Source organism: Homarus americanus, unplaced genomic scaffold (assembly GCF_018991925.1).
Source record: "Homarus americanus isolate GMGI-L3 unplaced genomic scaffold, GMGI_Hamer_2.0 scaffold51859, whole genome shotgun sequence".
NCBI classification, from domain to species: domain Eukaryota; kingdom Metazoa; phylum Arthropoda; class Malacostraca; order Decapoda; family Nephropidae; genus Homarus; species Homarus americanus.
In genome coordinates, this window is record NW_024711292.1 from 9505744 (window position 1) to 9574714 (window position 68971).

At 43.8% G+C, this 68971-nt stretch overlaps 1 protein-coding gene across 2 annotated transcripts; it reads right to left on the bottom strand.

Annotated features, from left to right (window-relative positions):
- Window positions 1-1703: 1703 nt before the first annotated feature.
- Window positions 1704-60375, bottom strand: LOC121877973. 2 transcript variants are annotated; one of them, XR_006091094.1, is made up of 2 exons: window positions 24530-25056; window positions 1704-1744 (listed from the first exon to the last, which is right to left on the bottom strand). XR_006091094.1 is itself a non-coding variant. In XM_042383964.1 (2 exons), exons 1-2 carry the CDS (start codon window positions 60343-60345, stop codon window positions 1719-1721), a joined length of 444 nt encoding a protein of 147 aa, XP_042239898.1. In that variant the 5' UTR covers window positions 60346-60375; the 3' UTR covers window positions 1704-1718. The 2 variants fall into 2 exon arrangements, 1 of the variants encoding a protein (XP_042239898.1); XM_042383964.1 differs by lacking the exon at window positions 24530-25056 and adding an exon at window positions 59928-60375.
- Window positions 60376-68971: the final 8596 nt, after the last annotated feature.

A 68971-nucleotide genomic window follows, 5' to 3' on the forward strand; every position in this document is an offset into this window, starting at 1 on the left:
GTCACACCCTACACAACTATCACACCTGCCCCCTTATGTCACACCCCACACCCACCACACCCCCCTTATGTCTGACACACCCTACACACCCACCACAATTGCCCCCTTGTGTCTGCCACACCCTACACACCCGCCCCCCTTATGTCTGCCACACCTCATACCCCCTCACGCTAAGCCCTAAGCCAGCACACCCTAACACCTTTCAGCACAGCTCCTTCCTTCACCCACCATCCTGTCTCCCCGCCACCCACCTGTAGGAGGGAGATAGTTCCTGGATAAACAGCAAACAAGTGCGCTGGAGAGGGGGAGGGTCTCATACGACTAGGCAAATACCGCTGACCACCACCACCAGTACCTCACTACTTTCATAACAAGTTTGGTCGCGTCCTCTCAACACGGAAAACGATTTAACGTTTTTCGTCCGTTTACACGAAATACGATAAATTCCCGAGGCTACAGCGTGTACTAGTTAAAGCGAGGGTTAATGCCTGCCTAATACCACCCGAATTACCAATTAAAAAATAACAAGTACGTGTGTGTGTGTGGGGGGGGGGGGTTAGGGGTTCGTTGTGGACGTGTAAATCCAAAACATAAATACGGAGGTGTCGATTGTGTAAACCTGAAATACGTAGGTGTCGATTGTGTAAACCTGAAATACGGAGGTGTCGATTGTGTAAACCTGAAATACGGGGGTGTCGATTGTATAAACCTTAAACGAAACCGGGCATCTCGACCTCAGACTCGTGGCCAAGTATTCCACTGCATACTGTAGACACCGAACTGTATCCCCAGCCATTTTGTTCTCTAAGTGATCATTCATCTATGAACCTGTGTACGTACGTCAATATAATAATAATAATAATAATAATAATAATAATAATAATAATAATAATAATAATAATAATAATAATAATAATAAATTTATATCTACTCCAATAAAAAAAAATCTGCTCATGAATAAAACTGAAATCTAATTAAGATCGCCACTGAAGACAGTACTATATAAATGTCTCGTGAGAAGACCTACAGGAACTTATTTCCACCGACAATTCTACGGTCATAACTGTCCACCTTTAGACATTAATACAGTATGATCCAACACCTACAAAAATAAAAACGTGGCGTAAACCCACACAAAAAAAGTCTTTAGGTGTGTATGTATATTTTACAACACCTCGGTGCAGTGGTGAGCTGCTCCTTGACGACGCGACGTCCAAGTGAGACTGTTCTCAGCTGGACAAGAGGACAGCCCTTCTACTCAAGATGAAGCAGTGGCTATCACCTGACGGCAGAGTCTCGAGGTGTACAGTGTCGTATCGGTACTATTTTCGCTACCAAGTTTGTACCGCAGCTTAAGTGAGCTCGTGAGATATTTCCTCACACCACCAGTAAAGAAGATCTCAGGTGGGAGCTCTCAGAATGGAGGTAGTGAGTGACCTTTCACCCACGGAGGTGGTATGTTGCGACGGTAGTTACTTAACGACATCTGAGTGAGGGTCACTTCCACTTAAAACTGTTTTACTGTGGGCTCTTGCCCCCTTATTTCAGAACTCGCTTTGTCTACTCTAGAGTGTGCGGACATGTGTGTGTTTCTTTATCTCAAAGACACACACACACACCCACATGGTGTTTGATGGATTGATAAAACCTTAGAAAATATTCACAAATAATGCAGAGAAGAGGGGGATGGTCACTCACCTGGCAGGGCCGACTATCCTTCACTCATTTATCCTGTTGTCGCGCTCTGTAACGAAAAAAAAAACTACATCAGCAAACTCAGTCAAAAACCATAACATCAACCCACAATAAACACAACAATGTCAATAAGTGAGAAATAAATCGCACATGCATCATATTTATAGTCTTAATCAACGCTTGTATTGTATTTCCATACATAAAAATTTTCTTCAAAGAAATTCACTTCGTACACACACACACACACACACACACACACTTCAATGACCTTTTTTTATCTGATGTCTTCTATTTACTCCCCGTCTTTGTTCCACCTTCCAACTTCTTCACATTGGAGCGTGACAACGATTCGCTTTCCGTAACTTAAGTGATTTTGTGTACAAGTAACAACAAATACAGTACATAATAATAATAATAATAATAATAATAATAATAATAATAATAATAATAATAATAATAATAATAATAATAATAATAATAATAATAATAATAATAATAATAATAATAACAATAATAATAAAATAATAGAATGAGTTTTACAATCAACAGTAAGTAAAGTACAGTACATGGTTGGAGAGAGAGTATATTAAACGCGCATACAAACACAGGTAAGAGTTCTACCCACTGCGAACGTTCGTCTGGCATTATTTCTGTACAGTAAGTGTGTCAGTGCAGGTGGTAGTGAGGCCAGCAGAGGTAGAGGTTGGAGGGAAGTATCCGATGGCGGGAGTATGACAGGGGAGGAAACAGTGGAGGGAGGGAGGCTGGCACAGGGGGCATGAGCTATATTTGTGTTGGCACTGGCAGCCACAGTGCCCGAGCCGGCGCGTGCCACCCGGCATACACTGCCAACCACCACCCATTCTCACGTCCTACCATACAATGGCAACCATTATCACAATCAGACATACACTGCCACCCACCGCCCTTCTCACGTCATACCATACACTGCCACCCACCGCCCTTCTCACGTCCTACCATACACTGCCACCCACCGCCCTTCTCACGTCCTACCATACACTGCCACCCACCGCCCTTCTCACCCATACCATACCTGCCACCCACCACCGCCCTTCCTCACGTCCTACCGCCACTGCCACCACGCCTTCTCACGTCCTACCATACACCACCGCCCTTCTCGTCCTTACCATACCTGCCACCCACCGCCCTTCGTCCACCATACACTGCCGCCACCCACTTCCTTCTCGTCCTACCGCCCACTGCTGCCACCGCCCTTCTCACGTCCGCCTCCATACACTGCCACCCACCGCCCTTCTCGTCCACCATACACCCACCCCACCCTTCTCGTCCTACCATACACTGCCACCCACGCCTTCTCAAATCCTACTACATACCTGCCACCCACCACCGCCCTTCTCGTCCTACCATACCTGCCACCACCACCCTTCTCGTCCTACCATACACCACCCACCGCCCTTCTCACGTCCTACCATACCTGCCACCCACCACCGCCCTTCTCGTCCTACCATACACTGCCACCACCCTTTCTTCTCGTCCTACCATACCTGCCCACCCGCCACCGCCCTTCTCCACGTCCTACCCATACACTACCACCCACCACCTTCTCGTCCCTACCATACCCTGCCACCCTACGCCCTTCTCGTCCTACCGCCACACTACTACCCACCGCCCTTCTCGCCCTACCATACACCTGCCACCCACCGCCCTTCTCACGTCCTACCATACACACCCACCGCCTTCTCACGCCCTACCATACCCTGCACCACCCACCGCCCTTCTCCGCCCTACCATACACTACCACCCACCGCCCTTCTCGTCCTCATACCCTGCCACCCACCGCCCTTCTCCGTCCTACCATACACCACCCACCGCCCTTCTCACGCCCTGTATACCCTGCCCACCCACCGCCCTTCTCACGCCCTACCATACACTGCCACCCACCGTCCTTCTCACGCCCTACCATACACCCACCCCACCGCCCTTCTCACGTCCTACCCTAAACTACCGCCTACAGCACTTAATTTCATTGGTCCATCATGATCAATGTCTTCCCTTATGCCTCCTACCCTATCCTTATTTCAACCCATCAATATCGCTACCATTATTATCTCCTCATCCCTAATCCTAAGACCAAAGTATCCTTTATTTAACAGGTGATCCATTGTTGTTAGTACCTTCCCTGAGCCTCATATCTGTACCGCCTGAATGCCCGTTGCATGTGTGTGTGTGTGTGTGTGTGTGTGTGTGTGTATGTGTGTGTGTGTGTGTGTGTGTGTGTGTGTGTGTGTGTGTGTGTGTGTGTGTGTATTTTTTACTATATAGGTCATATGTCACTTATGGCACCAGTCTGATACTCATGCCACCCGTGTGCCACCCGCCCACCTGAATCCCAACAGTGCCACTAATGCTAATCTCACCATCCAGTACCCTCATGCTCACCTGACCCACAGTGCCACTCATGCTCACCTAACCCACCAGTGTCACTCATGCTTCACTGGCCCACCAGTGCCACTCATGGTTACATGTGACCCACCAGTACCACTCATGCTCACCTGACCCACCAGTGCCACTCATGCTCACCTGACCCACCAGTGTCACTCATGCTTACACTGACCCACCAGTGCCACTCATGGTTACCTGACCCCACCAGTGCCACTCATGTTCACCTGACCCCACCAGTGCCACTCATGCTCACACATTTTCAGTGCCTCATGCCCACCTGTGCCACTCTTGCCTGACCCTCCAGGTACTAATGTTCTGACCCACCAGTGCCACTCATGCTCACTGACCCGCCAGTGCCACTCATGCCCACACCCCCACCAGTGCCACTCCATGTTCACCTGACCCACCAGTACCCTCATGTTCACCCTGACACCAGTGCCACTCATACCCACCTGTGCCACTCACCTTGCCTGGGCCTCCAGTGCCACTAATGTTCACCTGACCCACCAGTGCCACTCATGCTTACCTGACACAGTGCCCTCATGTTCATGACCCACCAGTGCCACTCATGTTCACCTGACCCACCAGTACCGCTCATGAACACTGACCCACCAGTGCACTCATGCTCACCTGACCCTGGTGCCCTCTGGCCTCACCTGACCCACCTGCACTTCCGCCACTCACTGGCGCACCAGCGCACTCCTTGCCCGCTTCAGTGCCACTAATGTTCACCAGCCCACCAGTGCCACTCATGCTCACCTGACCCACCAGTGCCACTCATGCTCACCTGACCCCACCAGTGCCACTCTTGCTTACCTGGCCCACCAGTGCCACTCATGCTGCTCACTGACCCACCAGTGCCACTCATGCTCACCTGACCAACCAAAGTGCCACTCTTGCTTACCTGACCCACAGGTGCCTCTTGCCTGGGTCATCTCTGTCCAAGCAGAGACATGTGTGACTCAGTGATGTCTGTGGGTCCGTAACTGCTATATCACTCCCACACGGATATGACACAACTTGCTGCCACTTGCACCAAAACCAACTATCGCAAGTCTTCCCACTACTAATGGCAGATTTCGACAAGACCAGTTGTTTTAATGAGGAACTTTACTGTTTCTGGGGTCAAGACGACTACGTTTCCAAATGGCTAAGAACATTGTTATCACATTACCAAGATGCCCATAAAAATTAATTTAATGACAATTTCCCAACAACTTGCGTGTATCAGTGCAAAATGTTATCATTACACTTAAACACAACCACCGTTACAACAGCTGACACTCATTTACTCCCAAGGCTAAGGATCATTAACATTAGTATAATTTAAATTAACACTTTCTTTAATGTCTATTATTATTATTATTATTATTATTATTATTATTATTATTTATTATTATTATTATTATTATTATTACAGTTGGGCGAGGTACCGGCATGTTGACATCTATTACTATTATCATTCTAATGTAATAATTTTCTTTAATATCTTAGACATGATCCTTACTACTACCGCAAGATGACGTCGACAGAAGGAGCCCCCTACTTTGAACTCAAAATCTGAGACGAGGCCAAGCATCAAGTGAGATGAGGCGTGGAGAGAAATTACGCGTACGGTGAAGTGAGGATGCGTGCGTGATGGTCCACAAAGAATTTAAAGCAAAACCAAAACATTTAAACGAAAATAAAATAATGTATGTTCTTGCATATGATTATAAAATGTTTTTTTATATAACCTACGACTATAATGTCAAAAGTCTGTATGTTAACTTTTCCCGGAATAATAAAAGATAATACAACTACGCCAATTTACGTAAAAATCTCAATGCAGTTACGTAAGTTTGTAATATAAATTGAGCTACTGTAGCCAGGTACAGGTACTCAATGTTCTCACATCCTCATTTACCTACTGTTAGGATATTGCAATTTATTCTTTCAACCACAAAATTCACTAGACAATTCAACACCTTTAAATTTCAACTACACGCACACACACACACACACACACTAATAATAATAATAAAAATAATAATAATAATTATAAATCAGTACAGTAAATGACTTATCAACTAATTTCCCATATACTTAAGAGTTGTTAACAACCATCATATACACTGGTGGATGAGTCGCAACACACTGGAGACATATTGCCTGAGTGACAGTACAAATCATTTTAAAACCAATGTAATTTGTAAATTTGTCAGTTACTAGGGACGTCATACATAGAAAGAACTTGGTCAAAAGGTCAATTCATTGAAAACGTATTTACAAGACTCTTAATACCCCACTTTGACTTTGTGCCGGTGCAGCATAATCATAACATAAGCTCTTTTTCAGGAGGACTTTTACAGTGTTTAAAACTCCACTGCTTTTAGTCCACTGGAAACATAAGTAAGTCCACAGCACGGACACAAACGAGTACACTTTGAACAAACGGTGCGAGTCTCTGCCATCCAGGACACAAATAAACATAAAACTAAGTAGCAAAATAAGATAAAAAGAAGTACAGCAGTAGAGTATGTTGCACTAGATATAACGTTAAGAACAGCAGGTAAAATAGTCGTGTATGAAGAACAGGAAATACTGAAGTGGTGTGTGAGGAAGAGGAAATAGAGTGGTGTGGTGTGGGGAAAGTGGGGCACTGTGTGGAAAAGTGAGAGAGGATCGATGTGATGCATTATTAGTGAGTCGAGTATCCCGTGAGCCCACTTGAGCCAGGCCAGCTGATGTTCCTGGAGAAAAGCACCCACGTAGTTCTCCCTCTCATATAATCAAACGGAAGTGTCTCAAATTTGACACGTTATGTATGATTCATAGTACATTAGTGATTCCATGAACACATAAAATCATAAAAAACTAAACACAGGTAAACATATGATATACATATTTTGAAAACCCTCGACTGGCAATTTCAGCCTTGAACTTTTGACTTAGAACCATCAAATCAATAGCAAGCGATCCTCTTCAATGGTGCATAGAATTCAAGTTGCTGCTTGAAGCCTAAACTGTCCAGCAACATCAAGAATAGCACGGGTGACGACAACACTCCTCAGAGGCGGGTGAGGACATGGGCAACAAATTCATGCAAAGTGATATTATAATATAGACGGATCTTCTTGCTGTCCAGGTGATGCGTTGAGAGATGGTGTTAAGAGTTGGTGAGGTGAGCACCATGGTGAGGTGTGAGGGAGACACTAGGTGAGTGTGAGGTAGATACATGGTGAGGTGAGGGAGACACTGGGTGAGGTGTGACGGAGACACTGGGTGAGGTGTGTTGGAATTTCTTTATAATAAGTTCTATATACAGGAGAGAACACAAACACCAACATATAGTTTTTTGTAAGGTTCCGGTTTACTGGATGAAGTATGTACTACAGAAATACTCCTCAACTAGGCTCCTTGTCATACTAGACGACGTATATTGATACATTAGCAGCTTCCATACGTCGCCAGGCACATTAATTAAGCATGTGGGATATGGTAGTGCATTGCCACACACGCTGCTAGCAAAATGAATAAATATGCATAAAATAGGCACACATAATATACATACATAATATATAATCCAGCATACATAATATACATACAAGGTGTGAGGTAGATACATGGTGAGGTGTGAGGTAGATACATAATTGAGGTGTGGTGGGCCTCGGGTGAAGGTGTGAAACATTAGTGAGGTAGATACATGGTGAGATGAGGTAGACACCGGGTGAGGTGTGTCCATGGTGCGAGGGATATCTATGTGGTAAGGAAGACCTTAAGCTTGATCACTCTACCTTGGTGGTAATATCCCACGCGCCACTGATCGGGCCAAATTAACACTGGTGACTGTGACAAGTTGAGCGAGCGTCTGGTCGCCAGCCAGCACCCAGTCACCCCACTCACCTTCTTTTTTTTTTACACCTGGGAACTACCATAAACCAGCGCCAGCACAAGCAATCAACACCGCCTCCTGTTCCCTTTCAACCTCACGAAAACCATAAAGACGCTACACTTTCATTTGGCTGGCAATAGCACACACCAAACCAAATGTAATCTAACGTAACCTTGCCTAATCTAACCCTAAACTTAATCTAACCGTATCTGGCTAGCCTAATCTAAACCTAACCTATCTAAGCTTAATCTAAATCTCGCCTGATGTCACCCCCAAAACATAATCTCATGAAACCTAATCTTCTTAGCCAGTCTAATCCTTCCACCTAATCCGACCTCATCTATCGTAACCAAACAGGTAATTAGAAAGGATTTGCTTTAAGTGGTGGAATCATGTCCAGTGGGAAATCGTCTCCAGGGATTTTGACCACCAAGAATTTGTCTGGTGGAATTTTGTCCGAATGAATATTGTCTGATATAACTTTGTCCAAAGAAATACTGACAGATGGGATTTGGGATTTTGTGTGTGTCCGAGGTCGCCAGTCAGGTGAATATTAAACACTTCACAACTAGTAAAAGGGCCACACATTCGCCCGGATTTTTTAGTTTGCAGCTGAACGTGAGACGGGAGCGAATCATGTCATTGGCGGTGGTAAAAGGCGCCCAGCTGCTGGGGGCCCCGATCATTCAGTCTTCAAGGTTACCTCCACCCCCCGAAATGCCCAGCTGCGAACCGCCATTTAGCTACAGTACAGACTCGTCTACGTTTAAGCCACTATCCTCGTGTTGTTGGGTGCGAGAGTTAGTTTCGTTCTCACGTCAGTATAAAGATGGAAGAACTTAGCAACCAACTAGACACCGGCACACATCACCCTTCCACACATACGTCTGTTCGAAGTTGCGTGAAATTCCACCGAAAACTACGCAGTGTTAATTTCACAAACTTATTTTCACAAACAGATAACTTTTGATTACAGCCAAGCAATCTTTGATTTCAGACACACAGGTAGACCGAAAACAGCACACAGACACACCAGTTGCTTTAAATCTCCTCAGCAGGAGGATAAAATTCGTGAACCTTTTACAAACAGCTGTTCATGGAGCACTCGTCTCTGCGTTACACCATGTACATTGGCTAAAAAAAAAAAAAAAAAACAATCAAAACTGTAACAGCGACTGAGCCTAATGCCGATGCCTTGAAATCATCGTTAGCATGAGTGGGCAATCAATAACACCTCGCGTTCCACTCCACCTCGAAATGGCACGCTTAAGAAAGCCGACTTCTATCATGCCTGCCAGGAGTACCGCACTTTACAGGTACGAACCTGCTGTACACAACGCTATCAACACAGCCAAAAATTAACGAGTCATGCTCGGCTTTTGCCAAGTAACTGCAGATAATTTGTTTATTTAAGTATGGCAGTAATGCTGCAGCGGGCAATGGTTGCGTGGCGAGGGACCAAGTGTGTGTATGTGTGTGTGTGTGTGTGCGCGCGCGTGTGGAGGGGGGTGGCACGAGCTATGTAGAGTGTGTGTGTGTGTGGGTGTGTGTGTGTGTGTGTGGAGGGGGGTGGCACGAGCTATGTAGAGTGTGTGTGTGTGTGTGTGTAAGTTGACTATGAGGAGTATGGTGATGTAAGTACACTACAAGATATGGGGAATATACAGCGAGTAATGAGGAGAGAGAGGATTGGTAAGTGTAGGGATGGGAGGCTTGGAGCAGTTGTGGATAAGAACCAGAGTAAGGGCGAGACCAGCCCAGCATCTCTCCTTCACTAACTCTCATTCTCTCTCTGTCTCTCTCTCTCTCACTGCCTCGATCAATACAGCCGAGAGAAGTATTCCACCGACCAGCTCTCCGTCAACCGGCCTGCCTGCTTGCCTCAGAGTATGACTACCAAGGTGTTTGTCCACCTGCCTGCTTGCCTCGGTGTATGACTACCAAGGTGTTTGTCCACCTGCCTGCTTGCCGCGGTGTATGACTACCAAGGTGTTTGTCCACCTGCCTGCTTGCCTCGGTGTATGACTACCAAGGTGTTTGTCCACCTGCCTGTTTGCCTCAGAGTATGATTACCAAGGTGCTTACCCTAGAGCAATATTACCTAGGTGTCTTTCTGCATCAGTGTATGGCTACGGAGGTGCTTAGTACCTACTTGCCAATCTGTTTGTTTCATTACAGGACCCATATATTGCACACTACGCTTCTGCGCATGTTTGCCTAAGCTATCTTCCTGCCTGCCAGGGTCAGAATATTACTAGCTCATGGCATAACTGTCTTTATAATGCCATACTGTTTCTGTGCATGACTGCCTCCGTGAAAGACTATCCAAATGCATGATTGTCTAGGTGTCATATCGTATCAGTATAAGATGGCCACAATGACAAACTGTTTTACTGTATGACAGCCTCACTGCCAGACATATTGTAACTCAGGACCCGCCGGTCTGATTTCTTCACACCAATCCTACTTCAAAGTGTCACTGTTTCAGGAGCTCCAAGATTCCTATTATCTCTGTTCCACGGTCTCTTGTGTGGAGGTGCCCCAGTTTCAGCTGCTCTAAGTATCAAAAGCTAACTGGGCTCGGGTCCTTTCATCCCAAGGGCTCCTTATTTCAAGTCTTGTCTGCATCAGGGCCTCTGCTTCAAGAACTCCCAGTATGAGACTTTCCTTGATCTCTTTAGTTTCAGGCGCCCCTTCTTTTAATAGCTCTCAGTTTCATATCCTCCACGCTTCAACAATTCCTAGTTTTAGAATCTCTATGTATCAAGCCCCCCTTACTTTAAGAGCTCCTAGTTTCAGACCCTCTCAATATCAACCCAGCCCCTTCGTTTTCCAAATGTTCCTAGTTTCAAATCCTATCTGTATCAGGCCCGCCGCGTTTCAAGAGCTCCTTGTTTCAGGCTCTTCCTGCTGCTGGAGTTCTCCAACTTCAAAGTCCACATTTCTGAGTGAGCTCTTGCTTCTAATGTCCCCCTCCCTGCCTGCCTTACTAGTTCACAGAGGGGAGGGGGGTGAATGTTGAGGGGTCGGGAGGGTTTGTGGGACGGGGAGATGTGTGTGGACGGGGAGATGTGTGTGGACGGGGAGATGTGTGTGGACGGGGAGATGTGTGTGGACGGGGAGATGTGTGTGGACGGGGAGATGTGTGTGGACGGGGAGATGTGTGTGGACGGGGGAGATGTGTGTGTGTGGGACGGGGAGATGTGTGGACGGGGGAGATGTGTGTGGACAGGGGAGATGTGTGTGGACAGGGGAGATGTGTGTGGGACAGCGGGGTGTGTGGGACAGCAGGGGTGTGTGGGACAGCAGGGGTGTGTGGGACAGGGGGGTGTGTGTGGGACAGCAGGGGGTGTGTGTGGGACAGGAGGGGTGTGTGTGTGGGACAGCGAGGGTGTGTGTGTGTGGGACAGCAGAGGAGTGTGTGTGGGACAGCAGGGGGTGTGTGGGACAGCGAGGGTGTGTGGGACAGCGAGGGTGTGTGGGACAGCGAGGTGTGTGGGACAGCAGGGTGTGTGTGGGACAGCGAGGGTGTGTGGGACAGCAAGGGTGTGTGGGACACAGGGGTGTGTGGGACAGCGAGGGTGTGTGTGGGACAGCGGGTGTGTGGGACAGCAGGGTGTGTGGGACACAGGTGTGTGGGACAGCAGGGGTGTGGGACAGCAGGGTGTGTGGGACAGCAGGTGTGGGACAGCGTGTGTGGGACAGGTGTGTGGACAGAGGGTGTGGGACAGCGAGGTGTGTGACAGCAGGGGTGTGTGGGACAGGTGTGTGGGACATGCAGTGTGTGGGACAGCGAGGGTGTGTGGGACAGCGAGGGTGTGTGGGACAGCGAGGAGTGTGTGTGCGGCAGGAGCCCAACGCCCCCATCCCCACTCTTCACCTACCCAACAAGAGAGAAAGATGAGCTCTCTCTCTCTCTCTCTCTCTCTCTCTACACACACACACCGTACCTCCCCTTTAATAACTGGTCTAATCATTCGTACTCTTGACATTTATTCGTTTCCTCAGCGTAGTCGTATTTACTGTTCTTTGTTCTGTCTCCTGTCCTCTTCCGTTTGTCTCAAAATATTTTCGGTTTTACTTAATTCTGCTCTACTTCTTCATCCACGTCTATCTATCTGTTATTGTATCTTACTGTTTTGATTAGTTTAATGCTCTCTCTCTCTCTCTCTCTCTCTCTCTCTCTCTCTCTCTCTCTATGTCATCAACTAAAGTCAGTGTTTCTAATCGTCACTGTAAACTGTCTGCCTAATGTGTGTATCACTGCAGCTCCCTGTATTCTGGACATACTGTACTAATATATACGGTACTGTAACTTACTCTTCTAAGTTGCACCACCTCACTGCGTTTGTTAATATAAAATCTGCAATTATTAATTAAATCAAGTTTGTAAATAAAGCAATAAAATATCAAGATCTGTAAATAAAATATAAATATTAAAACTATAAAAGATTGTATATAAAATGATGAAGGAGTTGGTACACTCGCTACAGAAAGTATCTGCAAGGTGGGGTCCGATGGATGTCAAAATGAACACTGAGACTCCTGTTGTCTCGGTAGGGATGTCAAATTCTTTCGGCCGTTGTGTCATATTGTCAAGCAAAAAATTTTGCAGATACTTTTTGTAGAGAGCATACTTGACGTTTATAAAACAACCTAACAATTACTCATAAAAATAAATTTGAAAAAAGAAAAAAGAAGCCTAAATAAGACTATAGAGCTTGTAAATTAAATTGATCAGAATGAAAATAAAATTTTTATTCAATAACACTCAGCCTAGTGAACAAAATAATCAACTTTCTTTTACTGTACAGTATTTACACCCCCCCCAAATATATATATATATATATATATATATATATATATATATATATATATATATATATATATATATATATATATATATATATATATATATATATATATATATATATATATGTTTGAAAAAGAAAAAACATTAAATTTAAATAATGCTCGCCTTGGCGTTCCTCTCCACTCCACAGTGACACAAGTCATTCTATTGTCCGCCCGCCCGGGAAGGGTTTATTTTGATCCTGCCTAAATCTTTACGTAGAATATTATTTCTTACAGGTACAGGAGAGCTTGCTGTTTTTAAAGTAGAACCCGTGCTTACAGACATCTTGACAATAAAGACAAGACAGAAGGGTAAACAGACATCCGGACAGTGATAGAAGTAATTTCGTCACATTGTCTAATCGTTTTACGTGTGATTAACCAGCAGTATTGTTGAATCAGTCTAGTAAAAAAAAAATCGCGTCAGTTCTGCCGTTTTGTTTTTATTGATCAGTGAGTATGTGAGTTAATAAGTTAAATGAATCCATCACCTCTATCTAACAGCACAACTTACTGCAGTTCAAAGCGCGTACTGTTATAACGCGCGCGCGCACACACACACATGGCTCCTCATAGTTAGCCATATAAAAAACAAAAATTTTCACTGGTCTCCGCCTCGACCATGAATCTCCTTACATAATAACCAGGACGCGTGTAATGTGAGGTATATTTGCACAACAGTAAATTAATCTCAATATAAACAATCCCATTTTTTGGTCCTGTACCATACCTGCAGCGTACAGTATAGCACTCACACCCAAACTCGCACTTATAATACATTCTCTAGAGACTTCTACATAGCCGACGTTCTATTACGAGAGAACAATCATCTATGAACCATCAATCAAAAATAATAATATTTATTTGTTTAATAATATTCAGATTAAAAAAAATACATGTCATTGGTACAAGTGTAGAATTAGGTATTAAATACAGGCAGAGGGAATGTCCGTGTGAAAGTTACTACGTCAGGGCGACATACCAGGTGGAGGAGGGAGTGGGATGCATGCCAGGAAGCATCGCATAGTGTGTCAATAGTGACACGCCGCGACATACTCTGGTATAATACATACCTATGACAGTGGCTGCACCAATAGTTATGCAGTAATGGGTTTAATGTAATTCTATATAGTATCTAAGTTAAGATGCCACCTTTACAATATTATCCCCGCGTGGACATTACTCTAACAGCCACTATGCGTGCATGTCCAAGTTCAATTGGTTGACTTAGGGAAACATCTATCATACCGTTATCATACTACCATCCTTTATTAATTACTGTATTTGCCCTTTATAACTAAAGCTATAACTTTACTAAAGTTTCTAAATACTGTACACGCCGCACTTTCACAGAACTACAGCACTTGTACTTTACGCAGAAATCTAAATTAGTTCTGATGTCCCTATATAAACTTTCTGAATACGTTGACAAAACAAAAACATGAAAATGTTACAATATTAACTCGTATTATTTATACTTTATGTATAAATATGTGCGCTTGTGTCTGCACTTATGGTAGTTTTAGTGATAAATACATTTTTCGAGTTTAAACTGAAACCTCTCCACTATGGAAAGCTGCGAGACAAATGGAGGGGTAGGGATGTACCAGGAAGGTGATGTGAGGACAGGCGGTGCGGTCTGGCACGCCCCAACACATATGGCACTTGGCACCCATCCTAGAAATAACAAACATGTGACAACCATGTAAACCACTAAATATATATTATATATATATATATATATATATATATATATATATATATATATATATATATATATATATATATATATAATGTGTGTAGATCATTTCAACATATTCACAAATAAAGACACACATACAGTTTTGTACAGTCCTATTGATACTGTACAGTAACTGTATTGAGTGTGGTATAACTCTCACGTTGTACGTTAAGTTGAAGACTGCACTGATTTAGCAAACTGTACAGGCCACCAAACAGCCAATGTTGCTACAACTTGGACGGCAGTCGCATGGGACAAGCAACTGAAAACGATGCATAAAATGCCAGGAAGATTTTTATCACGCAAGACGAAGGCTGATTTGACAGAGTACTTGGCAAAAACAAAAATACTGGTATACAGCAGATGATCCTCCAAGCTGGTCATCACTTCAGCATCTGGTCGAACTAGGAGTAACAAGCAAGTGAGCCACTTTGACGACAACAACCATGAGGATGCTGACACCTTGATAGGTCTTGGAGTACCTACAATAAGGTGAAAGCCACACATGCTTGTCCTGACCATAGCTAACTATGATTTGTTGCCACAACACACCTCCATGGCGTCGGGTATTTTACAGATCCACCTGTTCAGCGATGCTCTTGTTCCATAAAAGGCGATGGTTTTGCCTGCATTTCATGCTTTCTATGGAGGTGACAACAGAGTGGGGTTTGCAAGAGTAGGCAGGGCCAAGTGGTTCAAGATCTTCCTTGGGGCTGAAGATAACACCACCAAGGCTCTGAGGATGCTGTGTGATGCCGCGGAAGAGATACAGACAAGCTTGGTGAGTTATATCTGCTGCCTACTGTCCAAAAGGAGTAAAAAAAAACAAAAAAAGGTGTGTGTGTGTATATATATATATATATATATATATATATATATATATATATATATATATATATATATATATATATATATATATATATATATATATATATATATATATATATCCCAGAGTTGCGATTACACTAGTTTTTTTTAAATAGTCGGGTAGGAGCGAGAAGTTGCCACGAACAGTCGGTGCCCTTAAACAGCACATCCTTAAAGTACATATACAGTACAAGCTCGAGTTTGGGGCCAGGCAAGCACTGCCCAGCAAGTTCCCTGGATTCATTGCAGAATGACTACTACAAGGACGACAATGACCAGCTGGAGCTGACCATCATTGGTTTGGTCCTGGTTCCGACAGCACCCGAGGCCATCATTGAGATGGTGAGATGCCAGTGCAAGGGAGACTGTACCTCAAATATGTTTCTGTAGGAAAATCAAAAAACTTGTCATGTGTCGACCAATGAATGTCTATCACACAGTGTACCGACCTTTGCCTGTGTACCACTGTGTGTCAACCTCTGCCTATGTACCACACAGTGTGCCGACCTCTGCCTAGGTACCACAATGTGCCGACCTCTGCCTGTGTTCCACACAGTGTGCTGACCTTTGACTGTGTACCACACAGTGTGCCGACCTTTGCCTGTGCAGAACAGTGTGAAAATGACGACGACTTACGCTATGAAAACCTTGTTTTGAACGATAAATGATGACTGGGTTCATCAAGAACAGCTAAGTGTGCCCACAGTAAATCATATATGAAATATGTTAACAATTTAAGATACCAATAATAAGCAGAGAGGAAATGTCATCTTTGTATATGACATTGACAATGTTTGATTTGATTTGAAAAAAAATCTAAACTTAAGTTGAATATATTTCTTCCCGTTGTATTTAGCTGAATGCAGTTTGTCTCATTGGTTTCCCTGTCTCTTAAAATGTATTTTTAACCAGCGAAAGGAATCAGTTGCGTGGTTTAAAACGGAGATATTGACAAATTCAGTTTCCAATATAGCAACCGTTGACACCAAAAGAAAAAAAATGCAGAGATTTACTTATTTCCATAAAAGCACAACACAGCAAATCTAAAAAATAAATAAATAAATAAATAATAATTACGAAAATACATAATGAACTGGACTACATTCTTCCACCCAGAACGGGAGGAGTAGAGGGTGCCTGGATGAGGGAACAAAAAGGATAAAAGTAACAATATGGGTATCTTAACACCTACACCTCTCTCTCTCTCTCTCTCTCTCATGTCTGATTGTTTTCCACCTTCTCTCTTAAAAAAATGGACTTTCATTATTTACAAGAAAGGGTTACATTCCACTTGGACGATTCTCAAATATAAATCATTCAAGAATATAAACTAACCTAGACTAGAATTCAGAATAACACCACAAATGAAATTTTCCAATTAACTTGAGAGAGAGAGAGAGAGAGAGAGAGAGAGAGAGAGATCAATACCGTCAAGTACGGGCGGGTGGAGGCCGCTGTTGTCACTCTCACCACCTCCAACCCTCCAACATTATCTCTCACACCAACCTCTTCCTCCAACAAAAACTTTCAACACCTCCACTATCACCTCCCACACTAACCCTCTCTTCCTCCAACAAATACAACCACAGCTCACCTCCAACATCACTTCCCTCCAACAATTACATCCCTTCCTCATCTCCAACATTACCTCCGACACCATCACTTCTTTAACATCCAACAAATACCTTCCTTTCTCACCCCCAACATCTCCTACACCTTGCTTCCATTCAACACCTACAACATTACCCCTAACACCACCATCCCCCCTCTCCAACATTCACTCCAAAACCACCCGCCCCCTCTCCAACATTCCACCCAATATCACTATCCACCCTCTCCACCATTCCCTCCAAACCATCATCTCCTCACCCTTCAACATTCCCCCCGGTATTAACACCCATTCTCTCCAACATTACCTCGAAAATCACCCTCCCCTTCTCCAACATTCTCTCCAACCACCATCCCCAGTGCCCCCAACACCACCTAACGCCCTCCAAACACCTGTCCACAACATCACACGCACCTAATTAACCTTTTGGGTCACCTTCAGCCCCAACACAACTCATTCACTAGGGGGGGGGGGGGCTCTACTGTAAGACCTCAGTAGAATATCATTGTGGCGAATGTTTTTCAGCAATGATATTATGTCCTTCTTCTTCTTCTTAGTAGTAGTAGTAGTAGTAGTAGTAGTAATACCATACATATCCTTTTAATTACCATCTTCAAAATATAATTATACAATATTTTTATTTCAGTATAACAGTACGGTATTATTTTGAACAATTATTATTACTATCATTATTAAACAAGTTTTTATTACTGAATCAGTACTATAATTATTAACATAATTTAAAACGGCATAGAGCTTCAAGTAGTAAAGGAGATGGTCCCTTTAAAACAGAGACCGTGGCCCCTAAACAGCTCCAGGTAACCCCACACACATACGCTTCTATTTAGCCTTGTATTATCTTTTATCATAGAGCTTTAAACTGTTATTAAGCGTTACTAAGCATCGCTAAACAAAGTCCTCACAAAACACAATTCGCAAGATATCCAATAAAGTAACTCTCGCCTGATCGCGAAACCCACACCGTAATTTCGACCTTATTAGTGACAGCCACTTTTGTGCGGTAACTTAATGAGCAAATGAGGCGCCTCCTCACGTCTCCAGCCGGGGTAAAAAGATTAACATGCTAATTTTTTCTCATCAAGACCCAGGGTAACATTGATCTTGTGGTGATTCTGAAGGCAATATTCGAACACTTGTAAATATAGGCATTACGTACAAACATCTCATTAACCACTACACTACATCTTCACTACGGGAATGAGAATAAGATAACGTGTGATACTTTCCTCCCTAAATATTCATGAAAATGCATATATATATCTTGTAATGAGGTTTTTTAATGCGATACACATGGGCACGAGGAACTTACCTATATACAGCACACATTAATATGCCAGCTAACGTTATGGCCAATCAACGCCCAGCCTCGTTAACTTAGTAAGGTGCGCCAGCCCGCCACTACACACTCACTATTCCCCATATGGGCAATACAGTACGTGTAATATTCATTTTCATAAATTCTCTCAGGATAATACATAAAATGCACATGCTGATCAATACATAGAAAATTTATATACGTACTGTACCAGTAAACTGTAGCAAATGGGCTAATGCAAAAATTTTAGTAATATAAAAAAAAATGTGTTATATAGGACATTATTTATCTTACATAATCTAAAACTTACAATATTTTTTTCCATCTCTGTTACGTAACACCAGCATGACACACTTCCACACTGGTGTCCTGCCCCTAAAAGGGACTCGGCATCTCGAAGCTCCACTACAAGAGAAAAAATTGTAATTTATCGCTTGGTCCAGAAGTTTTTTCTTCCCTGACATCTACTGATGTCATGAAGATTAATTCTGACATTCACTCACCAGTGTCAGTGATGCTTCAAGATTCCTACGTTTGTCTTCTCCCTTTAGCCGAGTCTTGAGAAAGTATTATATCAAGCTACAGTAGAGCCATGGTGTAATTTCGACACCAGTCTGGCCGCAGTTTTTGTGTTCTATCTTCACTGAGCCAGTTAAGTACGTTCTCAACCACAAATTAAAAGAGGCATCTAAAATACATGGCTATGAGAATCAGTTTTTGTGTCGCAGCTTAAGTAAGCCACACACAAGCATTCTCACATCATCAGTCTTTTGGGGTAAATTTAACGTACGAACACCTTTAACAATGAAGACGGTGTTGACTTGGGTAAGAGAGACGGAGTCAACACACATCACTGGCTGATGAAGACTTAAAAAATTTTTTTTATGGAGTTGTTGGTTTTAACTGTTTTCCTCCTTTACATAGCACGTCTCTGGTCATCTTCCCCCTCTCAGTTTGCTTCGATGAAGTATGGCAATATTCTGGCCCGAGATTACATTTATAGAAATGAAGTTTCTCACACACACACACAAGCACGTGTTAATAACCAAAAAAAATATATATCTTCACATATCCATTCACATGAATACGTGTCAGTAAACACAAACACACAAAATACACCCGCATAAACTAACGCCCATATCCACAATGCGTTCACATCAACACACATCACCCCCCACACACACACCATTTTCGTCCTCTGTATATTTCCAGCTTTTGACGGCCATATTTAAACCGCTAATTGATATCATCATTACATAGTGATCTCCCACGCTCTCACCTTTTAATTAATCACTGAAGACTGTCACTCCAGGTTCAGTAATCAATCCGGGCGTTGTAAGACTTTACCTGAAGCCGCCAGTGATTGCCACAACTTTTCACACCGGCGCGGCCTTGGGGTTTAATATCACGGTGGCTTCCCTCGACCAACCCATCCTCTCTTTCCAAAGACCGAAACCCCTCCCAGGCTTCCCCTGGAGGCAAAACTCTCTCCCTAAGATTCCCTCAAGGCCAAAATCCCCCTCATCAACTTTTCCCAAGTACCCCATCCCCGGCATACCCAAGCCACCACTGCCCCGAATCTTCCCCCCAAAAGCCGGCGTCCTCAGGTTCTATACACAAACAAAACAAAAACAATATGGCAGGTGTCCCCCTGTGGTGGTTGAAGCATTCTTGTCTTTTTCAACACATCAACAAGTTTTCTCCTGAAGCCGGCACTAAATTTTCTTAAAACTTCCCAACCTTAAGTACACCCAAACTAAGTAAGAAGAATTTTCCAAGATATCCAGCCTCATCTGCGACCTAACACGGCACCGTCAGCAAATAATATGATGTTACTGGAAGAACCCCGCTCCCTTGGGTCTCTAGCTACATAATGTTACTCCATCTGCAACTGCCGTGTAACTGGAAAGGGTTATGAAGTTCCGTATTTACATTTCTCGACTAATATTCCATAATGTGGCAGCCTACTGTGTGCCTCAGGACACAGTGAGGGATGCAGCTTCTATTAGGTTTAGTTATTGTATATTCAACTTGTCTATAGTAGGAGACGCCAGACCCATGGGCCTTACCGCGCCCGCCAAGATTCGTTAAAATGTTTTAAGCTTAAATCATATACCGTTATATAAACATTGAAATCTAAGTGAAAAGACGAACATAAAAGCACTCACCAGAACCAACACAATACACAACAATAATAATTAAGGAATGAATGTGCGACAAAGGTACACCATTAATGCAAGAAAACGGCAACATATTTTAAACGCCAAAATTTTGTCTGGATATTCTTCCCTGCCAAGTGAGAAATGATAAAAGAATAAAAACGACGAACAGGAAATGAAGGGGCGTCAAGGCAAACGCGGTTACCGGAGAAAAAACGCCGACCAACAAATCTTTAAACACATAATTTTAACTTAGCTGTTCTTCTTACCCAAGACAAACAAGCCTAAAGAGAACACTTTTACTAACGTTTTTCTTCCCTCTCTCGTGTGTGTGTGCGTGTGTGTGTCACGGCGCCTGCCTCCTACTCACCCCTGGCCCAGTACTCAGGGCTTTGTTTTAACGAGTTATGGCAATGGCAAGGAGGAAATACAGATAGGTGAGTGAGACAGCAGACTCGGATAGAGTTCTATGTTCCAGACAAAAAACAAAATACTATACAGAGCTTACGTCCGTTATGCCAGTTGATGAAATACGAAAACAACAAAAATATATCGTTTTGTTAAGGTGTTACCAACGTAATGATAAACTATGAGGTAAAATTATTAACATAAACCTATATAATAAAAAAACAATGATACAATGTAGAAGGTTTATCTTTGACGAAACAAACGTAGTCATCACCATCCATGTTTCATTTACTCTTCAAGGTCGTCATCTATTATTACCGACACCTGACCTCTGACCTTTAGTACAGAGGTCATCTAACTATCTCCCGTGCCCAAGATACTAATTCATTGCAAATGTAAATAAACACAATTTACCAATATTCGTTTTAAATTTATTCAATACGATTGTCCAGGTAGTCTTTGAAAAACTGACGCTTAACATAAACCTGACGATCATCCACGTGAACTGTTGGGAATGGACGAATCTAATTTTATGAGTTAAGAATTTAATTTACTTTACATCAAAAAGTGGTGGGACCTGGTAACATCGCGAGGTCCACAAATAGGGTACCACCCAAACGCCAGCAAATCCTTCCTCATCGTGAAGCCAGATCATTATGATCGGGCTTTGGAGGTTTTCGGCGAAAGTGAGGTCAAAATAACTAAGGACGGCCAAAGACATCTAGGTGCAGTAATTGGCACTAGGGACTTCAAGACCCAGTACGTAGCGGGAAAGGTGATTGAGTTGGTGAGCGAAATCCAAGCTCTATCGGAGATTGCTAACACAGAGCCACATGCGGCCTTTGCAGCATTCACCCATGGAGTCAAGCATCGTTGGAACTACCTGATGCGTACCATCCCTGAGATCCGACCCCTCCTCCACCCTTTGGAAGAAGCAATCAGTGTCAAGTTCATTCCCAAACTAGTGAAACACCCTGACTTAACCCTAGCAGAAAGAACACTTCTTGCACTTCCACCAAGACTGGGAGGGATGGGACTAACTAATCCAGAGGAGATTGCTGACTCTGAACATCAAAATTCACTTAAGCTCACGGCAGCCCTCACTGACCACATAATAGCCCAGAATGCAACAGGGGAAGTGGACACCAGCGAAGTTAATAAGATCCGTAGGTCCATTACAACAGATCGGCAGCACTGCCAAAATGACATGTTGCAGCAACTATTGCTGCAGGTTCCAGAAAATTTGACAAAAAAAGTAGCTATAGCGCAGGAGGTGGGCGCCTCGAACTGGTTAACTACGTTACCGATAAGGGCAAATGGTTTCAGCCTTAACAAACAAGAATTTACAGATGCCATTGCTCTAAGGTACGGTTGGCCAGTAGATGGTTTGCCCTCCCAATGCGTGTGTGGCTCTCCCTATGATGGCGATCACGCCATGGTCTGCAAGAAGGGGGGCTTCATATGCATGAGGCATGACGAGGTAAGGGATCTCACAGCAAATATGTTGAAGGAAATCTGCCGGGACGTCATGGTAGAACCGACCCTCCTTCCACTGGATGGCGAGATCTTCCAACACAGGACTTCAAACACATCTAACGAAGCCCGTGTGACGTCAGTGCTCGAGGATTCTGGACGCGGGGACAGCGAGCTTTCTTCGACATCAGGATTTTTGATCCCATGGCCGTTTGTCACCGTAACCTAGCTCTCGATGCTGCACATAGGAGGAACGAGAACGACAAGAGAAGGGCATATGGGGAGAGAATTCAAAATGTTGATCAAGGCAGCTTCACTCCGCTAGTGTTCACAACCTCTGGTGGGATGGGCCCAAGTGCAAGATGTTTCTACGCCAGACTCGCGGAGCTGATCTCCGAACAGAAGCAGCAGCCCAGAAGTTATGTTACAGCCTGGATGAGATGTCGACTGTCCTTCTCTCTCCTTCGGTCGGCTTTGCTCTGCCTCAGGGGAACGAGAGCTTCTGCCCCTACTCCGACAACTGCTGCAGATATTGACTATGAGGCTACAGTCACTGAATGCCGCATAGATCTGCGGCTCAACTAATTTAACACAGATAGGATAGCTTCTTATGTATTAGGATATTTAATATTAAGGTAAATAAATGGCGGCGAAGGTGTGGCTATTGGGGGAGGCTGGAGGCCACGTTGTTAAAAAAAAAAAAAAAAAAAGTAGTAGTAGTAGTATCAAATTATCATGTTTTCTTCTTAAAACAGTAAAGAACGTGAACGGAGGACTAAAGAAGAGGGGCGTATGCCACTTCCCTCATTTAATGAAATGCAAATTTTAATTTGAAATCATTATTTCAGAAATATTACCAATACAGTCGAGGTACACCAGTGGGCCGGAGCGCCCCAATCTTCCCCGGCATTAGTCAACTCACAAAGGTTACTGTAAAAATTCATGTCCGTGTGAAATAAAATCACATGAACACCTTCCGTTTATGAGGAACAACCAAACCAAGTTTCAGGAGAATTCTTCTAATATTACACGAACACTACTACTGCCTCTCACCAAGGGATTGGAACACACACCATCTGTCCCACGAATACGTTTAAAGTGTACCCTGCCACTGCTGCTGACCTAAGAACGTAACCTAAACACTCACAATAACGCCTGTCGAAAAGGTACACACAAAATGGATCAAAATTATCTTGTGACGAACGAAGAGCTAAAACAAAATAAACTAAGTTGCTCCCTCTATAAAATCAGAGGAAGGAACTGCACAATAAACTGTTATATGCAAGAAGTATCACAATAATGTGGCACTATAATTGGGACACAACCAGTAGACGCCTCTCACTGCCCTGAGCTACACTTAAACACCATGATTTTTTTAGTACCAATAACAACACAACATTAGTAACGATTCGTGTTATAAAAAGTAGTGTACACCTCCCCGCACTTCGGCACTTTTATTAATGAAAAACAATACTAATGTGATAATAATTTAACAATAATGACTGCCATTCACACGCGCTAATACCATAACAAAACTCATTTCCTCGCGCTACCCACAATGCGGTATAGCACACACAGTATTGAAGTATTAAGACTGTGATAAACACGGAGATACCACTGACACTTAAGGTCAGGAGTCACGTGGCTGTTGCCTCAAACGGATGCATTACTGCGGCTAAAATTATGTTCTTTCTTATACTAGGAGGTGTGAAGGTGACGAGCTACACCACCAGGAGTGACGGTGACGAGCTACACCACCAGGAGTGACGGTGACGAGCTACACCACCAGGAGTGAAGGTGACGAGCTACACCACCAGGAGTGACGGTGACGAGCTACACCACCAGGAGTGAAGGTGACGAGCTACACCACCAGGAGTGAAGGTGACGAGTTAAACCACCAGGAGTGAAGGTGACGAGCTACACCACCAGGAGTGAAGGTGACGGTAACTGTAGTGCATTGAAAAATAAGGTAAAGGAGAATATTCGAGAAAAACACCTGGAGGAGATAAAGGTAACTCATCAGTGGAGGCCCAGGACCACCACCACCACCTTCTCAACAGATGAGGTCATCGGTGACCCAACAACTTACCTGTTATTGAGATTCCTGCTGACGATCCTGCACAAACTACCTTCTTCGCCAGTCACCACAAACACACACACACACGTTACCTCACGCAAGTCGAAGGTATTCCAGTAACACATAACACCTCTCACTAGTTTACCACTCTTCTGTTACGTTCCATTTATAATAATAATAATAATGATAATAATAGTACTGATGAAGAAAAAAAAATGTTATTTTCCTTTACGTACACACTTAGTTTTATCATCAAGTTCTATGTTTCCTTCTCATCTTCAAAAGCACTTTTGAAGTCACAGCAAGAGGCGCTTCTTCTTCCTTCCCTTCTCTAGACCTTACACACGCCACCCGTGAGACTTGTTCTGACAAATTACAAATCTAGCAGCTATCGGCCAGATCCGACGAGTTAATGGTCAATCCAACATTTAATAGAAAATATGATATAGTGTGTGGGGACGTCAATACGAAATGTGTAGGGAGTATTAGGGCGCGGGCGTGAGAGTGGAGCAAGCGTGGTGGGCGTGGCGACGGCTCAACCAGACTGAGGGATGGGTAGCGTGCCGCGGCCCTCCCCCATCCATACTGCTGCTGCTGCCACCACCAGGGGGCACTTTTACTACTACTACGTTCACCCTTGAGTCGCCTACCCAGCCTTATATACATGTTCACAACATAAATACACTTTAACATACACTTCTGTAAGAGATGATTTAAAGGTTCAGGAGGAGTACATGGAGAGTGTTTTCATTGAATTACGTAACGACACACGAAATATCCTAGTACCTTGTAGGAGTAATCTACAGACGACCCCACACTAATGTAAGGAATTTTCTTGGTCAATTTTCGGAGTTTATCACTATCATAAGTTCAGAGAGGAAAGACTGCTACATTAGAGGAGATTTCAACCTTGATCTATTAAAATCAGAAACCGACACCTCAGTATTAGACCTTCTTGCTACCTGTCATTCTAAACTCTTCTTCAACACTATAACCAAACCCACTGGAGTAACTGCCACCTCTGCCACTGTGATAGATCATATCTGGACTAACAACACTCCTAACAATCTTGCAAGTGGAATTATTTATAACAATATCTCAGATCACTTTCCAGTTTTTGCCATGTATAAAACAGCCACAAGACCTGAAAGGCCTTGTAGTCTCAATGCATACAGAGACTACTGCACCGACAACATGCTCCTTTTTTTTAAAACAACCTAATGAATGCTAACTGGGATCTTGTCTATGCCTCCGACAACCCTAACGTGAACTGCTGCAACTTCTCTTGCATCTTCAATGCTTGCTTTGATAAATGCTTCCCGCTCAAGACTAAGTCAGTGAAAACTGTATCCATTTCCAAACCCTATATCACAGGCAAAATTAAGATAATGATAAAAGAAAACACAAACTCCAAAGGAAATTTGCAAAAAGACCCATAACTTTCGGTGATGCTTACCAAAGTACAGGTATCAGAAATAGAGTAACTCAAGCAGTTAGAAATGCCAGACGTAGCTATCATACAAATAAGCTCCAGTCAGCACCAGGCGACGGTAAGAAAACCTGGAATGTCATAAATTCTATTCAGAATAGGAACACTCAGCCTTCGGCCCCCCACTCCGCTTTTATGATAAATGATTCAGTTGTAACGGAACCCTTCCTCATTGTCAACCACTTCAATGGATATTTTATTAATGTTGGCAAAAATCTTGCAGAGAGCATCCCTGATCACCATGAGGAATTTAGAACCTACCTGTAAAACAGACAGCAAAATGAGCTGTTCTTATCCCCTGTCACTGCAGACGAATTACTGGCCATCATAAAAATGTCCAAAGCAGCAGCAGTTGAAGACAATATATCAATGAGCATCATTAAGAAAGGAGCCCACTTATTACTACCTGTTCTCCTACACATTTGTAACTCCTCCTTCACTAGTGGTGTCTTTCCGGATAAACTGAAAATTGCTAAAGTTCACCCAGCATATAAAAAATCTGGGGACAAAGGTCTCTTCAAGAATTACCGCCCCATATCAGTCCTCCCAGCCTTGAGTAAGATACTGGAGAAGCTAGCATGTAGTAGACTAAATTCCTTCTGCAATGCCAATAACATCTTTACAGACTCACAATTTGGATTTAGACCTAGAAGGTCGACTGAGAGTGCCCTGCTATCCTTTACTAATGACATCTTAAATTCCTTTGATGACAGTCAGTTCACAGTCGGTATATTCTTGGACCTCTCTAAAGCCTTCGATACTGTCAGATTCAGATTTGCCCCCGAGGGGGGCTAGTTTATTGGGCACCCCCTTACATCCTGTGCAAGGTGAAGCGCAGAAGCGTTTACAGCGCCCAACAGGGAAGTATGAAACGTTCATACTTGCCTTTATGACTCGTACATTAAGAGCGTAAAAGCCTGAAGGGTCATAGGTTTTGTCAAGTTACATAAAGTGAGAGAATGATGAGAGTGTGGGGGGAAAATTCCCGGTACATTTTATCTGTTTATGGCAAAGAGTGGCAGGTCCCTAATAATGTCAAATGCCAGGCCTGTGACTAGGAGGAGGGATATCTGGTCTGGGAGGGAAGAGGTGTTGCTAACGGCTGGGGACCTATAGGAGGAGGTCATAGGGCAAGTGAGGATGTAGTGAGAGAGGGTGTGAGAGTCGGGTTGGCCACAAAGTTTACAAACAGTATTCGATACTGTCGACCATACCATCCTCCTTCCAAAGCTTGAGCATTACGGCGGGCCTATCCCACAATCTGTCCAACAGGATGCAGTATGTCTGCTATAATAATCACCAATCTGACTCCTCGCCAATCTTGCATGGCGTCCCCCAAGGTTCCATTCTCGGTCCAGTACTGTTTTTGTTGTACATAAACGACATAGTCCATGCCAGCACACTCATAAAATACAACTTATTTGCAGACGATAGTAATCTCTATGCCAGCAACTCAGACCTCAATTCCTTGATGAGAACTATGAACACTAAATTGACTAAAGTCAGGACCTGGGTAATACGTAATAAACTGACCTTAAACCTTGAGAAAACCCACTACACGATCTTTCACAGAGGGAAAAACTTACCCCCAGACTTGGACCCCCTGTATCTTGGTAATACAGTCCTCAAACACGAACAAAATACTAAACTGATCGGAGTTATTGTTGATGAGAAATTAACTGGAGAAACCACATACAAGCCATTCATAGCAAAGTCAATAAACAGAGCGATATCATGTATCACACTCGACAGTCACTCACTCCCACAGCAATGAAAGAAATCTATCATGATCTTGTTTACCAACACCTGATACACTGTCACACACTATGGGGAGCATCTGGCTCTTCAAAAACACAATCTCTGGTTACTGCACAAAAGAGAGTTGTACGGACAATGGCCTACTTGAAAAAAACAAAAACAGATCACACAAACGAAAAATTTGCTAAATTAAAAATTTTAAAATTCGAAGATATTAACACCTACTGCTGTGCCCTCTTTGTTTACAAATCTATCAATCACTTGCTTGACAATAATTATTTCCAGTTCCGGAATAATCAGAGATACAACTTAAGGCACCCAGAGCTACTAGGACCAACCCCCCATGCGCTCCTCTCAGTCCCAGACCTCCATAAAATATCACTGTGTGAAGGTGTAGAACAACTTTTACCCCCACACATCCGAGCAAACACTATGCTCCCTTCCTTTAAATCATCTCTTAAAAAATATCTATTGTCTAAGTATTAATATTTCTTGTAATACCTACTATATTTACAGTGCCTGCTTTTATTGTACCATCAAAACCGTTTTATCGGAAATTATCATGTAAATAGATAAGAAATTACCATTGCACTAAACATATTTGCCAACTAGACATAATCCTGACAGCTCTGTCCTCTTGTTCAACCTTAATACTGTACAACCCAGGTTGTACTGCTCCCCCATTATACTTATGTTTTTCAATTCCACTGTAATTTATGTACATACTTATAATTAAAAAAATAAAAGTAAACTAAAAAAAAAATAATAAATAAATAAAAATAAATAAATATTGAAGTGATAACCGTTGTAACATTATGAAATGTTCTTATTACCACCACGCTATTGTACTATTCCAGATGTTACTAAATGTTACATAATACTTCCTGAAGATAAATGTATTGTATATATCAGGTGCCTAAAGGAGAGCTCAGGTTCTCAACTGGCTCAGTCATGTTAATATTGTTATTATTATCCACTCTGTATCTGTGTTTTTCTGGCTTAATAAACTGTTTCAATTCAACTAAATTCAACACACATGATTACTACTACTTTGCTGTCACTAGGAATCGAGTATGCCAATCATCCATCAATGTTAAAATGATACGGGACATGCAGGGTTGTCCAAAGATGCTGCGTGTGTGGAGGGCTACATCTAGTGCAGGAGGGGCGGCGGCAAAGTCTTTCCGGCGTTGGTGCTTCTCTGCCTCGGTATGCAATTGGGCGAACTCGAAAGTATTAACGCCTTCTCGTGTGGTGCAACTCCAAACGTTACGGTGTGGAGTGATAGTCTCCCAGGTGAGGGGATCGACTTGGCACTTTTTCAGGATTGTTTTGAGAATATCCTTATACCCTTTCAGTTCCCAGCCAGTCCAACGAAGTTGTTCATAGATAATGGTAGCCTCAATGCTCCTACAGTTGGTGTCAGCGAGAATACTGGCATTTGTTTTCTTGTCTTCCCAGCGAACTCAGAGGATGGAACGTAGACTACGTTGGTGAAAGTTTTTAGTGACTTGAGGTGCCTCCTGTATGTGACCCATGTCTCGCTGCCATATAGAAGAGTGGGGAGGACCACTGCTCGATATACATGCAACTTTGTAGATAATTTCAGCTCCCAACAGCTGAAGACACGTGTACGGAGTCTGCCAAAGGCTTGAGATGCACATCCGATCTGATATTGAATCTCTTCATCGATATCCACAGTGGTGGACAAGTGGGAGCCGAGATACTGAAAGTGGGTAACATTAGAGAGGGTAGTACCATTAAGCTGGATGGATGGTTGAGGTGTGGCTGAACCAGGGGCAGGATGAAAGAGAATCTGAGTCTTACGTACATTCACCTCAAGGCTGAAGGGTGCATACATGCATCTGTGTAGGTGTTCAGGATATCCTGTAGGTCACGTTCAGTGTGAGCGACAAGGGTGAGGTCATCTGCATACTGAAGTTCAACTTTGTTCCTGCCCGGAGTCGTCATATGTTGAAAAGACCCTTCATCCGGTACTGGATGTTCACCCTGCCGGCTAAATTAGCACTGGCACGAGTAAAGAAGGCAGCCAAGAAAATGGAAAAGAGAGTTGGTGCTAGTACACATCCTTGTTTTACCCCCGTTTGAATGGGGAGGAACTCAGATTGGGTGCCATTGTGCAGGGCACTACCGTTCATGCCATCGTGGAGTCGCCTCACAATGACGATGAATTTTGGTGGCCAGCCAAAACAGCTGAGGGTCCACCACAGGGCTTCCCTGTTAACCGAGTCAAAGGCCTTGGTTTGGTCGATGAAGGCCATGTACAGGTCACGACACTGTTCTCTGCACTTTACCTGTATCTGGCGGGCAGACAGGACCATGTCAGTCGTGCCACGTGATGGTCTAAAGCCACATTGAGATTCTGGGAGGAAATTTTCAGCCTCAGGAAGAAATCTGTTTCGGACTCGGGCGATAATCTTGCCAGCTACAGACAGCAGTGAGATCCCACAGTAGTTGCCACGTTTGACCGGTCTCCCTTGTTCTTAAAAATATTGACGATGGAGGTGTCTTTAAGAGCTTGAGGGATTTCCTCCGTTTCCCATATATTCTACAGGAGAGAGTGCAGACAGCTGGTAAGCAGAGGTCCTCCTGCTTTATACACTTTGGCTGGGATTCTATCAGGCCCTGAGATTTTCGTATTCTTCATCTGTTTAATAACAGTAGCTACGTCAACCACAGGGTCAGCTATGGTTGCTGAAGGACCTGCTGGGTTGTCATGACATCCACATCTGTGTTTCGGTTGAGCAACGAATGGTAGTGCTCTTTGCAGCGCTGAAGGATGTTCCTTCTTCGTCTTTAATTATGGAGTTACCATCGGATGAGCAGAGGAGGGCTGTGCCATGAGTGATTGGCCCATAAAATGTTTAGTGGAATGGAAAATTTCGTGCAAATTGTGTTGATCTGCAAGTTTTTGCATTTCACATGCTTTATTTTTAAACCAGTCGTTCTTTAGATTGCGAAGTTTGCGCTGGGCCGCTGCTTTCTTCTTGCGGAAGGTATCAGCTTTGGTCCGAGACTGAGGGGTGCTCTGCCAGTCAGTTAAAGCAGCACGTTTATCATCGACGAGTACATTGATTTCTGGGTCATTTTCATCAAACCAGTCTTGGTGTATTCTTTTGATCTGGCCGAGGGTCTCTCTGCAGGTTTTTGTCATGACAGTGTCGGGAATATCCCATTCGGGACTGGGATTTGGGTTGTTTGTTGTCGGTGTCGGGTTGTTTATCAGCCCATGTTCGAGCTGCTCGTTGAAAGCATGTGCTAGCGCTGGATCCTCCAGATACTTAGTGTTAAAGCCTCTTCTGTAGACTTGTTGCCTTCACCATTTTGGGGGGACATGAAGTGAGATTATGGCTCTGACTAACCGATGATCAGTGTCACAGTGGTCCGAGCCTGGCATGGCTCCGGTGATGAGGACATCTCTCTGATCTCTTTCTCTGACAGTGATGAACTCTTGAACTTGTCGACCTGCCTAAACAAGGTATTGGTGATAGTGAGATTATTTGCAGCACACTTGCTGAGGAGGAGTTGGCCGTTGGGATTACACTTACCTAGTCCATTTCTCCCCATGATTCCCTGCCAAATGTCAGCATCTCTGCCAACTCTGGCATTGAAGTTACCAAGGAGCACAACCTTATCTTCTCTGAGGATAGAAGTTAGCACTCTTTCAAGGTCAGTGTAAAAGGCCCCCTTGATGTCATCTTCTGCATCCAGTGTTGGGGCAGAGGCACTGCTGAGAAAGACATGACGTAAGTGATTCAGTGGGATTCTGAGTGTCATGAGGCGATTGTTGATCCAAACAGGCATTTCAGTTAGCCTATGTAGGATGTAATGGCAGATGGCAAAGCCAACTCCATTAATGTGGTTCCTCTCTGTAGCAGGCTTAGTCTTCCAGAAGAAGGTATAGCCAGACCCCCTTTCTGTGAGTCACCCCTCTTCTGGGTGCCGGGACTCACTAATGGCTGCTATGTCGATGTTATACCGTGCCAGCTCTTTTGCCACGGGGACGGTTCTTCTTTCAAGACGCTCATTTGTGACAGTATCCAGAAGTGTCCTGACATTCCATGCAGCGACCATATATAAAACAGTTAAAAAAATAATTGCAAAGGTTGCTCCTATTAATAAGGAATAAAGGTATAAATAAGTTTTTGTTCTTAGGTACAATTAAGTGGTACCCCCAAAACCAAATATTGCTAAAAACATGAATTTCAGGGACATTTGACTGGATTATATATATTTTTTTCCATTTCAAAGTTTTGTTTCTACAAAAGACAACATAAAATTTTGCTTTAAATATTGAAATTTCCTCTTGAAATAATTTATTTCGTTTTTAATAAGTAGTTATTAGCAAGTTGAGTGGCTTTGTATTCATCGTGACAGCTTTTCCTCTATTAATCTTATTGTTCCTCCTGTTGATCCAGTGTTACCGACCGTACCATCACATCTTATGGCATTAATGTCATCTCTTGTGATTTTTTCTTCAGCTAGATATCCCTGTGCTTCAAAATAACTTAGCAAACCTCTTTTGACTTACTGTTAGGCAGTGTAACATGACTATGTTCCTTGGTGAGACAAATATGTTCTAGCGTAGTGTAGGGATCAAATGTGTACTAACATTGTCTCTCCTGTTCTCTTGTTTGGTTAGATGTTTTCTACCGTCAATGTATATACATTTTTTTTATAGTGCGTAGAAGACTCTGGCCCTGTGAAATTTACATTTATCTACCACCTGTAATTTACTATCACATGTTATGATACCTTGGTCTTCAAGAGTAGCAGATTCAATGGCCGCACCAGCCCCATTAAATAATCCCCATCGATCACTATAAACCCAATAGTTTGTATTTTACAGCATTGTATTTCTTGAACTCCGTAAATTGTTGAATTTCATCGTTGACAGGTGAACTTCGCTTTACAACAGAAGGTAGCGCTGGATTCTTCTCTGCTCCATGGAGTTTCTTCTCTGATCTTTGTTCATGGATGTTTTTGTAATCTTCTTCTCTTTTGTACTTTATTTGTTCACTGACAACCATCTTAGTACTAACTTGCTCATCAACTTTCCCAATATACATATTTCTGGTTGTTCTTTGATATTTAATAAAAGGCTTTTTCAATATTTGGGAGTTTTAACCCCAAGTCACACACACACGTCATCAGCTGCACACTTACAAACACTGGCATCAAACAAAGCTTTCAATTATTTTTATATGCGTCCTGTTCCGCCTTCTTAAATGACTTCACCACATTTCTGTTTTTTCATTCCGGCTTAGAATTAGAGCCTTAAATCGCTGCTTGAAAAGATGTGCTATTGATGATTTGATCCAAAGGATAGTTAGTACGTGTGTCAACTGTACAACGCAGTCTTCACAGAATTTGTGGATTTCTTTGGAAAAAAGAAAGCGTCTTAACACATCACGTTTAGTTGGCAACTGACATCCAAGGAATCATGCCAAGTACTCCAACAACGGGATAAATATATATTGACTGCTGTTTTGATAAGCCATAATTTGCAGCTGCAATCAAATCCAAAAATGCACACTGAGGACCTAGTAAGGGCTTCACCTTTGTATTGAAATAAACACCTGTAAACAACAGGAAGACAAATGTTGAAAAAAAAAGTTCATAGAACGACCAGGTAAAATATGTAAAAATACATTATTACAATATTAAGGATATGTTCCCCTACTCATACATTCCCCTTGAGGTTCAACTTGAACTTCGGAAACAGCATGGCATCCCAGTTGCCCCCACCCTCCATACTCTCCAGATCTGGTCCCCTGTGACTTCTGGCTGTTTCCGAAGTTCAAGTTGAACCTCAAGGGGAAGAAGATCATGGACAGAATGGAGATACATGACACATGGCAGGTGTTCTCCAGCCTCACCAACAAGGACTTCCAGATCTGCTTCCAGAAGTGGGAGGAGAGGATTCAGCACTACATTGAGGCCTCTGAAGAATATTTTAAGGGTTACTAAAGTTTAACTGTAATATCTTGAAAAATAAAGATTTTATGAAGCCAGTCCGGGAACTTTTGGATCACACCTCGTATATCTTGAAAATCAATTGAAAACCGAGGTACATATACCCAAGTGAATGAGCGTAACTTATGTCTTGAGTTACGAGCCTCAAAAGCGTAACCTCATCCTCTCGCGTCCAAGCCAACAAAGGTTCGATACTTTTCGTTTGCATTTACACCATCAACTGACAACTCCAGTGTTGCCACATATGTTTACACCATCAGCCGACAGCTCCAGTGTTGCCACATATGTTTACACCATCAGCCGACAGCTCCAGTGTTGCCACATATGTTTACACCTTCAGCCGACAGCTCCAGTGTTGCCACATATGTTTACACCTTCAGCCGACAGCTCCAGTGTTGCCACATATATTTCATTTGTTTGCCCTTTACCAGACAAGTGTGTATGTGAAATAATAATCCCTGGAAATTAATAATTGACCATTTTATAGTCATTTTAGTGTATAAAATGACTTTGTGTTAGCATTAAATGTAAAAAACAAAAAACATATGCCTTAATTTCTTATTAGAAGTAGCGTCATCTGCACACTCAAAGAGGCTTTACTAATCCTTTATATACACATCCCGAAACACCATCTACAGTATATACACTCGGCTACCCCACCCCGCTACCTCCTACATATGCAGTGATACACAGCACAAGTGGCTACCAATGATTATATATAGTGGCAGGTGAGAGACAGGCTAGTGACCTCCGTTACTCACATACCCCGAGACTGAACAAAATACCAAGTGCGTAGAATATTTAAATAAGGGCGTACTGGCAGAGGGCCACGAGTTAGGAGGTACCGCACCTTACTTGGTCCACGACCACAGATTAATGTGCTACTCGAAGGAAAATGTATTCAGAAGTATCAGTATAATAAAGGTTTGGGCACAAGGCGAAGGTACAGTAATGTGCACCAAGGGAAAATACCACCATAACACCAGTAGAGACAGTACAGCACCACCATAAACATTAACACCAGTAGAGACAGTACAGCACCACCATAAACATTAACACCAGTAGACACAGTACAGCACCACCATAAACATTAACACCAGTAGAGACAGTACAGCACCACCATAAACATTAACACCAGTAGAGACAGTACAGCACCACCATAAACATTAACACCAGTAGAGACAGTACAGCACCACCATAAACATTTCCAAATATTAATTAGAAACATCAGTACGGGTACAAATCGTCTAAAGTACATATCAATAATATTTACTGTACAGTGAATGGTGACTTTGTCGTCAGAAAAATAAGAAAATATGTGGGTTCTGGTATATACTGTAGAATAAATACAACAATATAAATAATCAAAATACCAAGGAGCCCAATTGTTTTGACTTAAAAATTTTCTTTTATACGATACGAAAACTTAACAACCCTGGCAGCTGAAGCACTCATACCAACAAACACCACAACGTTGGCCAAGGTGAGGAATAACAAAAAAAAAAAAACATATCCCGCCGAAAACATCAATACCGCCTCACCTTCCCGTGTCTCACTGTTTGTCAACGACCGGGGAGTTACTACACTACCCTCCCTTTGTGACGGTGCGTATACTCACCCCCCTCCCCCTCCTGTGTCTTCTCCTTTCCCTCCTACAGAAGAGCTTCCGTATTTATATATTGAGGGTGTGTCAATCCTCGTCATCTTCCTCTACTTAACAGTTAAATCAAAGAGTCCTAATCCCCTAACACGCTTTGTTGCTGTTGCTAACCGCGGCCTTCCTGTACAAATATCATTACTTGACTGATGTGGCGGAGCAAACCTTCGAGGCACAGGTCGTCCCACTACCGCACCACAGGTCTAAACGATGGCTGAGGTGAGTACTGGGAACTCTGGAGAGAGAGAGCCCTCATTCAGCGCTCTATATCATCTTCACACGTCACCATCCCCTTACTCACCACCACACGTCACCACCCTTCACCATATCGATCAAAAACATGACTCTTGGGCCGTGTTGAGTTGTGATACTGACACCAACGTTTGTGTGGTATCCAGCTTAATGAACCACAGGCATTGAGAACGTGATAGTTGAGGGTGTGGAGGGTGAGGGTGTGGAGGGTGAGAGGTGTGTGGAGGGTGAGGTGTGGAGGTGAGGGTGTGGAGGGTGAGGGTGTGGAGGTGAGGGTGTGGAGGGTGAAGGTGTGGAGGTGAGTGTGAGGTGGAGTGTGTATGGAGGGTGGGCGTAGGTGAGGTGTGGAGGGTAAGGTGTGGGGGTGGGTGTATAGAGTGAGGGTGTGGAGGTGAGTGTGTGGAGGGTGGGCATTAGAGTGAGGGTGTGGAGGGTGAGAGGTGTATGGAGGTGGGTGTATAGAGTGAGGGTGTGGAGGGTGAGTATAGGGGTGTGGAGGGAGAGTGTATGGAGGGTGGGCGTATAGAGTGAGGTGTGGAAGTAGGGTGTGGAGGGTGAGTGTATAGAGGGTGGGCGTATAGAGTGAGGGTATGGAGGTGAGGGTGTGGAGGGTGGTGTATGGAGGGTGGGCGTATGGGGTGAGGGTGTGGAGGGCAGGTGTGTATGGAGGTGGGCGTGAGGGTATGGGGTGAGTGTATGGAGGTGGGCGTATAGAGTGAGGGTGTGGAGGGTAGTGTATGGAGGGTGGGCGTATAGAGTGAGGGTGTGGAGGGTGAGTGTATGGAGGGTGGGCGTATAGAGTGAGGGTGTGGAGGGTGATCCATCCTTCTTAAGCTGCCATACAAAAATCCTCTTCACTTCTTGACTTCATAATCCTCAACCTGGCTTGGGTAGCTCACCCACTAAATTGTTGTTGCGACAGAACCTAACATAATGACGCAGGTGAGTATAGCGTCGATACTAAACTCAAGACTCACCTAGTTGTGGTCCCTATCCTTAGTTTATAGCAGAGGTGTTGCTGTATCTTGCTACAGCTGAGTTAAGATGAATGGATAAGGCTTGGGGCATTAGTTGCAATATATCATGAGCAACATATTGGCCAGATAGTGTTAAATTAGACAGTTTCACATACAAGCACATACGTAAATAAATAAACTGATGGACAGGGAGACAAATAGACGGACGGAGTGAAATAAACAGACGCACAGTGACGAGCCGTCAACAGACACTACCAACAGTGTTATCTAACACACACTACAGTGTTCACCCAACAACAGTGACGCGTATAGCTATTTAATCATCGAGCGCAGAGTCGCACGAAGTTCTTGACGGTAAAACACAGTTACAATTCCACGACACAAACAAACACACAGAAAATAATTGGGACCAGATAATTCATTGTGGTCTTGGTGAGTTATTTCCTGGGATCACAGTTGGCAAGATACTCTGTGTGTGTGTGTGTGTGTGTGTGTGTGTGTGTGTGTGTGTGTGTGTGTGTGTGTGCACGCTCGCGAAACTCTTAAAATTACATCTTTAATAACGCAGTTTTTTATCCATTGCTGAAAAAGATTTTGACCTGATTCCTATAAAAATACTCTCTCTCTCTCTCTCTCTCTCTCTCTTATCCTACAACACTGTAAAGACGCTACGGATGGTCCATGATCTCCAGATAATTTTAGGAGATAGAGTCAAATTAATATATCAATAGTTAAAGAGAATGACAGGTGCAGGTAAGCGAATGCATGAGGAGTATAGGGGGAATAAATAGTGGGTGTGAGTGTAGGTGGACATGAATGTAGGGACGTGAGAGTTAGTGGATGTAGATGACTATGAGGGTGGGTGGGTGTGGATGGTATAGCTGTTGTTGGTAATGCTGAGTGCCAGTGTACTGGGTGTTGAGGGGAGGGTAAGGTGGGAGTGGTAGTAAGAGGGTGGTGGGTGGGTGTGGGTATAGTTGGGTGTTGTCCAGGCGACTCATGGACACACACACACACACTGCAGCGCCAACACTGCCGGGAACCAAATAGATGGCACCAATGTTCAGGAAAATAGCTATAGAGAAGGCAAAAAAAAAAGGCGCTCTATAAATAATTATGTCAGGATACGCCCAACCCATTCACAGCACCTGTCCAAAACCATGACCTTCACTCCCCACCCCTTACAACACCTCCCCAGCACCCACGACCTCCACCCCCACAGCACCTCCATAAAATCCACGATAAAACAAACCCACACTTGGAAATCGAAGAAAGATTAAAAACACAAAATACCTGCTAGTCCCGTCAACTAAGGGCTTCTTGATAGATCACCCACACATTTTAGTCTACCGAATAAAGATATTTATATAATAAACCAGGTAGAAAGTGGCGCACGCGCAGTAGGGGTCCACGGGCCTTTTGTCTTGTCGTCTCGGTGTTTAGGTTAGATTCTGGTGTTGTATAGCGAGTGAGGTAGAGTGTGGCGGTACAGTGATGGTGTTTATGGTGGTTGCAGTCTGGTCATAATTGTTCTCTTATTTATCATGAGGGACGAAACAATTACATTAATCAGACATTCTACAACTCCCGCAGCGAAAAAACATAATTATAATTTTACAATACTGAAAGGATATTAACAGTCAACATGTTACATTAGAGGCTGATGAGCGTGGTGTGTGAAGGAAGTTAACAAGAGAGATAACAGACACACATGTGTGAGTGATAAGCTCCAAGGAAGAAGATTACAAATGTTCTAACCATAACACATCACCAGTGCGAGCAATTAACAGTATCTACTGGAATTTCCCTCAGCCCTGTAATGGAGAACCTTATGGATGCGACGCAGCACGAACGATTGCCCGACTTATCCCCCCTTGGTAATACAAACATAAGACCCGTACCACAAAAATATCATAGCTAGCACAAACAATCAATAGCGCCTGACGTTTTCCTTTCCTCGCAGTCATAAACTTACGGAAGCTACGCTATAAGAATGTTCGCTAACTGTCCAAGAACACGAGGGGCAGCAGTGCCAACCAGCCACCACCACCAGTTGATCGCCGATGTGGAGGCGGCAGCTCGGGACACGCTGGAGACTCAACCCAAGATTACTATGATAATTAATCAATAGCCGGGATTCACCACCATGCTCATGTCAAGACACTCCTCCCAGAATTCTCCAACACCCACAAGATAAATTTTGGCCCTTTTAGGAAAATAAGAAAATTTAAGCAGCTACGGTACAGTATCTCCATGTAATTTCGACGGTCTTTTGTTGGCCATCGCGGTGCCGCAGCTGCTTAAGCCGAGATGCATTGTTACATCGCCGAATAAGGGAAATTTATTGAGGAAGGAATCATTCAGAATCCGATCTTTGGTGTTAATGGGAAGGTCATTACCATCCGTCACCTCTACTGTGTTATAAACAACCAAAATAATTTATATAGTGGCATTTATGTCTCACTGAAATCATCTCAAAATCACAGTAGAACAGAACTCACCGCAGGAACCCCAACAAACACATTTCATCCACAATAGCAGTGTATAGTAACAAAAGCGTGAGAACAACAAAAGTTCCCTTAATACATGTGTTCCTTCCCTGACTGGCTCAAGGATATACAGCACAACACACACTTCTGCTCATATTGAGGCACAGTACTGTATCAAACAAATATGTCTTACGTGTCCAGCATTTCCATCCTCCACAAGTTTCTGCAGGTAAGGATGCACATTTGTACCTTACACACACACAGGCCAAAAGTCAAAGAACATCGACAATTTTCATAAGCGTCGGAAAAAAAATAAGAAAACTGAAGGTGAGAGGACCATCTCCCCGGTACTAAGTTAGTGGTCTCAGACTTTCCGGCAATATAATAAACGCCAAAACAAATTACTGTACCTACCGTGATACCCTAAGTATTAACTACTGCATATTACCGAGCAGAAAAAAATAATACCAATGAAAACAAGAGTAAACTAGCACCAGTCATCATTGTAATAATAATAACGGTGAAAAAAGTCAAAACAAAAACTTTATAATATTTCTTTAAGAAAATCATACGAACATAAGATTGGAGGAAACTGCAGAAGGCCTATTGGCCCATACTAGGGAGCCCCGTTTACACCCAACCCCTATCGCTCATATATCCGCCCAACCTATATTTGAAGCTACCCAGCGAGTTCGAGTTAATGATGAAGTTCGGGAACTTGTTCCACTCATCCACTACTCTATTTCCAAACCAGTGTTTACCTATCTCGCGCCTAAATCTAAATTTGCCTAATTTAAAACCTTTGTTTAACCCTGACTTCCATTTATACACCTCGATCATATCGCCCCTCACTCTACGTCTCTCGAGGGAGTGCAAATTAAGATGCTTTAACCTGTCTCTGTACTCAAGGTTCCTATTGCCCGGGATTAGTCTTGTCATCCTCTTTGAAAACTTTCTAGGGATTCTATATCCATTCTGTAGTACGGTGACCAGAACTGAACCGCGTAATCCAAGTGAGGTCTCACAAGCGCAAGGTATAGTTTTAGGATAACCTCGCTAGTCTCGTAACTAACACTCATTTGTATGAATCCATACACAAACAAGTTTACATTCTAATTCACAAAGGTTCCTACGTTAAATTTCCCTGGTAACTGGGGGCGCAACAGCACATCAATCTGTTATAACTTATACAACAGCCCAAACATACTACTGTATCCACAATGACACCGCAAGTGCACGAATAATACCGGAAATAGATGTGTTTTATCGTCCCAACAACAACATTGAAATCTGACGTACGGATCTTTGAGAAGTGTCGGGGTGGCGGCGGCATCTATAGTTCATTGAAGGACAATTTACAAAAGAAAAGAAAAAAATAATTGATACAATTCTGGCGGTTAATGGAACTGAGTGCAGAGAGCATTGTGTGTGTGTCCAGGGCAACTGATATTATTTTCTGCTCCACGATTAAGGATAATGGAAGTGTTCCTGTCCGCTAATTCTACCGCTCTTGCCTCCCTAGACCTTTAACAACTGACTACTTTTGTTGTTATGAACGAAAAACAGCTGGACACGGTGAATGAAACACAGTGTGACACGTGGTGCCCGTATCGTGTTGATAATCCTCTTGTTTCACCTTAATACAACCCATGTTGTATTCTTCCCCTCTCTTTTCATATTAATGTATGTCAGCTCCACTGCAAAATATGTATATACTTATATAAACGTAAAAAATAAATAAATAAAATAAATAAACAACGAAGTGATAATCGTGATAACATTCTGATATGTTCTTACTACCACCATGTTACGTGTACTATTCCAGATGATACAAAATGTTACATAATATTTTCCTCGAGATAAAATTAATATACAGTATATATCAGGTGTCACTAAGAGAGCTCAGACTCTCAGCTGACTCGGCTATATTAATATTTTTTATTATTATCGACTCTGTATCTGTATTTTTCTGGTCAAATTGTTTCAATATCAATGTCTGTTTCAATATCAATAAGTGACGTGTGTGTGTGTGTGTGTGTGTGTAATAATAATAATAATAATAATAATAATAATAATAATAATAATAATAATAATAATAATAATAATAATGAAAATAATAATAATAATAATAATAATAATAATAATAATAATATTATTATTATTATTATTATTAAACGATTTATTGAAAAGGTTCAGCAGCCCGAGGGCTGAAAATATACATTAGACAACAATGACTTCTTACATACAACGACATGGGGTGGGTGGGTCGCTTAACAAAAGCTTTCATTACTAAAGGGAGAAGAAACATGAATTGAACATACAAATTATTATAGTTTACAGTGGATGGCCAGGGCTGGTCTCTTGCCCTATTGTGTGAGGTCTCGTAGGCCACGTGACCTCACACGTGTGTGTGTGTGTGTGTGTGTGTTTTACGGGGTATAGCCCACCCGGGCACAGATCATCGACCCACAACGGGGCCTAGGGGGGGCGAAAAAATAAGAGTAAAAGAAATTAAAAATAGAAAAGAAAAAGATTGTATTAATCTACACCACGAAGATGCCGGAAAACCCGTTTGTTAAAGTGAAATAGATTGTAAGAGTATGGAAATGCAGAAGAAGACAGGGCATTCCACAGTTTGGCTGTGTGAGGAAAGAAAGGTGTACTATAACAGGTTATTCTAGTGTGACCGACAAAGCCACAGAGAAACGGTGGGCACCGCAGACAAGACGAGTGTTACGAGCCCACGGCCTTGCCGGTGGTACATGGGATGCTAAATCCACAGAACATTGTCCGTTAAAGTACCTGTAAAAAAAAAAGAGAGAGAGAGAGAGAGAGAGAGAGAGCATTGCGGCGAAGAGAAAGGGAAGAAAGATGATCAACTAAAAGAGGAGAGTCAATAAGACGAAATGCCTTTGACTCCACCCGATTTAACAGTTGAACAGAAGAAGAGCCACCCCAGATATGAGAGCAGTACTCCAAGTTAGGACGAATGAATCCCTTATATACTTGAAGCAGCTGCTCAGGAGTGAAGTAGCTACGGCATCTGTACAACATTCCCAGCTTTCGGGAAGCATGTGTGGCTTCCATGAAATATTACAGGAAATGGTGAGACCTAGCATATGTATTTTAGAACTTGGAAGAATGATTACGTCCTGAAATGTGATTGGTGGGAGATCACCTATTTTGGAAAGTGTAATTGGTAAATACTGAGTTTTATTACTATTGAATTTAACCAAGTTTCTACCTCCCCATTCAGAGATGCTGCACAGATCCGCATTGATAGATGAAATGATATCAGCTCTAGAAACAGATCTAGTTTGAAAGTTAGGGGGAAGGAAAAAATGTGAGGAAGAGTGAAGAATACAATCATCAGCATAAGAACGGATAGAATTAGTCAAAGTGTGAAGTAAATCACTGATAAAAAGAAGGAAGAGAATAGGTGAAAGAAGAAAACTCTGTGGGACACCACTAGTGGTAGAGAAAGAGCGAGAGGTCGATCCCTCGACAACATCTGCCATGGATCGGTTCTCGAGGAAGCTAGAAATTAGAGAACAAAGTGGGGGAGAGAAACCATAAGGGGGAAAGTTTAGAAAGCAAAGACTCGTGCCATACCCTGCCAAATGCTTTGGAAATGTCGAGGGTCACGACGAAAGTTTCCCCATAATCCCTAAGTGAGGATGACCAAAGATGGGCGCAGTAGGAGAGCAGATCACCAGTAAATCTCGCCTGGCGAAAGTCATACTGGTGATCCGACAAAAGCGAAAAGCGTTCAAGGTGACGGAGAAAATAAGTGTTTAAGATAATTTCGAAAACCTTAGAGAGGGATGAAGTTTGGGCATGGGGCGATAGTTAGAGGGATTAGAATGGTCACCCTTCTTCGGGATGGGCTGAACCAAGACATCCTTCCAAGAAGAAGGAAAAGTTGGGGTTTTGAGGCAAAGGCGAAAGAGGCGAGCAAGCACAGGGGCTAGAATTTCAGCACACTCCCTCAGAACACGAGGGGTATTCCGTCCGGTCTATGCGCCTTACTCACGTCCAACCTTGATAACACACCAGCAACCCTACGAGTGGAGTGCATAGGTTCAGTAAGAGGAGCAGGAAGGATAGAGTTGGAATCGTCTAAGGTGGAGTTAGAGGAGAATAAGGTGCCAAAGAGATTGGCATTATCAGGGGGAGAATTGGCTATAGAGTTATCAGATCGGGTGAAAGGAGGAAAAGAGGGAGTGCAGAAGTTATTACAGATGGTTTTGGTTAAGGACCAGAAGGATTTACTAGAAGAAGAGTTAGTCAGGACAGGTCTTTATTTTTATAAAATTCCGCTTGGCCCTAAGAAGAATAGCCTTACAACGATTCCTAGAAGTAATGAAAGAGGAGTGGGTAATAGGAGAAGGATATGTTTCATAACTTGATACGCCCTATCTCTCTCCCTACATGCAATAGAACAATAGCGATCAAACAATGATTGTAAAGTGAAAGTTATGGTAGAAGATGGGATAAATGCACTCATACCACCCTGTATCCCCAGCAATGCTGCCAGCACATACCGAGGCGTCCCGAGTGGAAAAGCAGCATTCATCCCAAAGAAAGTCGGAGAAGAATTCTAGCAAGGATTAACAGTTTGCCCTCAGATAGTGCCATAGTTGGCGTTTAGAGGGCGAAGGGGGTCGTGCCAAGTTTGATTTAATAAAAATAAGATTGTGATCAGAATACCCTAAGTGGGCAGAAACTGATTGTGAATAATGTGAGGGGATAGAGGTAAAACAAAGGTCAAGAATGTTAAGTTGATCATGTCGACCATGAACGCGTGTAGGGTGTTTAATTATTTGTTCCAGATCACTAAGTAAGGAAAAAGAGTGTCTCAGCTCCACCTGGGTCATCCCTTGCAGACCCAGGCCACTCTCTGTGATGTATATTGAAATCCCCTAGGTAGAGGACCTCGGTGTTGGGGTGTGTGGATTGCAACGACTCATGGCAACAAGTGAGATAGTTGGTAGAGTTGGGAGAACAGTATAGGAAACAAAGAAATATAGTCATAATTGGTAGAGATATTTTGGGCCAGATTACATCATAAAAAGAAGATTCAATATCCGTGAGTCGAGCTATAGATGTAATTGTACGTGTGTTGCAGTAGGCGCATACACTTCCCTTAGAACGGAAAGTGGTATTAAGGTTGTAGTTGGAGACTTGAAAAGGTTTGGGTGAAGCTGCATTGGTCAGCTGAAGTTCAGATAGTAGTAAGAGGTCGGGGGAAGACGTTAATAGATGGTGCTTCTCAGAAGGAAAATTGGATCTCAGGCCACGAATGTTGGAAAAATTAAGTGTGAAAAAAGCCAATCCTCCAGCAACCGCGGTGACGTCAGTTGAGGCCCCAGTAGTTAGATGATGATCAGGTCAGCCATGGGGTCCATAACCTTCCCGACCAGTGGGGCCAATCCGAGAAGGCCCTGCTTTAATATTATTGTCAATTGATAACATACCGAGAATAAAAGAGTAGAAAGAATAGAACAGGTCAAGAGTGAGAAAGGTTATATAAGTTGTGTTGTCAACAGTACGAGAAACAATTGAGACCATGGAATTGTGTGTAAATGAGGCAGAAAGTCAGATCACAACCTGGGACTTAGTCATAATTTTCGTGATGACATATAGCAGCAGGGTCTACCATTAGACAACATACTATGCTTCCAATATTTCCCCAGGCGGTAATTGGGAACAGTAATAATGAGACTATAATAAAATGTTACATAACAACGTCATGGCAGTTCATCTATAGCCTATAATTGAAAACCATTTTCTGAATTATCAAATTTCGTCCAGCCTGAGCGTGAAAAACACGCTCGTGTGAACACGTGCCTCCTGGAAAAATTCCCGAGCCTGAAATTTCCAGCGCAGGAAAAACAACCTCTGGTGAAGCTGGCCTAACACCATCAGGGGTGAAGCAACAGAATACACAAGGGGGAAGAGTAGTACTGACACACAGAGAGGAGGAAGACAAGTACTGACACACAAGGAGGAAACTAATACTGTCACACAGGGAGGACGACGACTAGTACTGACACACAGGGAAGAGGAAGACAAGTACTGACACACACAAGGAGGAGGAAGACAAGTACTGACACACAGAGGAGGAAGACAAGTACTGACACACAAGGAGGAAACTAATACTGTCACACAGGGAGGACGACGACTAGTACTGACACACAGGGAGGAGGAAGACCAGTACTGACACACAGGGAGGAGGAAGACAAGTACTGACACACAAGGAGGAAACTAATACTGTCACACAGGGAGGACGACGACTAGTACTGACACACAGGGAAGAGGAAGACAAGTACTGACACACAAGGAGGAGGAAGACAAGTACTGACACACAAGGAGGAAACTAATACTGTCACACAGGGAGGACGACGACTAGTACTGACACACAGGGAGGAGGAAGACCAGTACTGACACACAGGAGGAAGACCAGTACTGACACACAGAAGGAAAACTAATACTGTCACACGGGAGGACGACGACTAGTACTGACACACAGAGGAGGAAGACAAGTACTGACACACAAGAGGAAACTAATACTGTCACACAGGGAGGACGACGACTAGTACTGACACACAGGGAAGGAAGACAAGTACTGACACAAGGGAGGAAGACAAGTACTGAACACAGAGAGGAGGAAGACAAGTACTGACACACAAGGAGGAAACTAATACTGTCACACGGGAGGACGACGACTAGTACTGACACACAGGGAAGAGGAAGACAAGTACTGACACACAGGAGGAGGAAGACAAGTACTGACACACAGGGAGAGAGGAAGACCAGTACTGCACACAAGGAGGAAAACTAATACTGTCACAGGGAGGACGACGACTAGTACTGACACAGGGAAGGAGGAAGGCTAGTGACACACAGGAGGAGGAAGACTAGTACTGACACACAGGGAGGAGGAAGACAAGTATTGACACACAAGGAGGAAAACTAATACTGTCACACAGGGAGGACGACGACTAGTACTGACACACGAGGAGGAGGAAGACTAGTACTGACACACAGGAGGAGGAAGACAAGTACTGACACACAAGAAGAAAACTAATACTGTCCACAGGGAGGACGACGACTAGTACTGACACACAGGGAGGAGGAAGACCAGTACTGACACACAAGGAGGAAAACTAATACTGTCACACAGGGAGGACGACGACTAGTACTGACACAGGGAGGAGGAAGACTAGTACTGACACACAGGGAGGAGAGGAAGACAAGTACTGACACACAGGGAGAAGACAAGTGCACACACAAGGAGAACAATATACTGTCACACAGGAGGAGGACGACGACTAGTACTGACACACAGGGAGGAGAGACAAGTACTGACACACAGGGAGGACGACAGCTAGTACTGACACCAGGGGAAGAGGAAGAGTACTGACACACACAGAGGAGGAAGACAAGTACTGCACACAGGGAGAGAGACTAATACTGACACACAAGGAGAAACTAATACTGTCACACAGGAGGACGACGACTAGTACTGACACACAGGGAGGAGGGAGACCAGTACTGACACACAGGGAGGACGACGACTAGTACTGACAGGAAGAGAAGACAAGTACTGACCACACAAGACAGGAGGAAGACAAGTACTGACACACAGAGGGAGGAAGACAAGTACTGACACACAGGAGGAGAGACTAGTACTGACACACAGAGGAGGAAGACAAGTACTGACACACAGAGGGAAGACAAGTACTGACACACAGAGGAGGGAGAGAAGAATCTGACACACAAGGAGGAAACTAATACTGTCACACAGGAGGACGACGACTAGTACTGACACACAGGGAGGAGGAAGACCAGTACTGACACACAGGAGGAGGAAGACAAGTACTGACACACAGAGGAGAAGACAAGTACTGACACACAAGGAGGAAATAATACTGTCACACAGGGAGGACGACGACTAGTACTGACACACAGGAAGGAGAAGACAAGTACTGACACACAAGGAGGAGGAGAGCAAGTACAGCACACAGGAGGAGAGACAAGTACTGACACACAAGGAGGAAACTAATACTGTCACACAGGGAGGACGACGACTAGTACTGACACACAGGGAGGAGGAAGACCAGTACTGACACACAAGGAGGAAAACTAATACTGTCACACAGGAGGACGACGACTAGTACTGACACACAGGGGAGAAGACAAGTACTGACACAAAGGAGGAGGAAGACAAGTACTGACACACAGAGAGGAGGAAGACAAGTACTGACACACAAGGAGGAAACTAATACTGTCACACAGGAGGACGACGACTAGTACTGCCACAGGGAAGAGACCAGTACTGACACACAAGGAGGAAAACTAATACTGTCACACAGGGAGGACGACCTAGTACTGACACACAGGAGGAGGAAGACTAGTACTGACACACAGGGAGGAGAGACTAGTACTGACACACAGGAGGGAGGAGGAAGACAAGTATTGACACAAGGGAGAAACTAATACTGTCACACAGGGAGGACGACGACTAGTACTGACACACAGGGAGGAGGAAGACTAGTACTGACACACAGGGAGGAGGAAGACAAGTGACACACAAGAAACTAATACTGTCACACAGGGAGGACGACGACTAGTACTGACACACAGGAGGAGGAAGACCAGTACTGACACACAAGGAGAAAATAATACTGTCACACAGGAGGGACGACGACTAGTACTGACACACAGGAGGAGGAAGACTAGTACTGACACAGGAGGAAGACAAGTACTGACACACGGGGAGAAAAAACTAATACTGTCACACAGGGAGGACGACGACTAGTACTGACACACAGGGAGGAGGAAGACAAGTACTGACACACAAGGAGGAAACTAATACTGTCACACAGGGAGGACGACGACTAGTACTGACACACAGGGAAGAGGAAGACAAGTACTGACACACAAGGAGGAGGAAGACAAGTACTGACACACAGAGAGGAGGCAAGTACTGACACACAAGGGAGGAAACTAATACTGTCACACAGGAGGACGACGACTAGTACTGACACACGGGAGGAGGAAGACAAGTACTGACACACAAGGAGGAAAACTAACACTGTCACACGGGAGGACGACGACTAGTACTGACACAGGGAGGAGGAAGACTAGTACAGACACACAGGAGGAGGAAGACAAGTACTGACACACAGAGAGGAGGAAGACAAGTACTGACACAAGGGAGGAAACTAATACTGTCACACAGGAGGACGACGACTAGTACTGACACAGGGAAGGAAGACCAGTACTGACACACAGGAGGAGGAAGACAAGTACTGAAACACAAGGAGGAAAAACTAATACTGTCACAGGAGGGACGACGACTAGTACTGACACACAGGGAGGAGGAAGACCAGTACTGACACACAGGGAGAAAAACTAATACTGTCACACAGGGAGGACGACGACTAGTACTGACACACGGGAGGAGGAAGACTAGTACTGACACACAGGAGGAGGAAGACAAGTACTGACACACAAGGAGGAAAACTAATACTGTCACATAGGGAGGACGACGACTAGTACTGACCACGGGAGGCGGAAGACTAGTACTGACACACAGGGAGGAGGAAGACAAGTACTGACACACAAGGAGGAAAAATAAATACTGTCACACAGGGAGGACGACGACTAGTACTGACACACAGGGAGGACGACGACTAGTACTGACACACAGGGAGGAGGAAGACCAGTACTGACACACAAGGAGAAAACAAATACTGTCACACAGGGAGGACGACGACTAGTACTGACACACAGGGAAGAGAAGACCAGTACTGACCAAGGAGGAAAACTATGCACACAGGGAGGACGACGTAGTACTGACCACAGGAAGAGACAAGTACTGACACACAAGGAGGGAGACATGCCTGACACACAGGGAGGAGGAAGACAAGTAAACACAAGGAGGAAACTAATACGTCACACAGGGAGGACGCGACTAGTACTGACACACAGGGAGGAGGAAGACCAGTACTGACACACAAGGAGGAAAACTAATACTGTCACACAGGGAGACGACGACTAGTACTGACCGGAGGAGGAAGACTAGTCACACAGGGAGGAGAAGACAAGTACTGACACACAAGGAGGAAAACTAATACTGTCACACAGGGAGGACGACGACTAGTACTGACACACAGGGAGGAGGAAGACCAGTACTGACACACAAGGAGGAGGAAGACAAGTACTGACACACAAGGAGGAAAACTAATACTGTCACACGGGAGGACGACGACTAGTACTGACACACAGGGAGGAGGAAGACCAGTACTGACACACAAGGAGAACTAATACTGTCACACAGGAGGACGACGACTAGTACTGACACACAGGGAGGAAGACCAGTACTGACACAAGGAGAGAAAACTAATACTGTCACACAGGGGACAGCTAGTACTGACACACAGGAGGAGGAAGACCAGTACTGACACACAGGGAGGAGGAAGACAAGTACTGCACACAAAAGAAACAATACTGTCACACAGGGAGGACGACGACTAGTATGACACACAGGGAGGAGGAAGACTAGTACTGACACACAGGAGGAGGAGAGACAAGTACTGACACACAAGGAGGAAAACTAATACTGTCACACAGGGAGGACGACGACTAGTACTGACACACAGAGGAAGAGGAAGACAAGTATGACACACAAGGAGGAGGAAGACAAGTACTGACACACAAGGGAGGAAAACTAATACTGTCACACAGGAGGACGATGACTAGTACTGACACACAGGAGGAGGAAGACTAGTACTGACACACAGGGAGGAGGAGAAGTACTGACACACAAGGAGGAAAACTAATACTGTCACACAGGAGGACGATGACTAGTACTGACACACAGGGAAGAGGAAGACAAGTACTGACACACAGGGAGGAGGAAGACAAGTACTGACACACAAGGAGGAAAACTAATACTGTCACAAAGGGAGGACGATGACTAGTACTGACACACAGGAGGGAGGAAGACTAGTACTGATGGAAAACTAGTACTGTCATAACAGGGAGGACGACGACTAGTACTGACACACAGGAGGAGGAAGACCAGTACTGACACACAGGAGGAGGAAGACCAGTACTGACACACAGGAGGAAGACCAGTACTGACACACAGGGAGGAGGAAGACTAGTACTGATGGGAAAACTAGTACTGTCATAACAGGGAGGACGACGACTAGTACTGAACACAGGGGGGAGGAAGACCAGTACTGACACACAGGGAGGGGGAAGACAAGTACTGACACACAGGAGAAAACTAATACTGTCACACAGGAGGACGATGACTAGTACTGACACACAGGGAGGAGGAAGACTAGTACTGATAGGAAAACTAGTACTGTCATAACAGGGAGGACGACGACTAGTACTGACACAGGGAGGAGGAAGACCAGTATTGACACACAGGGAGGACGAAGACTAGTACTGACACACAGGAGGAGGAAGACAAGTACTGACACACAAGGAGGAAAAACTAATACTGTCACACAGGAGGACAGTACTGACACACAGGAGGAGGAAGACTAGTACTGATAGGAAAACTAGTACTGTCATAACAGAGGACGACGACTAGTACTGACACACAGGGAGGAGGAAGACCAGTACTGACACAGGAGGAGGAAGACCAGTATTGACACACAGGAGGAGGAAGACCAGTACTGACACACAGGGAGGAAGACCAGTACTGACACACAGGAGGAGGAAGACTAGTACTGACACACAGGGAGGAGGAAGACTAGTACTGCAGGGAGGAAGAGTAGTACTGACACACAGGGAGGAAGAATAGTACTGACACACAGGGAGGAGGACGACGACTAGTACTGACACACAGGAAGAAGCAAGACTAGTACTGACAACAGGGAGGAGGAAGACAAGTACTGACACACAGGGAGGATGGCATGACACACAGGGGGAGGAGACTAGTACTGACACACAGGGGGGGACTAGTACTGACACACAGGAGGAGGACTAGTATGACACACAGGAGGAGGGTGACTAGTACTGACACACAGGAGGAGGACTAGTACTGACACACAGGGGGAGGGAGACTAGTACTGACACACAGGGGGAGGACTAATACTGACACAGGAGGAGGACTAGTACACACAGAGGGAGGAGGGTGACTACTGACACAGGGAGGGGTGACTAGTACTGACACACAAGGAGGAGGGGTGACTAGTACTGACACACAGGAGGAGGGTGACTAGTACTGACACACAGGAGGAGGGACTAGTACTGACACACAGGGAGGAGGACTAGTACTGACACACAGGGGAGGAGACTAGTACTGACACACAGGGGGGAGGACTAGTACTGACACACAGGAGGACTAGTACTGACACAGGGAGGGTGACTAGTACTGACACACAGGGAGGAGGGTGACTAGTACTGACACACAGGAGGAGGGTGACTAGTACTGACACACAGGGAGGAGGGACTAGTACTGACACACAGGGAGGAGGAAGACTAGTACTGACACACAGGAGGACTAGTACTGACACACAGGGAGGACTAGGACTGACACACAGGGAGGAGGGTGACTAGTACTGACACACAGGAGGGAGGACTAGTACTGACACACAGGAGGAGGGGTGACTAGTACTGACACACAGGAGGAGGGTGACTAGTACTGACACATAGGAGGAGGACTAGTACTGACACAGAGAGGAGGGTGTACTAGTACTGACACACAGGGGGAGGGTGACTAGTACTGACACACAGGGGAGGAGGGAGAATAGTACACACAGGGAGGAGGGAGACTACTGACACAGAGGGAGGAGGAGACTAATACTGACACACAGAGGGAGGACTAGTACTGATACACAGGAGGAGGGAGAAATACACACAGGAGGAGGAAGACTAATACTGACACACAGGAGGAGGAGACTAATACTGACACACAGAGGACTAGTACTGACACACAGGGAGGGAGACTAGCCGACCACACAGGGAGGGAGACTAGTACTGACACACAGGAGGAGGGAGAATAGTCACACAGGAGGGAGGGAGACTTGTACTGACACACAGGGAGGAGGGAGACTAGTCACACGGGGAGGAGGGAAAATAGTACACACAGGAGGAGGGAGACTAGTACACGGGGAGGAGGGAAAATAGTACAGGAGGAGGGAGACTTGTGCTGACACACGAGGAGGAGGGAGAATAGTACACACAGGGAGGAGGGAGACTAATACTGACACACACAGGAAGGAGGAGACTAGTACTGACACACAGGGAGGAGGAAGACTAGTACTGACACAGGGAGGAGGGAGACTAGTACTGACACACAGGGAGGAGGAGACTAGTACTGACACACAGGGAGGGAGGGAGACTAGTACTGACACACAGGGGAGGGACTAGTACTGACACACAGGAGGAGGGAGACTTGTACTGACACACAGGGAGGAGGACTAATGCCAGCGGAGGGAGACTAGTACTGCACAGGGAGGAGAGGACTAGTACTGACACACAGGGGGGAGGGATAGTACTGACACACAGGAGGGGGCTTGCAGCACACAGGGGAGGAGGGAGACTTGTGCACACAGGAGGAGGGACTAGTACTGACACACAGGAGGGGAGACTAGTACTGACACACAGGGAGGAGGGAGACTAGTACTGACACGAGGGAGGAGACTAGTACTGACACACAGGGAGGGGGAGACTAGTACTGACACACAGGAGGAGGGAGACTAGTACTGACACACAGGGAGGAGGAGACTAGTACTGACACACAGAGGAGGGAGACTAGTACCACACAGGGAGGAGGGAGACTAGTACTGACACACAGGGTGGGGAAAACAAGGGGGTGGCCACACACTCAGCTGCCTCTCCCTGTTGCCATTATCCTAGAAAACTAATACAAATTCCCCTGCTGGCGTCGTGGCAAAAAATAGTGTTGGCAGAGGCAGTGCACGTGTTGCCTAGTGGGGGTGATATACTCAATATAGCACGTGCTCCACCCCAACCTCTCCCCTTCACCCCCTTCTTCCTCACACTCTCACTTTACACCCACACCACCACCCTCGAATTTCACCTTATTTCCCCTCACATATCCCAGCAACTCTCTCTCTCTCTCTCTCTCCTAGCCACACTTATATTACTTCCCTTACTTACCCAACCCATTCTACGTAACGCACATGACAATACATTTTCCCCCATTCACTGTCTCCCTCTCCTAAACCCACACTACCCCTAAACCCACACCACCCTCACCTCCCTCCCTACACCACCCCGACTCTCCCAACACAGTGCCTCTTACCGATACTTATATAGTGTTGTATGTGGGCCTTGTCAGAGCCGCCCCAATTTCATAGTTCTCCCGGGAGAGAGCTGAGTCCTGTCAACTCTTTGATCTGTCTGGCTCATCTGATGGCGACACGTGAGCGGTGTGCATTCACTTTTACCAGGTGGCGTGAGAACGTAGTCATGCCACCTGACGCTGAGGGATAACAAAATGGGATTGCTTGTTGGTTATAGCGGGAGTTGATGCTTTTTACCCGTAAACACGTCGTCTTCTCATATCACCCCCATTTATTTATATTTTTGCTGATCTTGCATGTTGCTATATGAGGTAGTAGCCAAGGCGCAATAACACAGTGTGAGTTCATAAGGTTGGCTTCTTGCTTTATGATTTAACAAGTGAATCTCTCTAATTTTGTTGCTGCGTGTTGCTACACACACACACACACACACACACACACACACACACACACACACACACACTTCATCATATCAGGGGAAAATTATGGTTATTATGATTATAGCGGTAGGAAAAGATATAAACTATTGACTTACAGATTGTAGCGTGTTTCACCTTCTGAAGTACCCAACACACATATCGCCATTTTTTTTCAACTTTAATTAAATATCTGAAACCGCTGGCAAGGTCTAAAACAAAACAACGATTTGAGAAGCAGAAAAAAAAAACGAAATGGAACAGTATATAAAAACTACACGTCCAACAAATCAAGTTTTCCTTGTCAAGTCATTTTAATGGGGATAAAAATATAGTGCCATCTGAAGGAGGAAAAAAAAGAGAGCTGAGAACAACATCCCAACACAAACGTAACATGTGTTGTGACATTCGAGACGGTAGACTATTAGTATTAAAATAAAAATAAAATAAAAATAATAATAATAATAATAATAATAATAATAATAATAATAATAAAATTCAATCAACCAATCAATCAATCAATCAATCAATCAATCAATCAATAATAATAATAATAATAATAATAATAATAATAATAATGAATAAATAATAATAATAATAATAATAATAATAATAATAATAATAATAATAATTATAATTAATTAATAATAATAATAATAATAATAATAATAATAATAATAATAATAATCAATCAATCAATCAATCAATCATAATAATAATAATAATAATAATAATAATAATAATAATTATAATTAATAATAAATAATAATAATAATAATAATAATAATAATAATAATAATAATAATCACTTCTTTGTGTTCCTGCTCCCTCTGACGCACCATCCTTATATTCTCAAAGATTTATGAGAGTCTGGTCAGCCAATTCTGTGAGGAGGACAGTGGTTGGTACATCCCCAGATGTAAAGAAGCCTAGTAATAACACTTTTGTGTGACAGTAAATTATGGAAACTCGTAAAAAACATCTTGGCATGTGCTTTTCTTCTCTTCCAAAGGATGAAGATAAGTAAAAGAACATGAGTTGCTTTCCTGATGAGTGCTCGACACATTAAAAGCCCATATTTACGAGTAGTAATTTGGGAGTCCGGGTGTTACGGCCGTCATTGTCGACACGTTGCGGCAAATATAACAGTCCTACAGGTTTAAGTGCTCGCATATAATCAGGTGTCTGGTGCAAAACTAAGAAGTCTTCCAACACAAATCTGTTGGAAGGGTCAAAGAGGAAACCTATCAATGAGTAAACTAAGGTAAGGCGACCCAAGGGATGCTCCCACCCACCGGGGAGCAGCACATTACCGACCTCTCATAACCTTGAAACTCTGATATTACAGTATTAACATAATCTATATTCCCTTCTCACTGACTTCCTCCTCTCCTTCAAGAGCTCCCACTCACCATCACCAGACAGTTCACCTCCTTCAACAGAGACTAACTCCTACTCACCCTCACAACGGAGGAGGGTGGAACCAAAATAAAACAGCAGAACTAGTGTGTTGACGCGATTACCAAGATAAAAATACCTTCCGGAGGCGTCTTTTTTTGTTGTTGTGTCGTTTGATTTACGGCTCACTCCTCACCACCCCTCCTTACCTATCTACCCATAACCGCGTAACCTCTCCCTCCTCACCCCTTTCTCTGTAACCAGCCGGTTCACACCCCTCCCTTCCCCCTGTATTCCTCCATCCCCATCGCATCTCCTTCCTCCCTTCCCTGTTTCTTCGTTCCTAATGCAGCATCCCTCACACCCTATCCCTCTTTTCTGTTCCTCCCTCACACAATGTTCACGTCAACCTTATCATCTACCCACACCAGAACCCAGCAATGAGACAAACGTGACATCAACAGACACGATAAAACGACATCAAATACACAGCTTAGGAGGAGTTAAGGATAAGGCACAGAGGAAATTAAAATAACGTTGGTGTCATGCGGCAGAAATAGGCCAAAAGAGATGATGATGATGATAGTGCGAATAAGTGCCATAAGAGGTGAAGAAGCAGGAAGGAAGAATGGAAGAACTCCTTTGGCTTAAACTTGCATATATTAAGACGGGCAAAGATAACACGTACTTATGAGAGAAGAAGTGAGATTACGCTAAATTCACAGACTATTGTATGTCCACTCAACACCACCAACACCCACACGTACACTCAACACCACTAACACCCACACATACACTCAACACCACTAACACCCACACAAACACTCAACACCACTAACACCCCAACACACCTAACACCTACACTCAACACCACTAACACCCACACACACATACACTCAACCACTAACACCCACACATACCTCAACACCACTAACACCCACATACCTCCAACACCACTAACACCCACACACATACACTCAACACCACTAACACCCATACACTCAACACACTAACACCCACAAACCTCAACACCACTAACACACACCTCAACACCACTAACACCTACACTCAACACCACTAACACCCACACATACACTCAACACCACTAACACCTCACTCAACACCACTAACACCCACACATACACTCAACACCACTAACACCTACACTCAACACCACTAACACCCACACACTCCAACACCACTAACACCCACATACCTCAACACCACTAACACCCACATACATTCACCCACCAACACTCAACACCACTAACACCCACATACATTCACACTAACCCCCATACCTCCAACACCACTAACACCCACATACATTCAACACCACTAACACCCCACATACACTCAACACCCTAACCCACACACATAACCCCCTAACACACACCTACCTCAACACCACTAACACCACTCCAACACCACTAACACCCACATGCTCAACACCACTAACACCCACATACACTCCAACACCTAACACCCACACATACACTCAACACCATAACACCACACATACACTCAACACCACTAAACCCACATACCCACTCCAACACACTAACACCCACACATACACTCAACACCACTAACACCCACACATACACTCAACACCACTAACACCCACACACCACTTGCTCAACAGCACCACCACTAACACACACCTACATCACCTGAGAACATCCAGGGATCAGCGGCCAGGGGGACACGGTCAAGCTTTTCTTCTCGTCACTCACCTGAAAGGAAGAGAACATAATTCAGTTAAAAATATTAAAACATCACATATATATATATATATATATATATATATATATATATATATATATATATATTACAGTGGAATTGAAAAAAAAGTATAATGGGGGAGCAGTACAACATGGGTTGTACAGTAATAAGGTTGAACAAGAGGACAGAGCTGTCAGGATTATGTCTAGTTGGCAATTATGTTTACTAACAATAATACTTATTTATTTACATGATAATTTCCGATAAAACGGTTTGATGGTACAATAAAAGTAGGTACTGTAAATATAGTAAGTGTTACAAGAAACATTAATACTTCGACAATAGATATTTTTAAGAGATGATTTAAAGGAAAGAAGCGTCGTCTTTGTCGGATGTGTGGGGTAAAAGTTGTTCCACACCTTACCATGATATTTTATGGAGGTCTGGGACTGGAAGGCATGGGGGGTTGGTCTTAGTAGCTCTGGGCCTTAAGTTGTATCTCTGATTATTCGGAACTGGAAATAATTATTGTCAAGCAAGTGTGATGGTTATGAGGTTTGCTAAACCAGAGTGTTAATATCTTCGAATTTTAAACATTTCAAAATAGAATAATTTTCGTTTGTGTGGATTTGTTTGTTTTCAAGTGGGTCATTGTCATCTGTCTCTTTTGTGCAGTAACCAGAGATTTTGTTTTTGAAGAGCCAGAGGCCCCCTCAGTGTGACAGTGTATCAGGTGTTGGTAAACAAGATCATGATAGATTTCTTTCATTGCTGTGAGAGTGAGTGACTGTCGAGTGTGATACATGATGCCGCACTGTTTATTGATTTTACTGTGAATGGCTTGTATGTGGTTTCTCCAGTTAAGTTTCTCATCAACAATAACTCCGAGGAGTTTAGTATTTTGTTCGCGTTTGAGGACTATATTACCAAGGTACAGTATTATAGAGATTGGCTTTGAAACGCACGAGGGTGTTCGTATGTTACTGCAGATTGTAAGGTGTATTTGGCACGATAGAATGAAGTTACCTCATCACACATCAACGAAATAATCAAGGAGATACAACATTTCTCCCTGAATACAACTAAGTGCACTCTTCACAATCTTGTAGTTGCTGCCTGATGTACCATACTGCCCTTAGCAAGTATGAATAATGTGTGGAGTAACACTGTAGCCGAAGATGAGGCGGAGAAATGCATAGTTGTATTATTTCTCACTGGTGTATGATTCAAGCTGTAGGCCACGTTCTATTATGATCCTGAACGTGGTTGTGGCTCATAGCAGTTACTTTCACACGGAGCTAGACGTAACTTATAAGACTTCTACATTACAAAGCTGAACGTAACTGGCAGGTATAAAAATCTCATCATGGAACTGAACTATACTAGGTAGCTGATCGTGATTAGGTACTGCCTTTTGCTGGTGGAGATAATCCACAGTACAAGCATTAATGGATGGTGGAGAGCCGCCGGAGGTGGCAGTGGAGTCCTTGTTACAAGATGGTGGTGGCAGTCAGTAACAGTGGATCCAGAGAGGCGCCGACAGGGAAAGGACCAGGCTACTGCTAGAGACATGTTTCTTCAATGACTGAATCACCAAGCTGTGCTGGTGATGATGGCTTGCTTGCCTGCCGGCAGTAATCAGTAGACCCAAACTTCTTAGTTGTAGAGACTATAGCCAACGAAGATGTGGGGGTAGGAGGAAGCCTGATATTAACGCCAGGTATAAGCAGGCCAGACCAGCACCTGAAGTGAGGTACCAGTAGGACTCGTTAGTAGGCTGCAGCAAGTCACTCGGGCACTGGGTCGCAGGCGGCTTCTCTTCTTCCCCACCATCAATTGTCCCACTCCCCTCCCTCTACTACTCACCACCATCACAACAATACGCTCTGGGCCTTAAAGACTTATTGATTCTGACGGGTAAGTGTCCATCATTACATCATCTTCCCAACACCGTACAACCAGCCACCCACTCGCACTATTACCCATCACCACAACACTACCCGTATTGTCAACAAAACACTGTTTCTGTTTGCCTGTGTCCATTAATAAGATGTTGAGGACACTTCTGCAATTAATGACGCTGTTACACTGGATAACACTGAGTTACACTGGGTCACACTGAGTATGTACGAGACGCCATTTTGACTCTTTGTTACGTTTGTTCACACTGATAATAACACTGAGAACGAGTAGGGTCATACTCGGGAGTTACAGGACGCCTTCCTTCCAAACACTGGTGCCAGGGTGGAGAATCTTGGGGCACTGACGGTGACTCTGCTCCTCACCTTAGAAGGGCTACACTTGCTGAATGCTGTTAAGGGTCGGTAAGACAGTCGTACCTGGTGAGTGGTACAACAGAGTCGTATCTAGTATTGTGGTATAGTAGTCATACCTTATACTGTGGTACAGCAGAGTCATACTTGGTATTGTGGCACAGTAGAGTTGTACCTGATGTTGTGGTAAAGTAGTGGCACCTGGTGTTGTGGTAAAGTAGTGGCACCTGGTGTTGTGGTACAGTAAAGTCCTACCTGATGTTATGGCAAAGTAGTCGTACCTGGTGTTGTGGTTAAGTAGTCGAACCTGGTGTTGTTGTAAAGTAGTCGCACCTGATGTTGTGGTAAAGTAGTCGTACCTGGTGTTGTGGTACAGTAGAGTCGTACCTGGTGTTGTGGTACAGTAATACCTGATGTTGTGGTAAAGTTGTCGTACCTGGTGTTGTGGTAAAGTAGTCGTAACTTGGAGTTGTGGCATAAAAGGTGGATGGGGGTAAAGTCGGTGTGTGATGTAGCAGGGAACACTAAGAGGGTTCGTACCTGCTAGTGTGGTGTAGCAGAGAACCCTAGTGTGGTGCAGCAGAAGGCACTAGGGGTAGCACTTCGCGTTGTGGTGTAGGAGGCACTAGGAGACGATACCTGGTGTTGTGGTGCAACAGGAGGCACTAGGGGGTCGTACCTGGTGTTGTGGTGGCGTTGCAGGAGGGAAGGGAGGGAGTGCCAGGGTCCATGGTTGGTGGTGTAGGCAGGCGTGGTGCCTCCTGGGTGAGGCAGGCCCGGCACTGACTCCCTCCTGCTGGTGGCACTGAGTCCCTCCTCCCACAGGCGGCACTGGCGGAGGTGGGTGGGCCTCGGCACTGCCACCACCAATCAATGAGCGTTGCCATGCCGACCACCTCAGGAATGTCCAGTCGCGCCGCCTCCAGTGCACAACAGGTTAACAGTGCATGAAGCCAGTACACAACAGCTTCATAGAGCCAGAAGCCAGTACACAACAGGTCCATAGATCCAGAAGCCAGTACACAACAGGTCCATAGATCCAGAAGCCAGTACACAACAGGTCCATAGAACCAGAAGCCAGTACACAACAGGTCCATAGATCCAGAAGCCAGTACACAACAGGTCCATAGAGCCAAAACAAGTGCACAACAGGTCCATAGATCCAGAAGCCAGTACACAACAGGTCCATAGAGCCAAGCTAGTACACAACAGGTCCATAGAGCCAGAAGCCAGTACACAACAGGTCCATAGGAACCAAGCCAGTACACAACAGGTCCATAGAGCCAAAAGCCAGTACACAACAGGTCCATAGAACCAGAAGCAAGTACACAACAGGTCCATAGAACCAGAAGAAGTACACAACAGGTCCATAGAGCCAGAAGCCAGTACACAACAGGTCCATAGAGCTGAAGCAAGTACAACAGGTCCATAGAGCCAGAAGCAAGTACACAACAGGTCCAGAACCGAAGCAAGTACACAACACCATAGAGCCAGAAGCCAGTACACAACAGGTCCATAGAACCTGAAGCAAGTACACAACAGGTCCATAGAGCCAGAAGCAAGTACACAACAGGTCCATAGAACCTGAAGCAAGCCACAACAGGTCCATAGAGGCCAACCAGTACACAACAGGTCCATAGAACCAGAAGCAAGTACACAACAGGTCCATAGGCCAGAAGCAAGTACACAACAGGTCTATAGAACCAGAAGCCAGTACACAACAGGTCCATAGAGCCAGAAAGCAGTACAACAGGTCCATAGAACAGAAGGCAGTACACAACAGGTCCATAGAGCCAGAAGCAAGTACACAACAGGTCCATAGAGCCAGAAGCAAGTACACAACAGGTCCATAGAACCAGAAGCCAGTACACAACAGGTCCATAGAGCCAAAAAGCCAGTACACAACAGGTCCATAGAGCGAAGCAAGTACAACAGGTCCATAGAGCCAGAAGCCAGTACACAACAGGTCTATAGAACCTGAAGCCAGTACACAACAGGTCCATAGAGCCAGAAGCCAGTACACAATAGGTCCATAGAGCCAGAAGCCAGTACACAATAGGTCCATAGAGCCAGAAGCCAGTACACAACATGTCTATAGAACCTAAAGCCAGTACACAACAGGTCCATAGAGCCAGAAGCCAGCACACAACAGTGCATACGATGTTTCCACGGTGTACAGCCAGTCTCTATGAGCAGAGGCAGGCGTTACAAGGTTCCAAAATTCATTTAACCACAACACTTGGGTTGGTACACCAGAAGCAGACAGTGCACATGTGGCCAGTGCACACCGTACACCCGGAACACAGCAGGCTGTCAGTACACACTACCCACACAGCCTGGGAGATGAACTGGTCACCCGGGTAACGCCAGGCGTCAACTTCCTGCCATCCACGTTACAAGGTGAATTAATACGACTACAGTATTAATATAGCCACATCTTTAGCTCAAGGTGATCATCGTGCCAGTAATTTAAAATTTCAAGAAATTCAATAAAAAATTTTCGGAGATATTTTCAACAGTTTTCGGAATAAATATTTTCACTGGATTAACTGATTATAAATGGTGATGATTCTGGGGTTAATTACGGTTTATAGTATTTAGAATTGCGTTTGTAGTCTGGTTACACTGGGGTTAGACGAGGTTAGGCTGGATTAGGTTAGTTTAAGACTAAGTCAGGTAGGGTTAAGTTAGATTAGGTTAGGTTTAGTTAAAGTATGGTTAGTGCGTGGAGTGCCAGGAGGGGAAATGTTAGTAGTAGTGTGAAGGCCACAAGCAAACGTCATAGTTGAAAAGGACCAATCAGCGCTCGTCTTGTTCGCGTGTGCGGTGGGGAGAATGACCATGACCAACAACAGTAACAAAGTTGTCACAGGCGAGGAAGACAGGTATGATGGTTAATGTGTAAAACCTCTGATTTTGCACATCGGTTGACACCGCCCAGCACTCGTGTAAGGGGCTCACCAACACCCCTACTGGATTACGCTGCATAAAACATAGACTATAAGACTTGGACTGGTGGTGCTACAGATCTTTATTTCAAGAACTCATTTCTCTCAAGAAAACAAAATAAATATTTTTTTCAACAATCAATCAATCAATCATGGAACCATCATCATGTCTCTGGTGATGACGCCAGTAGCCCTCCACTAAACGTTCTCAGGCTGTTCTGTTCACCAATCTCCCCGGTGGCATAAAACATTGTAGTGAGAAGCGTAGAAGATATTAACTACAAATGCTGCCTTTGCCGACTTATATTTTTAAGAAGAAATACAAGTTATATCTTATACGGGTAAAATAACGAATGGAAACTTCTAATAAAAACTTATTTTTTAAACTAATTAATAAAATATAATGAAAATTATTTTAACTAGTTTACATATTGGCGGTTTTTACAGTATATAACTACAGTGTAGAGACCAACACACGCCCTCCATCCCCGTGCACGATGACAACATTGGAAATATATGAATAAACGCATTTTGTCTGTTTATTATATTTCTCCTACAAACAACATGTTTCCTGCAGTTAAAGCAAAATATCATATAATAAATTTAAACGGGGTCAAGTTTGCGGTATTACAGCTCCTGGAGACCCATGACCAACCAACTTATTTTATTTCCTGTAAGGAATTAATCATACTTGCTATTTCCATTTACAATATTTGTATAGTGATTATCATCTTCTCTTTCTTGAGGTCACTCAGCCCAATTTTATATGTAATCTGTATAAAAAATAAATAAAACAATCAAACCGACAGAACGCAGTCGGTAGGTGAAGTGTGTAGAGGGAGGCGGGGTAATGAGGTCTCTATCAATGTGGTCAGTGTCGAGATTCACTTGGAAAATCTTGGTTGATACTAACAAAAATAATATTCTGATTAAATTGGTGATTTTATAATTTAATAAAAAGATTTATACCACGATTAAAAATATCGAATTTGTCAATCCTGGAGTAAGTAAGAGAACTTAAAAGGAAGTAAACTATTTGTAGGGAGGAGACAACGCCACACTCCCCAACACCACTCTTCTTATTTCAATACAATACCGTACAGTATAATGTGTATATACATTTCAGGAAGAGGAGAGAGGTACAAAATCGAGAATTAATATATTTGATGATGGAAAAGGTTATGTGATCAGTCTACTTCTACAGCTGTAATTCCTATTATAATGTCTTGTATACTGTAATCTGAGAGGCGGTGTATGTTTTAGCTCACTTTATTTTTCTATGGCCGCCGCCGTTCACAGACTCTTGACAGACACGAGTGACAGACTGGCCAACCCGCTCTCCTGCAGACTAACGTAGTTGACTACAGCTGCTCCTCTCATGGTATATCCCTGCTGCTGTCATGTATTAGTACTATTACACACACACACACAATATACAGTATATATATATATATATATATATATATATATATATATATATATATATATATATATATATACACTGATAACAAGAGTCCAGTTTACCTCAATAGACACAGTAAGGACCTGTCCACCCGTGTGGTGGATATTATCCACCACACGGGTACTCACCCCTCACCCATCGACCGATGACTGCAGAAGTAGCGAGGACAGGCAGGTGACGGCAGATACACATGTGCTGAAGATGACGATGACGATGGTGGTGATAAATGATGGTGCGGGTGATAAATGATGGTGGAGAGGTGCCGATGATCATGGTGATGAAGATGGTCAAAGTGGTGATGATCATGGTAATGATGATAATGATAACGGGTAGGGTGATTATGATGATGAAATATAAATAACGTGATGGTGATGACGATGATGGCCATAATAATAACTACGACGATAAAGATCTGGAAACGATGAATTAACGAAAGCATCAACACATGACACAAAATTGTCCGTCAGTTGAGTAAAAAGTACCTTATTTTCACAAACACTATCCATTCTTTCACATTTTCACAAACACGGTACAACCAATCTTGTTCACAGCGATTCAAATTTACACCAACAACTTCAATAAATAAAATCTCCCACTCACTAAAATTTTCCACCATAGTACACTGTATACAGCAGACCACCAACATTACCCCAAAATATTAACACATTCACTGACAGCCTCAAAAGCACGTTACGCTGATCAACATTTCCACAGCACATTCACCGCCATTCATATTCTTATTCAAATCCAGCAGAGCAGTTCAGTGTTAAAATTAAGATTCCTCACGGCGACCCCTATTGATTTTCACAAGAGTCAAGTCATGCGCTCTGAACCTGCCCGATTTAATTTACTCCGCTTCTTACTGTTCAATTATTCACTGCCACAAGTTCTACGCTTATGAATTAAACCACCTGCTGCTGCTGAGGGCTCCTGTAGGGTATAAAATGGCATTGTATAGCACTTTAGTCTATGACAATCGTAGGCAATGCTTGATGGGGGGGGCTTTTATAGGGTTCAAGCTGGTACGGTACGGTAATCTCTCTCTCTCTCTCTCTCTCTCTCTCTCTCTCTCTCTCTCTCTCTCTCTCTCTCTCTCTCTCTCTCTGAGACACAGTTTAGTTTTTACCTCTGAAACCCCTAAACTGTCCCTTTCAAGACATCCCAATATCTCCTCTTCTCACCTTCCTCCCACTCTTGCATGATGGGTACAATCATCACACGGGAATTATACTGTACCTGTACCATTATACACCAAGCTGTACATGTACTGACATGATTTAGAATAGGTTTCCCCATCCTGTAAGCACAACCGCGAATTATAACGTCACCCTCGGCCCCACTGTGACTTCTTTTACAAAGGTTACTCTCTAAAAACAAAACGTTGGCAAGCGGAGGGTTGTTTTTTTCCTCTCCTTTAAAGTTTCAGTAATGTAGCTCCAGTACAGGAGCCGTGGAGGTAGTGTGTATGATTCAGTAATGGTGACCACACTACGCGGGGACCTGTTGTTGTGATATCGACCTGACCTATGACCTTTCCAGGCCAAGGTCACACTCTTAAAAAAAAAAAGATTCACCTTTCATGTTTCACTGAAGTACCTTCCCTTGCTTTAGGGAATGTATCCGTTCTTGCGTGTCCATAAATCATCATTGTTTGTGACCGTTCCTTAATGTCATTAAAATTTAAGTCTTGTTTTTAATCTTTGTAAATCTTAATAAAAGGTATCCCTTCTTAATGTCCTCAAATCTTACCAACAAGTAAATCAAATCACAACCATCGTTATATCTTACATGTGTTGGAAGTCATGACAACGAAGGTCAACTTACAACTAAGAAATCCCCGGACCCCGAACCTAAGTTAACCAAACCCTACTTTAACTGAACCTCATCTAACAAACTAACAATCTAATCTAATTCAGCTGAACCTAACCCAACCTACCCTCAATTTAACCTAGTGTACCTTAACCGAATATATCCCTTCGTTACAATAACGTAACTTAACCTAATCTACACCAAACTTAACCAACCTGAAAAAAAACTAACCAAACCAGAGGGTCAGGTTGAAAATATCGGGTCAGTTCCGGGGATTAGTTTGGCTCGCCGAGATGTTCAATGGCCAGTTACTCTTGGAGGTGAAGTTGGGAGCCGTTGAGCACAGGAAGTGAACCGAGATCTTTAGTGCGGGTGACGTCTAGGAGCGAGAGCCTCTTGTATTTTACGAGGTCTTACTGTATTTTACAAGGTCTCCCTGTATTTTCCGAGGTATTACTGTATGTTACAAGGTCTTCCTGTATTTTACAAGGTCTTGTGACGTATCATAAGGTCCTGCTGTATTTTACGAGGTCTTGCTGTATTTTACGGTCTTATTGTATTTTACGAGGTTTTGCTGCATTTTACGAGGTCTTACTGTATTTTATGTCTTACTGTATTTTACAAGGTCTTGCTGTATTTTGTGAGATCCTACTGTATTTTACGAGGTCACACTGTATTTTACGAGGTCTTATTTTATTTCACAAGGTCTTGCTGTATTTTACGAGGTCTTGCTGTATTTTATAAGGTCTTGCGGCGAATCATGAGGTCCTGCAATATTCTACGGGGTCCTGTTGTAACTTCCGGGGTGGTATAAGTCTTGCTATATCTTATGAGTTTCGGTTGTAATTATCAGGTCCCGTGGTATGGACCTTTTTTTTACCGATATGACCGTTGATGGGGGTTTGCTGCCAATTGTTAGACAATATCCAATTGGGCAAAATCCACGGATATGATTTCACTAGACAATCTTCCACTGGACAAAACCCCGTCGAAGAAACACCAAAGAAAAGAGAGAAGAAAAAACAAAACAATCTCCATCACAATTTAATAAAACTAGACAAATTCCTACTTGCTAGACAATTCGAAAGTCCATAAATTTTTCCCATAGTTTCATCTCATAACCCATACTGACCTGACCCAACTGGATATCATTCTGGTGGTGGGATTTTGTCCTGTGGGAAAATTGTCTGGGGGTATTTTGTTCAGTGGGACTGAATGACAGATTATCCAATGAAAGAAATGTCTCGTGGAATTTTTCCCCGGTGGGAACTTTGTGTGGTGGTACAGTATTGTGTGGGAGCAGCAGTGGCTTGGTAGCTTCAGGACGCGCCCGAGGCCTTATGGCTCCGACACACTTCAGTAGCGAGGCGGCCAAGCGAGGGATCCTAGCGTGAGAGCACTTTTAAAGTGGCGTTGCCCAGGGCTGTTCTGGCCAGCCTGCCAGCTACCCCGGTCAACACCACACCACACAGGCAAGTATGGTATGATTCACAAAGAGGTGTTGTTGCTTAGCACTATCAGTACGAATCCAAGTTTAAATATAAATATGTTCAGTCGTTGCCATATGATGGTAGTAGTATAAAGAAAGTGGTACCTTAACCAAGATATGAGTGCAGTAAGTCCGGGATTTATTCAGCAACGTCAGTTTATGCACAGATTTTGGTATAAAATCAACGAGTTATTTCCACACAATAAAAATACCATCAAAATACAGATACCGTACTGCAAGTTCCATAGGTAGACATGTGATGAAGTAATTATCACATGTACCGGTTTCGGTAACAAGAAGAGTAACACAAAACCGGATTCCGTCATGACCAAGCTCCTGAGTTGCCAGCGGTGACTCAGCGTGGCGGATGGTAAACTGTTGTGACTCAGCTGAGGTGTGTGAGCGCCAGCAGTCGTCACTCGGGCGTCTTCGTCATATCCGGCTCACCACTAAGTTTCTAATAGAACTCTACGTCACTCTTATTGCCCAAACTGATCAGGGCTTACAGGACTAATACCTTCGTCCACAATATACACAAGGAAGTAAGTAACTGAGGATATAAGACAACATTCTGATACAGTAGACAGTCAATGATACTCTAGCCGCCATCTTTGAATCGTAGTTGAAGTGCACCAGACAGAAAATAATTAATACAAACTTGTTTCTTCAGTTGTGGAAGGTAAGATGCTAAATACGGCCAGGAGGCAACACATGTATACAAGGCAGAATCACTGTTGAAGGAGATACTAACTGGCCCAACTAAAGGATCTTTTATGGGTTAAGTCAGAACGTCAACAGATTAAGACCAAAGGCCGTGAATTTACAGTCAGTACTTAAGTGTGTCCACTGAGTAAGCGACGTAAGTAATGTTTTCTGCCCTTAACACAAGCACCATCAACCCGAGGTGTGCAACCGACTGCCAGAAACAATTATCGGGAACATTCTTCCGTGACATTAGTCAACTTAAAAGTGTTCGCATTTCTATACCCCACTGCCAACAAACATTGTAAAATGCAGAAGAGTTTCATGGTTCAAAAGAATCACCCCGAACTAAACTATTTGTGCCAACTTATGCCGGACAACGACTTTGCTGGTTACAATAATAATAGTAATAAAATAATAATAATAATAATAATAATAATAATAATTTTTCAATTATTTTGTTACCATTACTATTACGAATACAGTATTCAATGTGTTACTGACGCCATATTGTCGTATCCATATAACTTATAATCTTAGAATATGGCAAAAAAAAATCGAATTTGCAATAATATAAAAACTGGCAAAACAATGGTCAAACGTGCTGGGTAGGAGGTGGGTAGGAATCAAGTGAATGGGTAGAGGGTGACTCAAGATAGTGCGGGGTGGAGAGGGGTGACTCAAGATAGTGCGGGGTGGAGCGGGGTGACTCAAGATAGTGCGGTGCGGGGTGGATCAAGACTGGGTGGGGCGGGGTAAATCAAGATATGGCAGGGTGGGGCAAAGTGACTCAAGATGGTGCGGGGCGAGGCAGGAAAGTATAAGATATAGGGTGGGGTGGGGTATATCAAGATCGGAGACGTTTCCCCGGAACACCACTCTCCACACTCCCATGCCTGCACCAAAACACAAGTGTGAGAGAAAATAAACACGGGTTGGTATCCCGTGAGGCCCCGAAGCGGCAGCTCACCACCAGTCTCTGAACGGCCGCCATGGTGGCCCACACACTGGTTGGAGGAGAAGTCACCAACAAGCACTTGGCTTCTCACAGATTCCTTCATCAATTTCTTCCCCGTCACTTGGGATGAGAGAATGCATCTAGCTACACAAAGTCTCAGCTATGCAATTTCGACACCATTTTGGCAGCATTCTTCTTGCCGTTGTTGAAAGTGAGCTGTAAGATGTGTTCTCACATTCTCAGTTAAAGAAAAAAAATAACATATATACCTTCGAATATCCAGGCCAGGCAGGCGGACCGTGCGCCGGCCTACCAGCAACAAGAACCAGCCGGGTAAAATCTTAAATATTATTGT

Bases quoted from the DNA above. Each gene is read 5' to 3' on its own strand.
- LOC121877973 (XM_042383964.1), bottom strand. From the start codon at position 60,345: ATGGACCTGTTGTGTACTGGCTTCTGGTTCTATGGACCTGTTGTGTAC. The intron at 1,745-59,927 runs GTACGACCCCCT...TTTTCGTTACAG, and splicing joins CAACGCCACCACAACACCAG to AGCGCGACAACAGGATAAAT.